The 72,089-nt window shown below is 35.3% G+C and overlaps 4 protein-coding genes and 3 pseudogenes across 4 annotated transcripts; 4 read left to right on the top strand and 3 right to left on the bottom strand.

Annotated features, from left to right (window-relative positions):
* Positions 1-2,624: 2,624 nt before the first annotated feature.
* Positions 2,625-3,538, top strand: LOC113176785 (olfactory receptor 4C16-like; annotated as a pseudogene).
* An 11,553-nt stretch (positions 3,539-15,091) lies between these two features.
* On the top strand, positions 15,092-16,036 carry LOC113176780 (olfactory receptor 4S2-like). Its single transcript, XM_026381323.2, has one exon. The coding sequence runs from the start codon at positions 15,092-15,094 to the stop codon at positions 16,034-16,036; it is 945 nt and encodes a 314-aa protein (XP_026237108.2).
* Positions 16,037-28,359: 12,323 nt separating this feature from the next.
* On the top strand, positions 28,360-29,791 carry LOC144254218 (olfactory receptor 4S2-like). The gene is made up of 2 exons (XM_077797231.1): positions 28,360-29,267; positions 29,668-29,791. Exons 1-2 carry the CDS (start codon positions 28,360-28,362, stop codon positions 29,789-29,791), a joined length of 1,032 nt encoding a protein of 343 aa, XP_077653357.1.
* Positions 29,792-40,584: 10,793 nt separating this feature from the next.
* LOC144254364 (olfactory receptor 4S2) lies at positions 40,585-41,538 on the bottom strand. Its single transcript, XM_077797447.1, has one exon. The coding sequence runs from the start codon at positions 41,536-41,538 to the stop codon at positions 40,585-40,587; it is 954 nt and encodes a 317-aa protein (XP_077653573.1).
* Positions 41,539-51,152: 9,614 nt separating this feature from the next.
* LOC144254460 (olfactory receptor 4P4) lies at positions 51,153-52,082 on the bottom strand. Its single transcript, XM_077797627.1, has one exon. The coding sequence runs from the start codon at positions 52,080-52,082 to the stop codon at positions 51,153-51,155; it is 930 nt and encodes a 309-aa protein (XP_077653753.1).
* A 9,804-nt stretch (positions 52,083-61,886) lies between these two features.
* LOC144254363 (hydroxymethylglutaryl-CoA synthase, cytoplasmic pseudogene) lies at positions 61,887-64,165 on the top strand (annotated as a pseudogene).
* Positions 64,166-66,451: 2,286 nt separating this feature from the next.
* LOC113175346 (olfactory receptor 4P4-like) lies at positions 66,452-67,363 on the bottom strand (annotated as a pseudogene).
* Positions 67,364-72,089: the final 4,726 nt, after the last annotated feature.

Genomic DNA, 72,089 nt, shown 5'->3' with positions numbered 1-72,089 from the left:
GAACACCCTAATCCCAGCAGCAATAATCTTCAACCTCAACTTCCCTAAAACCCATATTCTTAAACCGGGAAACGCCTTAAACCCAAGGACCGGGATACTTCCTCAAACCTGCAGGATACTTCCTCAAACCTGGATCTACCCTCGATCACCTTGAGCAGGGTCATCTTACTAAAGCATACATGCAATGTCCCATCGAATGTCCTAAGCAGCATGGGGTACGCTGGCAAGGAGATTTTGATGCGTCATACCTACTTGGTAATGGCCCTCAGCACCACCTGTCACTCTATCCAACCCTCATCTAATCTCCACTTTATCTTGGTTGCTTTTCTTTCAGCTCTTCTCCATTGCCTACAACACCAACAAGTTGGGTTTTTACTATTGTTTTGAACAGTGTAGCCATCCTAAATTGCCTCATCGTGTTTGATATGTTGAGGTCCCTGTGGTAATTATGAGAAGATGTGCTATACAATACTGGACTTCCTTGCCTTTAAACATGGTAACCTATATTTCTATTCCATTCATTTGGAATCTGATGAAATGTATTAACACTTCTCTGGAAAAAAAGACACACACACACACATACACACACGTCATACACACAGAAACACACAAAACCATGAATTAGCAGATGGAATACACAAAATGTCAAGATTATTTTTGTGTACCTTAAAGTCCAAGGATTCTTTTTTCTCCCCAAGAAATGCTTAAGGGGACCATTTTCATGGGGGCAGACTTTTAGTGTCTTTTATGCAGCATGGTGCTAATGTGGATCACACATAATTTATTTCAGAACATGGAGCTAATTCCCCTACTTACATAAAATCAATCTGACTATAAGTAAATAACCGAAAGATCAGTAAGAGTAGAGAAGGGAAGAGGGGGTGGGAGGAAAAGGGGAGGGATGTATTAGAACAAAATATATTACATGCTTTTGTAATTATGTCATAGTATATTCTATTTTCATGTGTAACTAAAATAACCATCACATGTTTGAGTACAATTAATTCTTTTAAATGAATAGAAGAGGATGATCTGGTTTTATGCTTAAGAGGTCAAGACTCATTTTCCTTGCAGTTTAAAATTTTTGACAGAGATCACACATTTCAAAGAGAATTGATTTTGTTTCTGTTCTTGACACCATAAAGTAAATGATTTATCTAGACATTTCCTTAAGCATTTTTAATTTTGAGGAAAGATGATACATTTCTAACCAATTGAGGAGAAAAAGTATTTAATATAGAAAAGGGGAAATACACATATTAATAGAACCTAGTATCTCCTGTAATTATGAGGTTCTGTGCTTAGACTGGCTAATGGTTCTAAACACAATGTATTGGCAGCATGAACACTATTGGGATGATCCTAGTTGGACAGGCAAATATTTCATAATGTGTTCATATGTGGCGGCATGTTTCATTTTATAGGTCTAATTCTATATAGGATCATTTGTGGTAATGTCATCCTAACAAGAAAGATCTAAAATAATGTAGCGTATGGACATGTTTCACCATTGAAAAAATAAAATATTCATTAAAAAACAGCTTTTCAAAGTTGAATATGATCACAAATTTTCTCAGGACAGAAAATAAATTGAACAAAAAAAATATCAGTTACTATTTATTTCACTATCCCCCTCTGTGGAAATCCATCTACTTTCCTATTCTGAACCTTCGCTCTGTCCTGAGAATGTGGGATTTTCATGCATCTGGATAATAAAAATCACAGGAAATTACAAGTTTGATCTATTCCTATACTGGCTTCCTCGTGATATCCCTCCAGATTACCATGGATCATAAGCTAAGTACTTGAATTATAAAAAGATGAACTACTGAATGGTATAATGTAGCCCCTGAATTTTAATGTCATCTCAGAGACTCAGAATTCTCTATGGAGTATTTTTTCAGAATGAGAAGATGTCTAGAAATTGGAACATTGGTGTGAGATATTGCTATGTAAAATTATGTAGAAGCATAAATGTTGTCCATTAGTGTATGTCACATGCAAAATGTTATCAAGGGTTTTCAAGATAGCAGCATATTATTTAGAGATTATCATTGTTTCTTATTCCTGTCTTCACAAAGCCATTCTTGGAACAAAATACAGCATTTTATATGTTTTCAAAAACGTTTGTATCAATGTGTATAATTCATGTGTCATGTATAAATATAAGTATGGATGAGACATTTTATGTAATAGAGATTAAGTGACTTTATATCTACATATCTTAAATGTAAAGTAATATCCCATGAGCCCTCAAGATTTATTAAACATGAAAAAATAAAGAAATATTTAAAAGACTTGTATGTCTTGGATCTCCATTCACCATTTAGGAAGAAATGATCACAAAAAAGCTAAGAAGGGCTTATGTTTAAAGAATACTGTAGGAATTTATTACACTAATAAGCTTGTTTCAGACCAATATAGACCTTATGAAGTACTCATTGAAATTTGAAGAATAAAGTGTTGAGGTGACTTTTTAACAAACCACAATTAGAATGTCTGATGAAGAACATTTATTGTTACTTAAGATATTCCATAACATTATTTGGCACATGGTAAATTAATACCTTTATTTTCACAGGAAAACCATCTCCTACTCTCCCCTTTTCTTCACTCATGAAATCATGCACCTGAACAATAATGTGACAGAGTTCATTCTGCGTGGGTTGACACAGGACCCTGTTAGGAAGAAAATAGTGTTTGTAATTTTTTTTTCTTCTTGGGGACATTGCTGGGTAACTTACTTGTTATCACCACCATCAAGACCAGTCGGGCACTTGGCAGTCCAATGTACTTCTTCCTTTTCTATTTATCCTTATCTGACACCTGCTTATCTATGTCCATAGCCCCTAGAGTGATAGTAGATCCCCTTTCAAAAAGGACCACTATTTCTTTCAGTGAGTGCATGATCCAAGTTTTTTCATGTCATTACTTTGGCTGCCTGGAGATTTTCATCCTCATCCTCATGGCCGTTGACCGCTATGTGGACATCTGTAAGCCCCTGCACTACATGACCATCATGAGCCACCAGGTCTGCAGTGTGTTAGTAGCTGTGGCCTGGGTGGGGTCCTGTGTGCATTCTTCAGCTCAGATTTTTCTTGCATTGTGTTTGCCTTACTGTGGTCCCAATGAGATCGATCACTACTTCTGTGACTTGGAACCCTTGTTGAAGCTCGCCTGTGCAGACACATATGTGACCAACCTCCTCCTGGTGTCCAACAGTGGGGCCATTTGTACAGTGAGTTTTGTCGTGCTCATGTTCTCCTATGTCATCATCTTGCATTCACTGAGAAACCACAGTGCAGAAGGGAGGAGAAAGGCCCTCTCCACCTGCATCTCCCACATCATTGTGGTCATCTTGTTCTTTGGACCTTGCATATTTATATGTGCATGGCCTGCAACCACCTTACCCATGCATAAGATGATAGCTGTGTTTTACACCATTGGAGCACCATTGCTCAACCCTCTAATTTACACTCTGAGGAATGCAGATGTGAAAAATGCCATGAGGAAGTTGTGGAGCAAGAAATTGATCTAGATGACATGAGATGAATAATGATTTGAATCCTTTCTTCACTTTTATATTGACTTAGAAGTCAATACAAAATATTACTTTCTTGTTATGCATATAGTTCCTTCAGAAAAATAGGCATTAAGAGCATATACACTGCTTGAGAAGGAGCTGTTTTTATGTAGAGGAAGAGACACAGCAGTAGGTACTATATTTGTGGAAGTCTCTTGTTGCTCTTCCTGCTGAGTGGCTGAGTGTCTCCATGTCTCTGGCAATGAAGTGACACTTGTGGTTCAAGCCAGTGTTTTCCTGCCCTTTCTCATGTTGACTTCTCATGTTTTCTACTAATAGTTACCCATCTGCATCCAGAGTCTGTCATTTCCCTCTTCCAAATGATTTGCCTTTCTTAGACATTATTTCCTCATCATGTTTCACTAGGAATCTTCAAGTTGTTTGTTCTTCTTGATTCAGAAGAAGGTACTAGATTTCATCATTTGTATGTGTGGGTCTGTGTGTATGTGTGTGTGTGTGTGTGTGCTCATGCATGTAGCTGGTCTCAATTCTTTTGATTATATTCTAAATCATTACGATTTTATTTACTGCTGGGATAGTGTCAGAATATCTAGAGAAAATACATTTTCCCGAGACAATAGTTTTTAATCTTAGGATTACGCCCATTGTGTGTGTGTGTATGTAGAAGGGAATGTGTGTGTGTGCATATATATGTGTGTGTGTATATATATGCTGCAGTCTGGCTGGGCACAATTCAGGAGCCACTTGTCAAAAGAAACTAAATTTATTTTTAGAACTACAAATGTCAAACAAAACAGCTCCTCAGGAAAAAACCCTCAGAGCCCAACTGCCACCACCGGCTTCCCACAAGCCTCTCACCCACACAAACCTCACCACCTCCCACAATCCTCCCGCTCTTGAGGCCGATTGGCTGGGTTGCGTGGGCGGAGCCAAAGAGGTCCCCCAATGAGCAGCTCCGTGGAGGAGCCAATAAGCTAGATGTTGCTGGGGCAGCTGTGAGCCAATCATCAGCTGGCAGTCTGAAGGGCAGGAAAACAGCCCAGTGAACATCACCACAGAGGAGCCAATCAGCTAGATGTTGCTGGGGCCGATGTGAGCCAATCATCAGCCAGCAGCTGGAAGTTTGCTGGCAGCTGGGAGTTTGCTGGGGCCCCTTTGGCTGTGGCTCTCAACATATACATATGAAATATATAAATGAAATATAAAAATACTGTGTTTGGGAATTTTCAACACAATCAGCAGAGAGGACTCAAGCACAGAAGGATATTGGATTCAAAGGCATGTTTCTGCAGTGGAGATGAACATTATTCTCTGTCACTATCCACCAACATCACCTTTCACAATTACATGATCATGAATGTTGTTTCAGCTTTTAAATTGTTTTCTTATTTGTGTTTTTATCCATACAGATAATTAAACGTGCATTTTTATTTATTTTGGACTTGCATTTCCATTTATAAATTACTAAATTATATTAAGAGTATTAGGTTAATCAATTTTACTGTACCAGGAACTTAAGAATGTTTTGATGTGAGAAAGTTATCATCTGTTTCTCTGTATGGGAATGGAAATCTGTGGATTCCACCATGTGGGAAGCTGTGGATTCCACCATGAGCTATAGTGACATGTGTACATCAGTTTTCTTTTTTCTCAGATTCTGTGAATTTCAAGGCAAAATCTGTTCAAAAGGTTCTTTGTTAAGCACAGAATTTACACTTTAATTCTGGTGTTGTAAGGTTTGCACAGTAATACATAAGGATTCTGATCATGGAAATATACAAGGAAACATTTCTCTTGTAAACAAACTCCTGTGGGTAGCAGGCACCCTGTTTCCCACACTTTGAATGTTCTTTAGTTTCCCCTAGGAACTAGTAAGATAACTAATACATGTGCAATGTCTAGCTGCAGTAGAAATGAACTGCATGAGGAGACTCTGAGCTACAGTCTTTCACCCTCCACATTCATCTTAGGCACATAATTCCTGGGAATAAAGGATCTTGTTTGCCAGATAATTACAATGTTTCACCAAGCCCCAGTGCTCCTGGACCTGCCCACCTAATGTTCAGGTCACACAATGTATTTTCTTGAGAGCTACACAAAACTTCTAACATTGCATGTTATAACTATAGAATGTAACAGCAGAATAAGCAACCTTCCTGATACAATAAACAATAACGGAGTTATGGCACTAACAACCTAATGTAACCTATTGGCATAAATAAAGGTGGCCACTTAGATGGGCAGCCATTTTCTTCTGTCTCAGGCTCTTGTCTCTGTGTCTCCTTTTTATTTCCCTTACAGTAGTAGATTCCAGTTGACAGAATTTTAGCTGGTGTGTACTTACTGATGTCTAAAAACTATTTTTATTTCAAGACAAGGAAAATATAAAAAGGGATGCGTAGGGGTTGAAGTATAGGTACCTCTCCAGATACACCTCATGTGACTTCTGGACATTCATGCAATACAGAGCTCCACATCTACTGTCATCACTGTTCCTGCAAAGGTTTAACTCTGAACCAGGTCCAGGTTTTTAATAAGATATAAAGAAGCCTGAATGTGAAACATCACCAGTTTGTTTGATCAGACTCTGTGTCCTCATGGGTTCAAAGCCAGTGTCAGCAAAAGCTATGTGCTAAGCAATTCAATGAGACTCTATGTCTAAATTTTTAAAAAAAATGCAAAATAATGCTGGGCATATGGCTCAGTGGTGGAGCCCCTGAATTCAATCCCTGGTACCAAATATATATATATATATATATATATATATATTTTTTTTTTTTTTTTTTGGAAATGCGAAGACTGACTTATTTATTTATTCTTTGGTAGGCTTATTGGGGTTTGAACTCAGGCACACTGTGTCACTGAACCACATCCTCAGCTCTATTTTGTATTTTATTTTTAGATAAAGGGTCTCACTGATTTGCTATGTGCCTCGTCAATGCTGAGGCTGTGTTTGAACTCGCAATTCTCCTGTCTCAGCTTCCCCAGCCGCTGCGCCTAGCTGAAGACTCACTTAATTTAAAATTATTATTTTCCTTTCTAAAATGTCATTTTTTGCTTTGATTACTATTAGGATGGCCTTAGGCCTAAGCTTAAGCAACTTCATTTTAAAAAACCTGCAGTTTCACCAGGCACATCCACAGATCCCTACAGTGTGGCCTCAAACAAGTTATTTCCCCTCACCCTCATAAAAGGAGTGAAGCCCCTGGCAGGCTGTCCTCCTCTGATAAGAGAGAAAGGCAGAAGATCAGGGTGGAGACCACCAGACCAGATGTTTCTGACCCCAGGGTAAAGGATGTCACTGAGAAATCCAGTGGTAGCTGATAAGGATTGAAGGCAGGGAGGGGGGGGGTAAAAAGAAAACAAATTAGTATAAATAATAGAGCAAATAAATAGGGATTCAGCCAGCCAAAAGCAAGGATACACCTGAGCTGGAGAGCCTGATGAGGACCTGACATCCCATCATTTGTCATCGTTTCCTGAGCCTCTTCGTGATCCTTACCACTTTCAAACTCTATGGCTCCTCTGGACCTTGGTGAGAGGTGCAACTCCTCCCTAGGACCTCCTCCTCAATCAATAGTCCACTCTACACCAGGAAAGCCCGCCTTGATTCCAGACCTGATCACTGTGGTCTGAGTGAGTGTGCATCTGCTGGACTTAAAGCCTAAGATTTAAGACCTTTGAACTTAGCATGCAGAGGAATTGTCTGTCATTAGCCTATCATGATTAAGTGTGTTTTGCCATGCTTAGAATTAATCTAGAATTGTTTGCTGTGAATTAATTAATCTAGAATTGTTTGCTGTGAATTGATGATGTCTATTGCAGTGCGTAGCATTAAGGATTGTGGTTTTCTTGATTAAGAACTTACAGAGTACAGAATACAACAGACACTAGTATGGCAGTATGTATAAACATGGCTGTTTAACCAATGTGATCCTGCAATTTGTACATGTGGGAAAAATAAGAATTCATGCCCCATTTGAATCAAATGTATGATATATGATATTTCAAGATCATTGTAATGTTTTGAACAACTAATAAAAAAAGAACTTACAGAGTGAAATTGTATTGAGTAATTCAAATGAATAATGTATTGAAAGGTGCAGAAGCGTGTGGACATTCTTTATTTCTCCCCTCGACCTGCATATCTCACAATTTTGCCCCCTGGTGACAATTATTTATTCAAAGATTTTCTTTCTTTCTTTCTTTCTTTCTTTCTTTCTTTCTTTCTTTCTTTCTTTCTTTCTTTCTTCCTTCCTTCCTTCCTTCCTTCCTTCCTTCCTTCCTTCCTTCCTTCCTTCCTTTCTTTCTTTCTTTCTTTCTTTCTTTCTTTCTTTCTTTCTTTCTTTTTTAGTGGTAACCAGTCCTGATACACTGATCTTTGAAAAGAGGACATGACTTCCTATTTGTGATAAATAGACATACTGAAATTATCTCATGATATGTGTGAGCTTTTTGGTTGTTTGGTATAAGTGAATTTGTTGGCTTCAGTATTTGGAGGTAAATCCATTAAAGTGACTACATTATTTTAGAATTAAAAATCTAGTTTTGAATAAATATAAAAAGATGATATATTATAAATCTTCAATGAATTTCAGTGACGTTTAAAATGTTTAATAACTTGTAATCTGTAGAATTGAAAATAAATTAATTAAATGTAGTTTTTTAAAAAAAAATTAAAAATAAAATTGAGCACACTTGAAAACCAAAGTAGTTGCAGGTAACAATCATCAGAATTTACTTTTACTTGACTTGTTAGAAAATTACCACAAGAATTGCCATTGGAATTGTATCACATTCTTACAATGCCTTTAAATCATCTTTCTGACTATATACACAACTTCTAGAAGCCCACAGACCCCATTAATTTAGGAAATTGGACCTGGATGATCATCATTGCATGGAAGAAAGGAGCAAAAGACCCAGAAGCATCTGATATTTTCTTGCAGTTTTGTGAAATGATTCTGATTTCCATTTCAAGAACATATAACTTTAGCTTTTAAGGTACATTTCATGTTTTTATTACTGCATTATGGTTGTACATAATATTGGGGTTCAATATTGACATAACGCAATATCAATTGCTTCACTTTAGTCTCCCCAGTCCTTCCTCTTTCTCTCTGCTTCTCCTCTCACCATTTCCTTTCCTCTCTACTCTACTGGCATTTTACATTTATGTTTGAAAACCATATCAAATAATTAAACTGAACAATAAGCACAATGATGATAAGAAACTAATTGAAAATGAATAAATAATTTTGGTAAATTAATTGGTTAATGCTTTTATAAAACACTCCCTTAAAATATTAGTTCTTATAATTTGACTGATCTGTGAAAACTGCAGTTTCACATATTGTTAGGAGGAAATTCTGCCCATAGAATTTGAGTGATACTTTCATAAATGATATTCTGATAATGGTAGATCAGAACAAGAATGCCCATTACTTGCCTTGGTCTATCATGTATTCCATGAGATTTTGCAATAATCCTGGACATTTGAAATGAATGTGATATTATAGAGAATTTTTGTCAGCCACAGCTGGAAGACTTCAAATTATATAATGATTGACTATATTTGATAAACATATAGATATTTAATGTCCAAACTAAAAAGACCAATGGAGAACATGGGTAAATAATTATTTTGGAAAATATCTGGTTTGATTATTCATGAACATAATTTTTGTCTTTTATCAGTTTTATCATTTAATGTTCCCAACTTGTGAAATGAAAAACCTTATCATCTACCAGATAATTTGGGATTTACACTAAAGAATAGTTCAAAGCTTCATAGGTTCTACTGAAATACATATTCAGTTGAATGTTAAGTTCATTGAAACAAAATGAGTTGCACTTGCTCTAAAAATTCTTAGAGATTCACAGGATATTTCCCATTATTAAAATTTATTTAATATTTTAAATGGTGCTTTATAGATATAAAGAGAGGTGAAATACACTGTTGTATTTGCATACATACGTACATATGTTCATATTAGCATGATTTGGTCAGTTTAATTCTGCAGTTTTCCTGTTCCTTCTCCTTCCCTCTCAATCCTCTTTCTCTGTTCCCCTGGTCTCTCTTCTGTTTTTATAAAATCCTTCCTTTTTCCCCCTTCCTCCCCACTTATTTTGCTCTAACTTTCATATATATGAGAGAAAATATTTGACTCTTCACATTCTGAGTCTGGTATGATGCTCTACAGTTCCATCCATTTACCAGCAAATATCATAATTTCACTCTTCTTTATGACTGAGTAAAATCCCACTGTGTATCTATTTATAAGCATCTGGGCTAATCCACAACGTGGCTGTTGTGATTGGTGCAGGTACATTGATTTGCCTGTGTCACTATTGTATGCTGATTTTAGGTCTTTCTGATAAATATCAAGGAGTGGGATAGCTGGGTCAGGTGGTGTTTCCATGATTAGTCTTTTGTGGAATCTCCATAGTGCTTTCCAGAGCATTTGTACTAATTTGCAGTCTCAGCAAGAATGTGTGAGTGCAGGGGTTGGGGTTGTATTTCGATGGCAGAGTGCTTGCCTAGTATAAGTGAGGCACTGGGATTAATAGCATCACAAATAAATAAATAAATAAATAAATAAATAAATAAATAAATAGACAAACAAAATGGATAAAATACAGGTAACTGTGTTCATCTAAAGTAAAATAAAAATAAAAATGTGTGAATGTATCATTTCCCCCACATCCTTTCCAGCATTTATCATTATTTGTAATCTTGATGACTTTCATCCTGACTAGAGTGAGAAGAAATCACAATGTAGGTTTGATTTGCATTTGTTTGATTTCTAGGTATATTTTTTTTTTGCATATATTGTGGTCATTTGTATTTCTCCTTTTAAATTAATAATAAAATAGCCAATGGTTAGCTATTTTTTTCTATTTTATTGCATACATATATCTGACCTGATTTACACAAGAATACTTTGTGGTAGGTAATATAATCTCTGTTTGACAAATGAGAAAAATAAAAAACAGAGAGTTTTGGAAATTAACTAAGATTATGCAAAAATTAAGTAATAGGTCATTTATGGGAAACCACATAATCTAACTCAAGCATACTCTCAATGATAACTTGCTTTCTTGTAAAAACAATAAACCTTTTCACTTTATAAGCTGAATAGTAATCTTGATTTCTAAGAAAAGTTATTTTTGTAACTGAAGAATTCAAAGTGATGCTGAAAATCAGGGGTTGAATTTTTTTGTTTGTTTGTTTCTTGATTTTTAGAGAATATGGTGATGCAGGGTGTACACTGGTGTCTGACTCTCTGTTAGGATTTCGTCCAATAGATATTTTATTAATGAACCTGTTGCAGTAAAGATGACAAAAATCTAGTACTCAGAGGCATTATGTAAGGTGGCATTTGTACTCAATGCACATACATCAAAGGCATCAGTTTCCTCACTGTACAGTTTGATCAATACTCTTATTGGATCAGCTAGCTCAATGATGCAGTTGAATGTGCAGTCTGAAGGTCATGATTGATACAAAGAAACTTTTACTTGTCTTCAAGGGATCTTTGAACAAACTGGCATTAAGCTGACCTAGTGGTGCTTGGCTGGGCTTACTTCCAAATGTTTTGGTATGTTTGGTGTATACATGGTAGTTTTCCCCCATGCAAAAATAAAAAGATTATTTTTTTTCTGCATGTCATGTCACCCTCACAACTGATCACCACACAAGCATTAGAGGCATCAGAACAATGAATCAATAAGGCATCCCCACTTGTAAATTGCAAAGAATTTAATTCCAGAGACCCTGACATGTAATAAATATTTTCATTTCTGGGTATGTTTAAATGAGAAAAGCACTGGCCTATGGAGAAACATTAAAACTATGTTTATATATTACAATGAGAATTGCTTGGAAATGTTTTTATACTAATTTATACTGCTTATGTGGATAGATTTATAACCTTCTTTTAGAAGATAGAGGAAGAAATGTTTTCAATTTGTTCCACTACCAACTAAATCAATTGTTTCACTTGCAAAGTCAGAAGGGTATGGAGAACTGTGGCAGAGAAGAGGAGAGCAGCATCTGGGATTGGGGTATCTGATGGCCCCATGGTTGTGCCATGCCTGGTGCCTGGGAATGTTCCTGGGTGCATTCCTGGGTGTAGGATATTTAGCTGCTATGGTAATGCCCTGTATGAGTAGACTCTTTGCAGTAAAGTCTTATCAGCTTCGACCTTGATCTCTGGCACATTATTCCTGGGAATAGAGGAACTCTCTTTCTAGAAAACCACAATGTTTCACCAGCTCTGTTACTCTTGAACCTGCCCACTTAACAGTAACTTCAAACAATGGATTTTCTTGAGAGCTACACAAAGCTCCTGATACTGCAATTGTAGATTGCAACCAGGGAAAAACTGCATAAATGTTTCTAGCCCTGTAAATTTCTGAGTACAAAGAATAATGCTGGCATGGCCTCTAACCTGATAATGAGATATATATAAATAAATATTACAGTCATAACTCTTTAGACCTGCTTCTCCATCAGACAGTAGCACTCCACCCAACCCCAGCATTATCTTCAAAATCATTCTGTGTGTGTGAGTCTTAATTTTTCTTATCTGCCTTCACCCCTCTCCAGAACCTGCTAGTTTGCTAGTTTGCTTGTTCTGTTTGCAGGAGAAGGGTTGGTGATGATGATGATGATGATGATGATGATGATGATTAATGAAAGGGGCAACCAAAATTATAATTTATTATCTTGTCATAGGAAGGCTGCAACACTACAATATTGGCAGTCTTATAACTGTATATCTTTGGAATATAATGCTTTTGTGGATTAGACTTTTATTAGAATTGGAGAGCCTCAGATCTCATGAATCTTGGTCATATCCTTCATATTAACCAAGAGGAGATTCCATGAGCTCCTCCAATGGGTATTGGCTCAGGAGCTTTTGTAATCAGGCCTAGATTTATAAAGCCACTGATGAAAACCTGAGTAATCTCATATATTCCACTTCCTGGCAGAGACTCATGGATCTAACTGGTGTTGCCTTGGTAGGGACATTAAAAAGTTAATATTTTGAACATTTCCTAGAGGTCAAGAATGTAATGCAAATGCATGCATGAAAGAGCACTGTGAATAAAATGTATCAAACTGATGACTCATATTTATTACAAGTTCTTCTAAATGTCTTTAAGTGCAGCCTCTGTGTGACATGCAAAAGAACTATTGGGGAGGATTTTCCAAATTTACTTTTTGTTTTCTATTGGCTCACAGAGCTCTTAGGCTTTATATACTATATCATTTGAAAAGTTGCACAAACATAAACACATCACACATTTGCTTCTTGATGTTTTTCCTGTTTTCCTTTTTTGAGTTAATTTCTCTGTTAAATTCAGATGAGGAAAATATGAACAAGATCTCCTTTACATTTTTTTTTGTTATTGTTCAAAAACAAAAAAAAACCCAGTAAAATACACACACACACACACACACACACACATATATATATATATATATATATATATATATATAGAGAGAGAGAGAGAGAGAGAGAGAGAGAGAGAAATATAGATATCGATATAGATAGATGGATAGTAGGGTCTGCAGGGGAAAGAAAAATAGGCAAGTATGAAGGAAAAGAAAATAAAAAGAATAGGGCAAGAATTAACCTTAATGATCAAAACTCAAAATCTAAAGAAATTATAGTTCTCACTATAGTTCATACCAGGAATGTATCATAAATGCATCTAATCCCAGCTTTTTCTCTAGAATCCAGCATACATCCCTTTAAGAAGAAAAGAAGTGAACCCCAAAAGTACCATCATATCTACCCTTTCCATTCTTGAGACCTTTCTAAAGAGTAGACTAATTCAATTCAATACACAAAAATACATAGTTAATACATTTTATATGAAATATATACAATTGAATGTATATATCAAGGGTCATTAATTCAAGGAACAATATGCAATCCTAAAATTACTATATTTGATGAATTGCTTTACAATTAAGGTAACTGTTCTAAATGTAAAACTCGATTGGATTTAAAATTAAGCTAATCCATTTTTTAATTTTAAAAATAATTGAAAAGAATACACTATTTTAATCTCTTTATAGACATGTGATATTGTTATAATTATGGTAGACGGCTTTGGGAAAAAACTTTCCCTATGGTCATTACCATATTACATCATTTCTTCTACAATAACTTTATAAGCAGAGAAAGAAACATTTCTTACCAAAGATATTACAGAACAGATAGTTTCATTAGGTGAAAGAACAGTGATTTTGTAGCAGCCTTTGAGTTTAGGTGATCAGTATTCTCTTGAACTGATTATTCACAAAACAATTCCTCAGGCATCACCCTTATTTCAGTTTGAATCTGCACTCAAATGATATCAGGAAGACAAAGAAAAGTAAAACCAAATTCAACTCCTGGGAAATACAGGTGAGATCTTTTGTTCTATAACTGTTATAGGTCATTTATGTGCAATGGGAAATTCAGTGAAATGTCTATATTATACATCTGTAATATAATTGGAAGACACACTTCTAAGTAGTTATAGAGAAACTAAATTTAGATGATAAATAATAAAGTATATGTGTGCATGACCAAGAGTTAGGATAGCATGAATGTGAATAGAAAATGTCAATCATTTCAAAAGACAGTGAGACTGTATCACATTACAAATGATTAGAAAGGAGAAAATGGATTACATTTAGCTGGGTCTTGATTTCAGAAGACAGAAGAATTTTTCTAAGACTTTGTAAAATGAACTGTAGAAAAACAGATCTCAAGCTCATGTGGGGAAACTCATTTTCTTCTACAATGGAGGTAAACAACATTGTTCACAGTTGTTGAAAACAACTATTATTTGTGTTCTTGTAAAGTGAAGTGCTCTCAGTGGAGAATAGTACTATTTTATAAGTCAGTAGAAAGAAAACCAGGGAAAGGAATGTGTGAATCAGGGGTTGTGGCTGATTTAGATCTGATCCACAGTATTGCTATTACTGTTATTACTATTAGTATTTCAATTTTGGTGGCAAGTGGGTACCAGAGATTGAACTCAGGGACATTTGACCACTGAGCCACATTCCCAGCCATATTATGTGTTTTATTTTTAAACAGGGTCTCACTGAGTTGCTTAGCACCTTGCTTTTGCTGAGGCTGTCATTGAACTTGTGATGCTCCTGCTTCAGCTTTCCAAACCCCTAGGATTATAGGTGCATGCCACAGCAAGAATTGCTATATTGTAATGCACAAAAGTAAGCAGAACTGTGATGAACACCCTAGGATCCCTAGTACACAAACCTGATGAAATCTATAGTTGTCAAAAAGCTGGCAATGCCTGACATATTATTCCTGCAAAAGGCTAGCTAAGAGCACTAAGCCAATAGCAGTAGAAATCAACATATTAGGTAGACAATCACAGTCAGTACCCATTTTTTCAGTTTCAACTACTGTCATCATTCATTTTATCCTGAGTTCAAAATAAATGCTAATAGTCTTTCTCATGTTTTATTTCAGATAATTTAACAGTTTTGGTCACTTAGCTTACCTGATTCATTACATGGAAAAAATAAATAATGTAACTGAATTTATTTTCTGGGGCCTCTCTCAGAATCCAGAGGTTGAAGAAGTCTGCTTTGTGGTGTTCTTATTCTTTTATGCAGTCATTCTTCTGGGAAACCTCCTCATCATGCTGACCGTTTTCATGGGGAATCTTCTGAAGTCTCCCATGTATTTCTTCCTCAGCTCCTTGTCATTTGTGGACATTTGTTTCTCTTCAGCTACAGCACCCAAGACAATTGGTGACCTTTTAGCAAAGAACAAAACTATCTCATATGAGGGGTGCATATTGCAAATCTTTGGGTTGCATTTCTTTGGAAGCACTGAGATCCTCATTCTTATAGTAATGGCCTATGATCGTTATGTGGCCATCTGTAAACCCCTGCACTATATGACCATCATGGACAGGGAGAAGTGCAATAAAATGCTCCTGGGGACCTGGGTAGGTGGGTTCATCCACTCTGTTATCCCCATATCTCTAGTAGTTCAGCAGCCCTTCTGTGGACCCAATGAGATTGATCACTACTTCTGTGATGTCCGCCCTTTGCTCAAACTTGCCTGCACAGACACACATATTATCGGTGGTGTTGTGACAGCCAACACTGGTACTCTCACTTTGGGGAGCTTTGTGATCTTGCTCATCTCCTATACTGTCATTCTGGTGTCTCTGAGAAAACAGTCAGCAGAAGGAAGACGCAAAGCTCTGTCCACCTGTGGAGCTCACATCACGGTGGTCATCATCTTTTTTGGTCCCTGTATTTTCACATACATGCGCCCTGATGTTACATTTACAGAGGATAAGATGGTGGCTGTATTTTATACCATTATCACTCCCATGCTAAATCCCATGATTTATACACTGAGAAATGCAGAAGTAAAGAATAGTATGAAAAAAATATGGGTTAAGAAGGTTTTCTGGATTGCCAACAGCAAAAATTGGAAATAATAATTTAAACTGGGTGATCCTAAAAGTGATCAACCTTAGTTAATTCATCTCTGCAATAAAGAAAATAATAACATCAAAGGATTTTCAGAAGTAACAAATGACAGAAAAACATATTGCACAGAATTAAGGTATTCTTTATCATGTTCATTATACTTACAAACAATTAGATATGTTCTAAATATTCAAAGGCTCGGGAGTCTGAGTATGCTGAGAATCTGAACTTGAGCAGAGTAAACAACATTATTTTCTCCTGTTGCTCTTTATCTTTTGTGGTTTTCTTTAAGTGTTTAAAAAACTACTATGGAATATTTAAGGTTATTTCTGTTATATAAAACAATGTTTGGTACAGATTAGAGAATCAATAATGCATAGATTGAATGAATGACAGAATACATAAAAACATCAAATCTTAACTAATGAATTTTGATATGTCTCAGAAAACAGTGAAATCATTCTAGTAATCTTGCAATGGGAACACGTGGTATGTTCAGAAAGTTAGAGATAAAACACAATCTTGGAAAATAAAAAAAAAATGCTTTTATCTATTAGTTGTGGGAATAAAAAGTTTTTTCCATTCTTAGGATTGATTTTTTTTAGATATATATACTATTGTCTTCTACCCCTGTCAACTATGTGTCTCATTAACTATATATATCTCACTAACTTACTTCTTCTGACTGTAAACTTTGTCATCTGTACCCTCTGTAAAGTGACCGCCAGCCAAGCTGAAGAATGTTAATTAAAACAAAGCCACATATGAGAACCAGGCTACTGTGATTCAATATCAAGTGTAAATACAACCTACTTAAATGCATGTGCTGGAATTCACGATTCTTATAATATTTGAGCCAAAGAGCTTTACTGAATACACAAAGCCATTTTTCATTGACTGAACTAACATTATTTCCACATCTGGGTTCCAGAGGGACCCATAAAGTACAGGTATTATTTTTTTAACATTAACTTTTTTGTGCCCTGGTGGTAAATTTCTCCTTAACCGTGACAGTGACCTGAGCATTATTCTTTACAGTAAATAAACATATCACTGATTGTCTCTGCCATTGTTTCCTTGTAACATCCACAAATCTAATAGTATAGATGCTGCCTTCACTTAGGTTTGTGTTTATGCTTTTAGTGGAGTGTAAGCTTTACATATGACAAAGACTGTGGTGCTCAATAGTGAAATCTGATGTGGTTGAATCCACAAAAATAGAGGTGCAAACATTATATATCTTCAAGACATCTATATAAGTAGCTATAAGAAAAGTATAAGGCTTGCTTCAAAACTATGTATATCCATAGGTATTGCCCCAGTTTAAAAAGCATGCACTGTTCTTCCATGTGTCACTATTAGATCAATTGTGGAATGGAAACTAAATTTATGCTCCTCCATGTATGTTTATCATGAATGTCACTTATGGGGTTTTCTGTAAATATAACAAACTATTCTGAGAGAGTCTGACTCTTTTAGTCAGCAATATGAGCTATGCAAATACCAGTCTTTTTAACTATACCTTTGAGTTATTTTCATGCAGTCAATAGAACATCTGCATACTTAGATGTACGAATCTGGGAATAGATGATTCTTGAAGCATTTAGAAAACAAGAGATTTATGTATCAATAGAATTCAAACAACACCATCTGTTCTGTTAAAACTGAATTTAGAAAACTGGATTATAAACATGTGTTCTCCATTCAATAACTTTTTCCACCTTCATCTTTCCATTACATCATTGAACTAACAGATTAATCCTGTGGGGGTATTTGTGGCATCAGAATTCTTATCTGTTTTTTCAAAAACACAGTAGAACACATGGAAGAGGACTCAAGTTTCCATCACCGACTTCATAAACATTCTTGTTCACAAAACTCCTGAGTCAGTTCCCATCAGAGGAGATCAGAGAGTCTTGAGCGATTCCTAGGAAGATGCATAAGAATCACAAGAACTCACACTCTCCTCAGCTCTAGTGAGAGGAACTCCTTGCCAACTGCGCATTTGGTTTTGTGGATGCAGGAGCACAACATTGAAAGCCACCCTGGTCACATGATGGCAGAACTGACTTTGGTTGGAAACTTCTCTGATTACAAAGATGGAAACCCTTCTAATTTTCAAGATAAAAAATACTAAAGGTTTTCTTCCTATGTTTTCTCTTTGTGGCTATACTCCTCTCCCCTGGGGCAGTAAAAACCATTCCAGCAAGTCTCAATAAAACATATAAGCATTGTTTTTGTGTTCTTCCATGTGACTTCCTTTTTCTCAATTAAATATATCCAGAAAGAAAAACAGGTATCATATGTAGGAGTATCTAGAATTAAAGTGCTTCGTGTTTTCTGAGTGAGAATGTTTCATTTTTCAATGTTCTGAGTCCAGTTCTTGTAGAGTGAGCAGTTGTTCAATTTGAATGGCAGAGTAAAAGAACACTGCTGCTTTGTGCATGAGAAAGAAAAGCTCCTGGAGGAATCTGGAATTTGGAATTAAGCACAGCCACATCAGACTAGATCATCTGAATCCCATCTTCCCAATGACACATCAAAAACATGAATTTTTTAAATTAACCATTAGTTGTAGAATGAACTTTTGCATAACACTACCAACTATGCTCTTTCAAGAACAGTTTTGTCAAAAAAATATAGAACCTCAAAAACAGTTACAGAAAGGTACCTTGAAAGAAATAACATAAAAAGTCAAGCTACAGATAATGGACATGATAGACAGAACGTTCTGGTTTCTATTCATTATATCCAGGCATTAAATAACTATGGATGGTGTACACCCATAATATCAGCTACTTATAAAGCTAAAGCAGGAGCATAAGTAGTCTGAGGCCAGCCTCAGCAACTTAGTGAAACATTGTCTCAAGAAAGGGAGGGTATGCTGGGAATGTAGCTCCATGGTACAGCACCCCTGAGTTCAATCTGCAGTAATCAAAATACATATATACTATAATATTTATACTTACACCTAAATACACAGCCTTTGGCTCTTCCATTATTTTTTTCCAGGGATCATACAAATGAAGAATGCAATACTAACAATGCCTAGGTCAATTCTCTTTCACTTTGATTTTTTTTTGATAAATTATGAAGATTAACAAAAAGTAAATCAGAGCCATGTTCAAATAGACCTATTAATTTGGGGGAGAAACAAAATAGTCAAATGTTCATAACAAGCAAATTGACTTTACTATTTTAAACATGTGGCCTATATACACAGCAAGAACAGGCTTATTAAAAATAAACACCAAGATCAGACCCCTGTCTGTGCAACAATAGTTGTCTCTGTTAAACTTCACTTTTCTGAATTGGATGATCCCACTAGGCATAATGTCTAGAGCAAAAACCAACATCAAAATCAGAACCTGACTTGATCCACAATGTTCTTCTTATTTTCTTTCTAGTATGACATATTTCTAAACCTCATCTCATGCTCCCAAGTTTCCTAATTTTTCAAGCAGGACTCAAGCCCAGGTCTCTTTGAAAATGAATGGCATTGCTGAAAACCTGGGGCTAATTTCTACAAATGCACTTGTGACCTGGACACTTGGACACTGGTGTAATTAGAGTGTGCACAATTCAATACCTTAATAGGGACTGTGAGTATGTGATAGTGCAGTAGAACATGGCAGCCCTGTGTTTCTCGTATGTGAAAACCTGGTGAACATTCACCCCCATTCTTGGATATATTTCTGCAGGGATATGATGTGTTGTAGATGACACTAGATGATCTGATGTCCCTTCGAATTCACAGACGATGAATATTCCTACATATATGGAACAATTTCCTCAACATACTGAAGAGAAGATAGAATTATGATCCAATTTTTAATAAGTCTTACTTGCTTTAACTCCCCTGATTTTACAGCAGTAAGTATAATTAACAATTTTAAATTGCATATGTTCACAGTGTATTATGTGATGATTTGATATCTACACAGCCTATGAAATAATTACCACAGTTAAACTGATTTATATGTCCAACACCACATTTGTTTTCTTTGTATATCCATGTGTAATGTTGTGAGCCTGCTTCATGAAGCAAAAGCTTTTCTTCATTTCTAGGAACACCTTTGTTTAGTTTGAAAGATGAAACAAACCCCTTAATGCTATTCACATGTTTCACATACACAGAGAAATAATTAATTGCACACCAGGAACATCTATTTTTTTATTTGTGTTCCTACCTAATTTCAGACCATAAGTCAACATGACGAATCTTTCATGCTGCACATTTACAAAGAGTATCATTTGAAGAATTACAAAGACTTTTAACATGCGGGGGGAAAAAGTAACCATGCAAATATTCTGTGAGTTTGAAGAAAGGTATTCATGCTAAATGCATGCTGTTCTACTAGTTAATTAAAAAGAAAAATAGAAAACGAAATTTCAACCCTCTTGAGACTTCTAACTATTGAATACATCACCAATTGAGATGGAATTAATTAAAATAACTCTGATAAATATATTGTAAATAGTATAATCATATAGTAATTTTCATTTTTTGAAGCATAGTTTGTTTCAAAGTAATTAAATTGGTCAACACACACTTTTTGCATTGGTTTATTGCATGTATATTAGTGGGAGTCTCCAAAGGAAGTGCTTGGGAATACTCTGTATCTATGAGAGGGATCTCTGTTAAAATACATTTGTTTCCCAAAGAAAGGAACAACTCCCACACTATGCAGTCTTTATAATTGATCATATTTACAAAGTATAATAATTCCTATTAAGTCTGAGATAAACAAAGACAAAATGTTTTAGAACTTAAGATATGGAATTCAATTGGAATATCATATAATCTAAGTTTATGTTCAGAGAAGATAAGGATAATTATTGTTGTTGTTGTTTGCATGAGCCACACCATTTAATTGAATGGCAATACTTGGAAAACTTGAATATTTCAAATCTATTGTGGTTCTTTTATCTCTGAAAGTCCTTGCAATATTGGTGTGTTTCTTTTTCTTTTGTCTGTGATGTTGGGGCTCCTATAGTATAAGAAACAACAAGATGTTATTATTATTCAGATGTTATTATCATTTACATGTACATAAATATATAACACAAATAATAATAATAACAGTTCAGATTTGCAGACGCATAGAACTTTCACTGAGGAAGGCTTATAAGGATAATTTATAATATGGCCATCACAAGTTTCCAACTTATATGTAGAGCTACATTTGCACTTCAAATCTTTTCCTATCTGAAATAAGTTAGATATTATATACAAATGTCCTCAAATGTTTGGTATTTCCTTTGCTCCAGTGCAGCATAACTCTGGTAAGTGAGGTCTTCTCAACATTTTCTTTCCCCCAAGAAGACCCTGATCACATCATTTGCTGTAACTTGTAATTTGTCCAAGTCTCAAGAAGATTGATGCCCATGGAGACTTTTTGAAACACATGGCCTATACAATAGCCTCCTTTATTCAATTAGATTTAACCAGACAATCAGGTCCAAAACTGCCAAGATTCATTCTTTAAAAGTGTTCTCCTAGCATGCACAGCTCACATTAGTGAAGTGAATTCACCTCTTCTTTTGTGGTAAAGCCATCGCCTTTCACCCTAGGAGCTTTGCTTGTATTATGGTGGTATCTGCCTCTATAATTTGGTCTGTAGGTATTGAAGGGCTGTGGTACCATCTTGGGACCAGAACAAACATCAGTCTTTGGAGATTGTTCCTATTCATTCATCAGTCAAAGGAAAACTATTGGTATGAGTACTGGCGGAGGATTAATTCCAATGCCTAAGAGTTCACATAGTTTCCAGGTTCAAGATTTCAGTTCTCCTCACCTAAATTTCTGGAATATGCTCCACAAGATAATGCTCAGTCTGCAATTTTAAGAGTCCACATATTTTGTTCAGAACAGTCACCATATACCTTTTTACGAAAATGAAACATGAACATTCCTACTCAGAGTATTAAAAAAAATTCTGGTATGCTTGAGGGCATAAATTTGGGGCTGTTCAGATGACATTAAGGATAGAGGTTTGAACCCCCACTTTAAACTCCACACTCCTTTGATGTTATATTCCTTGAGGAAACAGAAACATGGATTTCTACAGCAGCAAATACAAAAATTTCCCCTCCTGAGCAGCACTGCACCCTGACCTTGACAGCTGAAGCAGGAGCCTTTGCTGTGGATCATGTGGCACCACGTTACAGATTAGAAGCGGTTGGCCTTGACTCATGCTATGTATGGTTCATCTCCCAAAGATAAAACTTAGTAAGAATTACTCTGCATGAATTATGTGTATTAATTTATAAAATAAATGGTTGCTCTTTTGAATTATAATAATGATAACTCAGAATTCTTAATCCCCATTATCTATCAAATTTAACAGCATGTTTTCACATTTTTCTTTCCTGGTAAGACACTTTCAATGATAGTTACTCTACTGCCTTTTGTTCTATAGAAGTGTTCATAAGGTTTAACATTTGTATATTTTCAAAACTTTGTTAAGATTGAATTCATATAACATAGAATTCACTCACTGAATGTATACAATTTAAGGACACTTATAACACAGGGTTGTGAAGCTATCAACATCATCTAAGTATAGGATATTATTCATTCTGCAAAGAGAAACTCATAACCTTTGTTCATTTCTCTCAATTGACATCTTTCCCAGTCATAGCAAGCACTAATATCTCCTTCACCATAGGTTTGTCTTCCAGATGTTTACCAAAAAAAAATAAAATAATTAAATAAAAGAAGAAGATACATACAATATATGGCCTCTTGTAACATGCTTCTTTAATCATCATTTACTTAAATTTTCATGAATGTTATCTGTATTTATTTCTTTTTATTGTTAAGTAATAAATATTTTTTATTGTTAAGTAATATTCAGTTGTTTGTTATATTATTTCTAGAATAAGGCTGCTAGGAACGTGGTGTATAAGTTTTGTGCAAAATTATTTTTGTTTCTCTTACGTGTTTCCCCAAGAATGGATTACATATGTGACCTTCTGAGGAAACATGAAACTATCTTTTATCATGGAAATCCTATTATATGTTTTCACTGGCAATGTTTGAAAGCCCCATTTGCTCCACACCATGGCTGCTACTTGATAATTTTTATCTGCTATAATTCTGGAGTGTGCTGAGACATCTTATTGTGACTTTGGTTGGTCTTTCTTAAAAGTTAAAAGGTGTTAAACATCTAGTGACCATTTGTATAATTTATTTATGAGTCATACACATTTCAACATGACAGCTGCAGACATAAACCAAAGGGTAAAATCAAAATCTTTGGTGCCACCAAGATTTCCATCTGTAGTTATCTCATGATTTAAGAAACAGGCACTGTGACTGAGATACTTACTGCAGGTAGAAATATGCCCTAAGCACTCCCATTGTGTGGTTTTTGTGTAATTTTTAAAAAACAATGTCAAAAAATATACATGTTATATATTCTAACTATTTCATTGAACAAATTTTGCTTCTAAAAGTGCAGTGCAATGTAAATACATCACTCACATTTTGCTAATGAAAGTTAAATGTACATTAATTCTTCATGCACTAATAGCAGATCAAGTAGGTTCCAGCTTAGATGCTTAGATACTGATCTAGAAAACATTATTTCCCAGGGGATTATCCAATTTGGGGAAGTGAGAATGAACAGAGAAATCTATAGCTGCAGAAGCTGAAGATGTATGAACCCAGGGGTTCATTACCCAACTGAGGTACATCACCAACCCTTCATAAAATGTTGAGTCAATGTGTTGCTAACATTCTTAATACCTTTTAAATCACCGAGTTTAGTCTTAAAATTGAAATCCTCTTGCTTCAGCCTCCAAAAATGCTGGGATTACAGGTGTGAACCACCAAGCCCTGATCGGCTGCTTATTTATAAATAAGCATGTTCTCTTTGTGCATGTAGGCAACATTATTAACTCTCAGATTAAACTGATTTTGAGCTGGGTGCGATTGCCCATGCATGTAATCACAGTGGCTCAAAGTCAACCTCAGCAAAAGTGAGGTACTAAGCACCTCGGTGAAACCCTGTCTCTAAATAAAATTTCAAAAAAAGGGGTTGAAAATATGACTCAGTGGTCAAGTGTACTTGAGTTCAATCCCTGGTACAAAAAAAATTGAGTTTGAGAAATTTATCATCTCATTTCTCTCAAAATAATATAGAGCTTCATCTGTTTGACCATAAGTCATATTTATATTTTCTTAAAAATACCTAACTTTTATATTTATCTTTTATTAACTTTGACCTAACAATTATTCAACAAAAGAGGGATGAATGGGAATCTCCTCATGCATGGTCAATGTTAAGTCCATCTCTTTTAATGTGTTCTAGGAAGAAATAGTTGAAGGGAAGTTAATGTCTTCAACTTTTAAATGAAAAAGGATGTCACTATTTTCATTAGCAAAGGCTACACATTACATGACATTGTCATGGCTATACCACTGAAAGACTGGCAGTTGATATTGTCATCATATCTCTGTAAAATGCCATTGTTGACCAGATGTGCTCTCTATGGAACTGGGGAGTCTGAGTTCTTACCTACATTGTTCGTGTCCCTCATAGTAATCAAGAGGAGACTCACCAAGGTCCTCTAGTGTGGAGCTTATAAATGACCTAAGTTACAAATGACCTAAGTGTACAAAGTCACTGATGGAAACTTGAGTACTATCATATGTTTCACTGCCTAGTTTGTGAGACTCATGAATCTGACAGCAGATGCATACCCTCCACCCCCAATTCAAAAATTAAGTGCAAAGGAACTCAGGAAAGAGTAGTGTTAATAAAATGTATCAAATTGATAATAGGTATATTTATTAACAATTTTTCAAATTTAATCGGTTGGGCCCCTGTGTGATGGACAGAAAGAACTGGTGGAAATACATATTCAAATGGACTGTTGGTATTCCATTGACTCAGTGAACTCTTGGACTCTAAGAACTACATCATTTTGAAAGTTTGCAAAAATCTAAACATCATCATTTCTTTACTTCTTCCTCTTCTTTTTTTTAAAATAATTTCTTCAGCTAAAGTCAGATAATGAGAATATGAACAATATATCCTTGATTTTTTTTAGTAAAAGGAAGAATGTGAGATGAGTATTACGGGGAAAGGAAAGAAAAAACAAAGAAGCAAACATAAGGTGAAATAAAATAATAAAAATAGGAAGTTAAAAAGCAATACTTTTCATGTTCAAAAGCTAATATTAATTAAGGATTTTACTTAAAAACTAAAAGAATCATAGGCCACATTACAATTCTAGGAAATGTCAAAATGAATCTGCAGAAACTGTTACATACAATGAAGTAGAAAAGCAGTGAACCCCAATAGAACAATACAGTCCACATTATTGCAATCAAATAAAATTTCAAAAGAGTAGAATAATTCAATTATTATCAATTAAATAAAAACATATTTCAATATTATTTTATGAAATTACAATTAAATGAGTATATCCAAGATCATTAAAGGAGCAAAGTATGTACTCATAAAATTACTTGTGTTTGATAAATTGTTTTGAATTACATATGGTCCTAAATGTGATAATCAATTGGTTTTAAAATAAAGCAATTACATTTATTTCTGGCTGGGTAGGGTGGGGGAGATACTAGGGATTGAACTTAGGAGCACTGACCACTGAGCTACACCCCCAGCCCTATTTTGTATTTTATTTAGAGAAAGGGTCTCACTGAGTTGCTTAGTGCGTCACTTTTGCTGAGGCTGGAGAAAATATATTTTTTAATCTAAAGAATTTCAAAAGAAACCTCTATATTAAATCTCATTGTCAGGTTGGTGATTTGGCTTAGATTATGGTGAAAGTATTTGAGAAAAGCTCTCCCTAAGGTCATTACAATATTGCATCATTACTTTAAAATATACCTTACAAGTAGAGAAAAGAGCATTTCTTGCCAAAGCTTTGATGGAACAGCAGATTTCATTAGGTGAGAGAATGGGGAAGTCTGATGTCTAGAATCTTTTGTGTTTCAGGTATCAGTTATTTTTAACTACTGGTTATTCACAAATCAATTTCTCAAGAATCACTTATTTCACTTTGGACATTAGCACTAAAATCACACTCAGAAGAGACACCAGGATAAAGCAAAACTCAAGTCCTGCAAAATATTTTTGAGATATCTTTATTCTCTAGCAATATTGAGTATTTGGTGGCATAAAAATTAGTGCAACAACAGTGTTTTAAATACTTGTAATATAACTGTAAGACATTATTCAAAGAAGTTGTAGAGGAGAATATTAGGATGATAATATAATGAAGTGCATCCAGACAGAACTCTGAGGAAGGGCAATACAAGTATAATAAGATGATGCCAGTCATTGAAAAGCGAAGTGAGATCATGTCCCACTTTAAGAGATCAGAATGTGGAGGGTTGATTTCTTTAAGTGGGTCTTAATTTCAATTGGTGAAAGACTTCTAAAATTTTGTGTTATGGGCACCAGAAGAGTACAACTAGTGTGTAGATGCTCATTTTCTTCTAAAGCAGTCAAGTCATATAAATTCACAGTTGTTGAAATATTCTATGATTTGACTTCTCTTATAATGAAGTGCTTCTCATTTGAGAATAGTAACTTTTTTGCTAAAATCAGGACAAAAGCAACAGAGGAAGGACTGTGTAAAAACAGGGACATGTGCCTGACTCGGAATCTGAATTATAGTATTGCTATTATATTATTACCATTATAAGTATCATGTGTGTGTGCTGCACAAGAGAAGGTGGACTTTGATGATTAGTAACTCTAACATACAGTCCTGACAAAACCTGTAACTGTTCAAAAGCAGAAAATCCCAGGGACAATAGTGCTGTAGAAAGGTACCTGAGAGCACCAGGTTCAACTGCAGTGGGAAGCAGTGAACTATATAGATGCTGAAGGGATGGAGTTACAGAGGCATGGGATAATGACAGGAATCTTTTATGCGTATGACTTGACTTTATTAAGAATCTAATAAACTCCTTTAGTCAAAATAACTCCATATTCCCTTTTCTACCTAAACTGAAATTGGCCCCACTAGTGTGTCTGAAATTCCAACAGAGAAAATCCACTTAAATTAAATCTATTTAAATTAAACACCAACCATTTTCTAAACCCATAATAATTGTCTCTAAAGGAGAATTTCTTCCTAAACTATTGAGTTCACCCCAGGCCAGGAGAACTCAAATATTCTGGAAGAAGACTAAAAAATTGGAAGTTTACATGAGGGATGTAGACAATAAAGGGCAGAGTCTTTCCTCTGAACATTTTGTTGTTGTTCTTGTTATTGTTACATTTTTCACTTACTAGACAAATGTTAAAATACCAAGCCATAGTAAATTCTGGGGAATCTTCTATTGTTCTGAGTTTGAAGATAGAGAAATATCCTGAGACTTCACTTCCCCTCTACCAAATCAAACAGGCTCTTTGTCTCCACAGACTTCTTTTATTAATTCTTTTTTTCTTAGTTTTCTATCTTTATTCTAACCTACAAGAGGAATTGAATATCAAGGTAGAAATTACTATCCCTATGGTGATAATGAAATTAAAAATCCATCCTTGCAAAAATGAGACAACAAAATCTCTGTAATGGTGAGTGATTCATCCTGTTTACAGAACTGTCATTTCAGCATCAAGTTTGTGTAACTGTCCTCTTTTTCCTTTGGCACACTCTAGCACCTCTTCACTGTAGGAGCTTAGCTCAAACAGGGGCCATAGTTCTTCAACAGAAATATCTGAGGGGAGCCTGCAGAAGTCACCCAGTATTGACATATCAGGAACCCCTGAGTGGAGGTATTGACCAGGTATGGGACCATTTGGACATGTTTTTACTTCTATGATCCAAGTAAGGGAAACTACATCAGATATACAATTGACACCATAACCGCAAACAGAGTTCTACCCAATGTTCATTGTATCTTTTAAAGAAAGAGACCTAACTGAATTTTTATCTACAAATATTAACATAAATATCTTAAGATAAACACTTTTTTAAAAAATATGTTTCTTTTAGATATACATGACAGAAGACTGCATTTTGACATGTTATACATACATGGAGTATAGCCCTTAATTAGATATGTGACTTTGTAAACACTTAGATGCAGTTTATCTCTCTGTAATTTGTTTCCTGATTTGACATGAATAAATTGGACATATTATAGAGGAAAAATTATCAGAATAGATATGATTTAACTAATTTACAGAAGCATGCCAATCAGTAGTCAGTACTGATGTTTTCCATTTTCAAAAACTGTAATCATTCAGTTTATCCTGAGTTAGAAATAAATGCTGATAATCTTTCTGATGTTTATTTTCAGGTAATATCGTTCTTTCGAAATTTGACCTGTTGGACCCATTCTATGGAAAAAATAGACAATGTAACTGGATTCATTTTCCGGGGACTTTTTCAGAACCGAGAAGTTGAAGAAGTCTCTTTGGTGGTGTTCTCATTCTTCTACACAGTCATTCTTCTGGGAAACCTCATCATCATGCTGACCATTTTCATGGGGAATCTTTTGAAAACACCCATGTATTTCTTCCTTAACTCCTTGTCATTTGTGGACATTTGTTTTTCTTCGGTCACCGCACCCAAAATGATTGTTGACCTGTTAGCAGAGAACAAAACTATCTCTTTTGAGGGGTGCATGCTGCAGGTTTTTGGGGTGCATTTCTTTGGTGGTACTGAGATCTTTATCCTCATAGTAATGGCTTATGATCGTTATGTGGCCATCTGCAAACCCCTGCACTATATGACCATCATGGACAGGGAGAGATGCAGTAAAATATTGTTAGGGACCTGGGTAAGTGGATTCTTCCATTCTATTATCCAAGTGGCTTTGGTAGTCCACCTAACCTTTTGTGGACCCAATGAGATTGATCACTACTTTTGTGATGTCCGTCCTATACTCAAACTTGCCTGCACAGACACTTACATCGTCAGTGCTATTGTGACAGCCAACAGTGGTACCATCACTCTGGGGAGTTTTGTATTTTTACTCATTTCCTACAGTGTCATTCTGGTGTCTCTGAGAAAGCAGTCAGCAGAAGGAAGGCGCAAAGCTCTGTCCACCTGTGGTGCCCACATAGCAGTAGTCATCATCTTTTTTGGTCCTTGTGTCTTCACATACATGCGCCCCAATGTTACCTTCTCAGAGGATAAGATGGTGGCTGTATTTTACACCATTATCACTCCCATGCTAAATCCTATGATTTATACACTAAGAAATTCTGAAGTAAAAAATGCTATGAAGAAACTGTGCGGTAGAAGGTGTTTTGGACCAATGGGAAATAGTTGGGAGTAATAATTTAAACAAATGATCTTAAATTTTGTCAGTCTTGCTTATATAGAGTTCACAATGAACAAAATAATGTCATAACTAGGTAATCCAGAGAAACAAATGACAGAAAAAACATATTAATAAAAACTGGATTATCACTAATCATTACTCAATATTAATTTTGTTATTTCTTCATCAGATACTTTTCTAAAATATCAAGCCTGAGGAATATTTTTTTAATGTTTTTATAGTTGTAGATGTATAAAAAACCTTTATTTATTTACCTTTATGTGGTTCTGAGGATAGAACTCAGGGCCTCGCATGTGTTCAGCAATGCTGTACCACTGAGATACAACCCCAGCTCCAAAGCTGAAGAATTCTTAAGCACAGAATCTCAGCATCATTATCTTTTCCTCATTTTTACCTTTTGCCGTTTTCTTTAAATGATTTTAAAACCTACTCTGAAATACTTGAGTTTGTTTACAGTGTTAAGACCTGTTCTGGTATATATTAAGCAATTAATAGATACTTAAATTTTTAATAGATTTCTGGAAAATATGACATCATAGCTAATGCATTTTTATAACAGTCCTACAAAACATAATCACATTTCATTGCAGTAATCTTGGAGTGATTGCAGAAGTGTGAACATCCTATCAAAATAATAAAATGTAAGCTTAAAGAAAAAAGATAGGTTTTTATTCTCTGGCTGTAGTACTTATTTTCTTTCTCAACACTAAAGACACTGAATAAATACATCTCTTAGTTCATTAATTATAATATGTCATTAATGTTCTTCTTTTAACTATACTTTATGCATAGTCTATAGCCAGCAGTACTTCTTAACATATAGTGCCTCCCGGGAAAGATAGAGAAACAATGACAACATATCCAAGCCTGACAACATAGACAACTCTTGACAAAATTAACAGGTTGAATAAAATTTGTTGAAATGCATGTTTTGGAAATCATAGTTTCCACAAAGTTTCAAAATCATAGTTTCTTCAAAGTTTAAATTAAATCAATTTTTTTCAGCTTTACTGAATCAATTTATTTATTTATTTATGTGTGTTTGGACTCTCTTACTCTATTTCCACCTGTGTGTTCTAGAAAGACTTATACTGGACTAATACTTTTTTTTGTGCTCAATTCTTGTGCTCTGATGATAGATTTCTCTTTCACCATTAGCCATCATTACCTAGAAATAGGCTTATTTGTTTGTTTGTTTGTTTTTATTTATTTATTGTAGTGAATACGTGTATCTCTGATTGTCTCTCTGTTTCACTGTGATATCCACCAGTCTGACCCTGCTTCTCCATTCATTTCTGTTAATGGTTGAAGGAGGGGGTGGAACTATGGCTCATGGGAAGCATCATAGTGCTTAAGAGTGATACCTGATGTTGGCTTATCATGGAATTAAAAACAGACATATAGAAGTCTGGAGATAAAAGTTATAATCCATTTATGAACCATGCCCAAGAACTATACAAATCCATCATTATAGTCCCAGTTTAGACATTGCATGCAATAGGTCTCTATGTCCCCTAGATCAAGTAATCAAAGTAGGCTGGTAATTAAAATCACTTTGCCATTTTCTGAACCCATAAGCTAGGATTGTGAGTTTTACAAATATCTGTGTTTTGAATAATCTTCTCTAGTAGTTTTCATATTGTTGATAGAACATCTGAATACTTGTACTTGAAAATCTGGGATGTTCTTAGAATCGGGGAATTTGGACCATCCCCAGTGTTGAGAAATATGAGCAAGAGCATTTTATTCCATTAACACACAAGCATAGCATTCACTGCCAGCCTGGTGCTATTATACCATTGCTAAAAAAATATGGCAAATTATGACTTTTGTGGTAAACTTCTGATGAAAAAATATGCCAAACATTCTCATTTTCCAGAAAAATAGCACTTAGTATTGAAAAAAAAACAGAAATATTTCTCCCTCTGTCTAATAGCTAATAGTTATATTTCTCTCTCTGAAATAGCATAAGCAAGTGTAAATATTTGTTTAAACAGTGCTGGATGGGTTATATAAACACATTTCATGTTTCTTCATATTTCATGCCTTTGTTCTTATAAGCATGCCTATGAAACTAATACATTTATCACATTTAAGTGTCTCCATAATTAAAATACATTGTTGTTTCTGAATGAGAATTCCTTAATATTTCAGTGTTTTTCAGTGTTTTTACATCTAGTTATCGTATGTTTTTGTATGCTGCAAATATGATTTAACCAGCAGAGGAAGATGACTATAATATTGATCCATGGGGGGAAAAAAGGCACCTGAATTATTACTGGGTCCAACATAAAGTCTTAAATTAAACCCAGTCAGTGTCAGCTAGGTCATCTGAACTCCAGTAAGTTGGAGTTCCTAGTGTCAACATGAAACAAAATTAAATACAGTTTGTGCAAACCATGAGTGTTACGGTGGACATTGACACATTATCATTTAGTCTGAAGAGCTAAGGAGAGTAGTGTCAAATATATAAGGGGAAGTAGAGGCATATGTTTGAATTAATAACAATTGTAATAAATTTACTATATGGTAATTTGAAAGAAGCATTGTAAAAGGTCAAGTTGCAGAGACTGGACATAAAGGAGAGCATATTATATGTGTGATTTCTATGATGGAAAAGCACAAAATACCTAAGTATAAAATAACCAATCTCTTCCCACTATTTCTCTGATGGAGCATAGGTAAGAAAGGCAATTGTAATGCCTTCTATGCTTGGATCAACTCCCTTTCACCCTCTTTTTTGTTAAAATTGAGAATGAGTATTAACAAAAGATAAATATAAGCCATATTAAAGTAGATTTCTGAAAGAGAAAAAATGGCAAATTTTTCACAATAAGTAAATTTAATTTTGTAGTGAAGGATGTAGACTACATACACACCAACACTAGGCTATAAAAGTAATCAACAGAATCAGGTACTTGTCTTCAAGCTGCAGATATCTGTTCACCCTCAGTTTCTTCATTTGGATAATCTCACAAAAACAAATCGTCATCAGATTGACATTAAAACAGAAGCTGACTTCATTTTAATATGGTTCTTTTATTTTTGACCTCCCACTATTCAAATTTTCTAATTTTTTGGGCAGGACACATGTCTGTGTGTGTGTGTGTGTGTGTGTGTGTGTGTGTGTATGGCACTGGGGATTGAACTAGGGGCACTTAACCACTGATTTGCATCCTCAGCCCTTTTTAATTTTTATTTTGAAACAGCATCTTTCTAAGTTACTGAGACTTACTTTGACTTGCAATTCTCATGTTTCAGCCTCTTGAGTTCTTGGGATTAAAAGCATGTGCCACAACACCTGGCCATGTCTGGGTCTTTTTGTGTGAAAAAATATTATTACTGAAATCTTCATTACCCTGTGGCTGTGCACTCCTTGCTACCCTAACACTTTGGTTTCTGGTGCACACTGTGGTGAGCCGCTTCTGCCGCTTTTGCAGACTATGGTTGCCATTACAAGATGGCGCTGGCTCCGCTGTGGTTTGTGACAAGCAACTCCTTATTTGGGAGAGTTGGCGCATGGTTTTTCAGCACCCTATGAGAAAGTTCCACGTGGCAGCTTCGCATTGGGGCTTGAGGTGCTTTATTAAGGCTGGGAGGGGCATCCGGGATTCATTAGAAGAAGTATCAAGGACCTGAATAAACTGCTGAAAGAAGATTCCTGAGTTGCGTCTTCCTTGCGGGCAAGGGGTCGCGACAAGTGGTGCCGAAACCCGGGAACCAGAACTTTCAGTCAGTCAGGGGTGGTGCACCGGTTAGTCCCAGGTAAGTGGGATCTGCGATCAAAGCAGGGTTAGTCCCAGGTAAGTGGGATCCGCGATCAAAGCGGGCAGCTCCTCTGTAAAGAAAGAGAGAGCGTTACATTTTATTGCAGCTGCACTGTGTACTTTCACTTTTACTTTCACTTTTGTTTTTTGTGCTTCTTTTGTTGTTGTGTCATGGGTGTCGCATCTTCAAGTCCACTTCTCCTGGCCCTAGATGGCCTGTTACGTTCCAAGGGCCTAGAAGTGAAGCGTAGTACTTTAGAGAGATTTCTACAGAAGACAGATATTGCTGCACCGTTGTTTGCATTTTCGGGAAGCCTTACTATACCTAGTTGGGATAAATTAGGCAAAGATCTTGACTTTGCTTCTGAGCAGGGCATATTAGAGGGTGGGGTGTTACCCTTTTGGAAGATGGTCCGTAGTTGCCTCACAGATGGCAGATGTCAGGAAGCACTTACTAAAGGACAGGAAGTTCTAGAGCAATTACATGAGGAGAAGTCAGAGACGGCAGGAAGTGAGGTACCTCAGGAGGATGGGAGTGTGCGGAGCGTGAAACAGGAGTGGGTTGGTCCTGGTTTCAATGGCTGATTTCCAATGAAAAGGGGGCTTCAGCCGATATTTCTGCATTGGCTCAATTGCTAGGAGCCAAAAGTTGGTTGGCTAATGTTTCTGGCACTGTTAGGGAGAGTGAACGAGGTAATAGACTTACTTCTGTTTCGTTCAACTCTCTGTTATATAATTCCACATTGCCCCCTGCAATGGTCTGTGTCCAATCCCCGTTCCTGTTCCTTTTGGCTAATGACACCTCGTCAGGGATGCTGGATTGTTCTAATGTTACCTGTCTCTTATCTGAGTGTTGGAATGGTTCTTGGACTGTAGCAGTGGTTATGAAAATTCCAACTTTTGTCCCAATCCCGGTAACTGCGGATTCTGAAAAATTCCCCATTGTTGAGCTACTTAGAGTCCGCAGGGATTTTGGAATCACAGCAGCTATAGTGACAGCCGTGGCGGTATCTGCTGCTGCAGCGGTTACGGCCGGAGTGGCCATGGCCAATCAAGTACAAACTGCTGCCACCATTAATCAAGTTGTTCAACAAACTTCCACCATACTTGAATCCCAAAACACAATTAATCAACATATTTTGTCAGGGATTTTAGCTGCCAACCAAAGAATAGATTTACTCCAAGCTCAGGTAGAAGAATTGGCTGACTTGGTGCTTTTGGGTTGTGTTGACCAACGTGCACATTTATGCATAACCTCTGTCAGATTTAATGATTCCAGGAATGCTTCCCGCATCCTTGGCGAATATTTGGCAGGAAATTGGTCCATGGAAGCGGAAGACATGATCCAGTCTCAACTAACCCAGATAGCTGTCTTGAACAGTACCCGTGTCGATCCCGTGACTTTGGGTCAATTCACCGATTGGATATCTTCTGCCTTTTCCTTTTTTAAAGAGTGGGTGGGGGTAGGCATTTTTGGTGCAATGTGTTGCTTCGGTATGTTCCTCTGTTTGTGGTTTTTCTGTCGCCTCAAGGCCCGCAATGCTCACGATAAGGCTATGATCATACAAGCTCTTGCAGCTTTAGAAAATGGCAACTCACCTCAAGTCTGGCTTGCGCATCTTAAACAGTAAACCTTTGACATGGTCGTTGCACCCCAAGTTATTATAACATTGCACTGGGATCGACATGTCTTTCCTCGCTATTTTCTTAGTGTTGGAAAGCCCTTGCACTCTGCCGGTCTTGCTGCCATTGCACGCAGATGGGTTTCCACACTAGTGCTTCTCTATCGCTTTAAAGTCCGTGCCTTTCTTTCAGGGTGCTGTCAACTTGTTTGTCATTATAAACAGCCACAGTTTAACCTCAGCTATCCCCCTTCGTCCACCATCGTCACGATACAGGATGCAAGGCAAGGCACTGCACTTGAGTGATCCTTGAAGTGGACCTCAAGGGGAGCATGTCCTATTGCATGCGGGTTTGACGTCCTTCCTTACCCCACTTTATCCACGCCCCGCCCCACGAAAAAAGGCGTCGGCTGATATGGCCTCAGATCTGGGGAAGGGCCCTCCTTAGGGCTGAGCCATACTATGCAGCCACTTCTGTACAGTGGGATAGGACCTCTACTCTCGCCTGTATTGTTTTAAGAAAACTAAAGGGGGGAACTGTGGTGAGCAGCTTCTGCCGCTTTTGCAGACTATGGTCGCCATTACAAGATGGCGCTGGCTCCGCTGTGGTTTGTGACAAACAACTCCTTATTTGGGAGAGTTGGCGCATGGTTTTTCAGCACCCTATGAGAAAGTTCCACGTGGCAGCTTCGCATTGGGGCTTGAGGTGCTTTATTAAGGCTGGGAGGGGCATCCGGGATTCATTAGAAGAAGTATCAAGGACCTGAATAAACTGCTGAAAGAAGATTCCTGAGTTGCGTCTTCCTTGTGGGCAAGGGGTCGCGACAGCACACAGACAATAATACTTTGAGTAGATTCAATTCAATTAGTGGAAATCATGATACAGGTAATAGAACAACAGAAAAAGTCAGTTCTTTGTCTCTTGTACTTGAAAATTGGTGATTTTTCCTACACCCTCCAGGGAAATGAGGTCAAGGGATACAAAATTTCAATGAACATGAGGAGAAAGTTCAGGAGACCCTTTGTATAGCATGGTGACTACATGTGATAACAACATTGTATTCTGGGAAAGACTAAGACTATGGACATCTATTTGATGTTCTCACCTCGAAATAAGAGCTTTCATAAGTACAATGTAAATTATATAATCATATTACATTAACTTTAAAGGCATTATTGATAAAGAATTAAAACACATACTAAGTTCATATTTTCCTATTGTTTAGTTTTATTTACTGTAGTTCAGATCTCAAAATGTGAGTGTTTAGGACCTCTTGATTTCCACAAGAGGGGTCTCATCAAGATAACAATTTCCTAAACAAGGACAGGACCACCAAACTATGATCCTCTATAATGGCCATTTTAAAATACTATGATGTCAATTATGTCTAGGTTCTTTCAAGATAGAATATGTTCTAGAATTTAAGATCTGAGAGAGATCTAGAGGTCATTCGAATAAGGCTTTTGTATATAAGTTCAGAGAAATTAAGAAATGGAGATTTACTTTTCTAAATATATGTGCCAATTAATTGAATGGTATTAGCATGGGAAGTTTGAATTCTTCAAAAATTTGTGATTAATTTTATTTCTACAATTCCTTGCAAAATATGGTTTATCTTCTGACTTTCTCTTGTTGGTGATGCAGGAGCTCCTGTAATTAAAAAAAAAATTGTAAGTCTTCTTCTATTTATATGATTGGGCATTATAGAGATAATCACAGTAATAACAGGCAGACACACACAACATGCTCTGAGGAAGTTTTATACCAAATATCAAAGTCTATATAAAGGCATGAAGAATGCCTTGGGGAGAGCGTGGAGGCAAGACAAGCCTAAGTCTTCACCAGTGCTGACCTCATCTGAAGGATTATGATGCCATGTTAGCTCTCTTTTTATATGTAATAAGTTGCTTATGAAATCCAACAGTCTTCAAGTGTCTGGGAATCCCCTCCTCCAACCCCAAGTACCATCATTTTTCTCAATGAAATATTCTCGACCCTTTTTTTCTTCCCTCAAGTGAACACCTGTGTCTACATATGAACTGTACTAACCCCCAGTTCTGTCTAAGTTCCTAGCAGATAGATGCTCAGGGAGACTGGCCCCCATCAGAAAGACTTCTTCTGTGACATGGTCCCCTTGCTGAAGCTATCCTAAGCTAACATGAGGCTCGTGCACATGACAATCATTACCACCCCAGGGATGATGTCCCTTTTGAACTTTGTTGCCTTTGTAATTTCTTACATCATGGCCCTGTTCACCTTGTGGACCTGCTCCTCCAAGTGCCACCTCCTAGCCTCTCCACCTGTGGCTCAGACTTCCCTGTGGTTTCCACTGTGGTTGTCCCTCTTCTTCACCTTTGTCAGGGTTGATTCTGTCAGTGATGGCACAGTGTTTGCTCTGTTGACACTATGATTTCCCACTTGCTCAGCCTCCTCATTTACACACTGAGAAGCACAGGCATTTAAAAGGCCCTGAGGAGAGTGTGGGGGGCCCAGACAAAGAAAGTTATTGAAGCCTTTCATGTTGTTGCCCTTTGCCTGATCTTGTTCCCTACTCAGAATCAACATCAGTAAACCAAGCAGGTGCAAAGTTGGGAGGTGCTGTCACCCACAGTTGCAAGCCTGGAAGAGAGAAGACCCCTGGCCACTCTCTTTCAGTTGCTTTGCCTCCCTGAGATTTCACACAAGAGAAGTAGATCAGATGACCTCCTGGTCCATCCTAGCTCTGACATTCTTCAATGTATTATGTTCTTCTTGAATCCACACATATGGGCATCATCAGGGCAAAGTATATGAACTGTAGTTATGTCCTGCCTTAGAAACAAATACCTTGACTGAAAAACCTGCACCTCTACAGCACTGGTTCTTCCTGTCACTCCCATTTTCAGAGCTGAGCCTGAACTTGAGGCATGAACTATTTCAAGGTCACCAATTGAAATAGGCCTTATCCAACCATTGGATTCTGACTGAGAGTTCCTAAAGCCAGGCTTCCTTTATTAATGGCTCCAAGGTCACTCAGTTTACACAGGGCTCATGGAGGTGCTAACTACTTTCATTCATTTCTTTTCATTGAAGTAAAGAAAAATGAAAGCAATTTAAAAAAAATGTATGTGTTGTATATTGTAGATTTTCAATAAAAACTGTGTTTCTAAATATGTACAATGTGATATAAGTATATCACTTGCATTTTAGTATTAGGAGTTGCTGTAATTAATTATCAGTACCCTATTGGTGGTGTATTTCAGTAATTAGAACTTTGAAATTTGAAGATGATCATATATTTGCTTCAAACTTTCAAATTTATCACTGACTATATTATATCCTCTTTTTTTCCCCACATTTTCATTGGTGCACTGTAGTTGTATAGAAAGATGGAATTCATTGTTAAATATTCATACATGCACAAAATACAACAATGCAATTTGGCCAACATTACTCCATAGTATTTACCCCACACACCCACACACACAACTGTCATCCCTTGGTTCCTTTCCTTCATTGATTTCTCTTGAATTTTTAGGGGATCCACCCCTCCCTTTCTTTCTCCTTTTCTTCTCTTGCTTCTATATATGAGAGAAAACCTACAACCCTTCACTGTTTGAATTTGACTTGTTTCACTTAGCATGATTGTCTCTAGTTCTATCCATTTTCTTGTAGATTCCATAATTTCATTTATCCTGTGGCTGAACAAAATTCTATCGTGTTTATATACCACATTTTCTTTATCCATTCATCCATTGATGGATACCTAGGCTGGTCCCCTAGTCTGGCTACTGTGAATTAGGCTGCTATAAACATGTGTATGCATGTATCACTGTAGTAAGATGACTTTACTTCTTTGGGATAAATACCAAGGAGCTATATACTCATTTAAAAAAAAAAAAAAAAAAACTTTAGAAGTGTTCAAAAGTATCCTTCTGGTAAATGTACAGCATGGAAAATTTCCCAACCTGTGTAATGCTCTGAAATCAGAAAAAAATGTAGATTAAAAAAAAAAACAGATATTACTGAGGTACTTTACATTACATTACATTTGTTAATCTTTACATAAAACATGCAAATAGCACTGAAATTATTATTATACCTTTTAAACTATTCAAATCATGTTCCCTCCACAAGTGGGATGTTCTGATTCTGGATTAAGAATTGGAAAGAGTCTTAGTTTTCATGATTCTTGCTCAACTCCTTCCCAGGAAACACTACAAATCCTCTGATTCCTCCATCATGGACTGACTCAGGAATATTCATAAACAGATTTAACTTTATGAAGTAGCTTGTGAAAACTTGAATACTCTATCATTGTTTTACTTATTAATCTCTGTGAATCAAAAACATGGCACCTACTACCTTCCAAGCAACATCAGACAATCAATTATTTAGTAAAGACATAAAACAAAGAGTATAGTGGAGAGAAGTTACCAAATGCATGATATTTATTTATTATATGGTTTTGCAAGCTCAGCTCCATTTTTGCTCTCTGGACAGCATAACACATGGGGACACATATTCACAAGACCTGTTTGCATTGTATCAACTGGAGAGAACACTTAAATTCTAGGAATATGAACAATTATAAAATCCCAGCTCCTTGAATTGTTTCCTGACATGGCATTGACTGCAAGGAAAATAACAGGGAAACTTGTTTATATTGTAGATTCTTGTAGACCCTTAACCTGTGCCAAATTGACAAGAGTCTCTTTTACAATTTCCATTTGTGCATGAAAAAAAAATCTCTCAAAATAATTATCATGAATTTGTAAAACATTTACTGAGTCCTTTTGAAATTTAAGAATACAGAGGCACACAGAGACCCAGCAAATGAATATCTAAAGTGGTAAAACCAACATGAATTTGTATTGTTCAAGCACAATGCCTAAACATGTTTTTAATTTCAAATTTGGAATCTTGTGGATTTTTAAACGTTTTTTTTCTTTACCTTTATTTCTGTGTATGCATCCACTCTGTATGTCATTTTTAAGTATTATTGTCCTTTCCATTAGTAATGTTCATATTCCACACTCAGCCACAGACACACAAACCCAAGAATAGGCAGTAGCATGGATATTCGATGTCAGGAAAAGACAATGAAACAGTGGCAGAGGCAATCAGTGCCAAGTACATTTACTAAATAAAAATAAATTTTAGGCTGTAGCTTATGGTGAAGGAAAGGGAGATGAGTCATCAGAGCAAAATTAATTCAAACAAGAAAGAAACCATTTTCCAGAATGAGAATACTACTGAGACGTTGCAGTTGAAAGGGGGACTCTTATAGTTGAATCAATCCAATCTTCTTATTGTTTGGGTACAATGAGCACCGTAGTACGGAGAAGATTTTTGCCAAGACCAAATGATGAAAATTAATCTTTTTTTCTTTTTCCAGCTTGGGTGTTATCTCTTTGACATTCTCCAAACACTTCCACTCTCAGTCCAGGCTTACTAGGTTTAGTTTTCTCCATCTTTTAGAGAATTTAAATTAGCAAACTGAGCTTATGTATTCTACAATCCTTGCAATATGTACATATGAGAGCTTAATATGCACCAATTAGAGTTTAAAACCATAGAAACAGCTTTAATAATACTTCTTAGTATATTCCATTATTAAAATACAAAAATATGAAATGGAAAAGAAAACAATGATTCTGAACATAATTCTGCTTAAGATTCTTAGGAATACTTTATCATACAGATTTAAGGAAATTACCTGATTACAATGTAAGTACGATAATATCGATCATACTTTTCCTCTGTAAAATATGTTATTCTTTCATTTGTTCATCCCTCAAATCCTGTGAGTTTGTTCTGATGATCTTCACTGTACAGAGTAGTTAATCAGAGTGGAGAAAAGTTAAGATAACTCATAAGACCACTGGGCTTTAATTAATACTTCCAACTATTTGCTATTGGTCCAAACCAACTTCTTGTCCCACAGTTTCTTCATAGCATTTTTTACTTCTGCATTTCTCAGTGTGTAAATCAGAGGATTCAACATGGGAGTGATAATGGTGTAAAATACAGCCACCATCTTATCCTCTGAGAAGGTAGTGTCAGGCCTCATGTACATAAAAGTACAGGGACCAAAAAAGATGATGACCACTGCGATGTGGGAGCCACAGGTGGACAGAGCTTTGCGTCTTCCTTCTGCGGACTGCTTCCTCAGAGTCACCAGAATAACACTGTAGGAGATGAGCAAGATCACAAAGCTCCCCAGAGCAATGGTACCACTGTTAGCTGTCACAACAACACCAACAATATAGGTGTCTGTGCAGGCAAGTTTGAGCACAGGGTGGACATCACAGAAGTAGTGATCAATCTCATTGGGTCCACAAAAGGGTAACTGGACTACCAGAGCCACTTGGATAATGGAGTGTATGAACCCACCTATCCATGTCCCCAGCAACATTTTATTGCACCTCTCCCTGTCCATGATGGTCATATAGTGCAGGGGTTTGCAGATGGCCACATAACGATCATAGGCCATTACAGTAAGGATGAAGATCTCAGTACAACCAAAGAAATGCACTCCAAAGAGTTGCAACATGCACCCCACATAAGAGATAGTTTTGTTCTTTGCTAACAGATCAACAATCATCTTGGGTGCAGTGACTGAAGAATAACAAATGTCTACAAAAGACAAAAAGTTGAGAAAGAAATACATAGGAGACTTGAGCAGGTTGCCCGTGCAAACTGTCAGCATAATGAGGAGATTTCCCAGAAGAATGACTGCATAGAAGAATGAGAACAGCACAAAGCAGACTTCCTCAACTTCTGGGTTCTGGGAAAGGCCCCAGAAGATGAATTCAGTTACATTGTTTATTTTTTCCATGGGATGAGTCCATGAGGCCATGTTCTCCAGAGACAAATTACCTGAAGGACACATGGAAAGTACCATCAGCATTTATTTCTAACTCTGAACAAATAGATATTTCTAGTACTTGATAATAGAAAAAATGGGCAGTTACTCCTGATTAGTAAACACATGTGAAAATGAATTGCACCTTTTCCATTATCTTACCTCTATATTATATCCATTTTCGTCACTTCAGATGAAGAAACAATGTCCAGAGAGATAATTTAAATCCCCTGAGTCTCACTTGTTACCAGGTATATTTCCTCCTTCACTATTTATTAAGGTTTATTTACAAATTGTTTTTATTTCTTTTACTTGTTATTGATGCATATTATTTATACAGAATTGTGAGATTCATTGTGGCATATTTGCATTTACATGAAAATGTAATTTGATCAAAATAGTTTTTATTTTTCATAAAGCACTATAATTTTGAAACAATATCTGTTTGAGGAAATAGTAATGTTTGTATACAAAAAATAGTTTTTCTTTATTATTGGTGTATAAGTAAAAACATGTCCTCACTTTCCTTGCGGATTATTTTCATGCCTATTCACAATATCCACTCATGAGTCCTCAAATACTTGAGCCTAGAAACTTCTGCAGGTTCTCCTCCTTATGAACCTGGATCTTGTCTAAATGACTTCATAGTCCCTTATTTGGCCACAAGATCCAGATGTGGTGTGAATTAATAGAAAGAGAATCAAAACCATGCGAATTAGACTCTGAAGTGAGGCTGTTGTAACATAGATACATCATCTAACTTCCCAGAGAATCCATTATCTCATTTGTGAAATGACAGTGTTCCAGTCTCACTATCACTTTTCACGATAGCACTTATTTCTACTATGAAATTAAATCACTTCTATAATCATGGATTAGCCAAAACACCATTTCTCTATTAACTGATTCAAAGTAAAAGTAAAAATTTAAAAAAAAAGAAAAGAAAAAAGCTGCATTCAGTTCACATTATTTTGTGTGTATCCTTCTGATATTTCCAGTTTTATGGGTAGTTTCATTAGCTCTCCCAGTTTTGGAGAATCCAATATTTCACAAGAGATTACCATTGAATGACAATTAAAATTAAGAACAGGGGAAAGTACTATTGAAATGGATGTACATTCAGTAGTGAAATCCCAGACACTCTAGTAGAGATGTAGGTATGTTTTAGAGGAGACATGTATGTGGAATAATTGTAAAGGGGTTTTCTAGATTCTTCCTCAAATCAAGCTGAGCACATAAATGCTTCCTCTCTTTCCAGACTGTGCTACTGAGAACACAGCACTTCAGATCGACTGAGTTCAGTGTTCATGACTTCTGACCTCTATGCTGAGAGCCCATTCATTGCCTCTATTGTGCTTGGTACTTCCAGCTTTGGGGAAATTGCAGGTCAGTGTACCATCAAGTTTGTGTGCTGGATTTGGTGATTTCTGCCTTCTCTGGGCATTACAAAATGCTGATAGTAATAACAGCAATGGTAATAACAACAGTGTAATTCAGATTTGGGATCAAGCACATTCACTACTATGTTCATACTCCTTTAGTTTGTCTACTGATTTTAAAAACAGCCTTTTCTGCAGTGAGAATTTACATCATAACAGTCTTGGCAAATATCACCTACATTGGTTGGTTCTCCAAACCAGGCACAAGCTGAAGAACTATCTCTCTACTATCCAAAACACAAGGTCCTAGAGGAAACCTTATCTCTCTTTAAACCAAACCACATATCAATGATGCGGTCCTCAACTTTCTGAGTATTTGAAACCTGACATGACAGTATCCTTTGAAATGATTGATATGTTTCTATTAGTGACACTCATGGCACCCTATCTCACAGTCATGTATAGAAAACATTTTATCTTATCATCTTAATAATTTCATTCTTCATTTACTTCAGGAAGCCGTGTATTGCAATTTTATTATAAATATACAAAATCTAGCAATTTAAATGAACTACCCTTTCCAACAAACATTCTGTATTCATTTTAAAAGAAAAAGTCTCACCTGTATTTTCCAGTGCTTGAATTTGATTTATTTTTCTGTCTCCTCCTTAGATAATGTGCGTACACCAGATCAAATTAAAAGAAGAGTGATACCTGAAAAATTGCTTTGTAAATTGTTAGCACTAGAGAATCGCAGATACCTTAATTTCAAAGGCTGGTAGAAGTCAGTCTTTGTTTTTCCTGGTTCTCTTACCTGCTTAAACCTGCAGTTTCATAGTAACTTTGACAATAAATTCTCTTTTTTATCTACTTCTTATAGGGTCTCCTTAAAAAGAACGCAGCAAAATGATAATGACCTTGGGGAAAGCTTTTCCCCAAAGTCTTCCTCCATAGTCAAAAACAAATTACAGAACTAACAATGAACTTTAATTTCCAGGTTTCGGTAATTAAAAAATAAATAAATAAATAAATAAATAAATAAAAACACAAGAATTCAGTCAATTATGAGATCATAATGCCAACTCAAAGCATAATGCTAACTGAAAGCAAGTTGGCAAACACATTTTTTTTATGATTTTACACTTTTTTCTTTGGGTCCATGTGGTTCAATATGTGTATTAAATAGTACACACTTAATATACCATATCAAAATATATATGTTATTGATAGAACATTAAATGTTCTCTTTTTTCTTTTTTATAAATTTGTTCTAAGAAAATTTTGTTCTAGTTAGTTATACCTGACAGTAGAATGTATTTTGACACATTGAATACAAAGGGAGCATAACTTCTCATGGCTCTGGCTGTACATGGTGGCATCCTGCAGTCCTTCCTATCTCCACAGCCCCAATCCTTCCCTCCCTCCCTCAACTCTGCACAATCCAAATTTCCTTCATTTTTCTCTACCCATCCCCACTATAGATCAACATCTGCTTATCCAAGAAAACATTTGGACTTTGGTTTGATACGATTAGCTTACTTCACTTAGAATGATATTCTCTAGTTCCATCCATTTACCTGCAAATGCCATAATTTCATTCTTCTTTAATGTTGAGTAATATTCCATTGTGTACATGTACCACATTTTCTTTATGCATTCATCTTGTTGAAGGGCATCAAGGTTGGTTCCATAGTTTGGCTATTCTGATTTGAGCTGCTAAGAACATCGATGTGGATTATTATTGCTTGTATTCTTAATAATTGCCAATCTGACTGGGACAAGATGAAATCCTAGAGTAGTTTTGATTTGCATTTCTCTAATTGCTAGAGATGATGAACATTTTTTCATATGTTTATTGACTAATTGTTTTTCTTCTTCTGTGAAGTGTCTGTTCTGTTTTTGAGTTATTTAAATAGCCTGTAGGTTTTTGTTTTATCTGAGGTGTGTTTGATGAAGAAATTCTACTATTCTGAGGCTCTCCTTACATTATTGATTGTTTCCTTTCCGAAGAACAAGCTTTTTAGTTTGAATTTGTCCCAATTCTTGATTCTTAATTTTACTTCTTGTGTTTTAGGAGTCTTTTTAAGGAAATCAGGTCCTAAGCCAACATGATGACAATTTGAGCTTATTTTATCTTCTATTAGGCATAGGGTCTCTGTTGTAGTGCCTAAGTCCTTGATTCACTTAGACTTGATTTTTGTGCAGGGTGAGAGAAAGAGGTTAATTTCATTTTGTTACATGTGGATTTCCAGTTTTCTGTTTATTGAATAAGCTCTCTTTTCTCCAATGTATGTTTTTTCTGTCTTTGTCTAGTATGAAATAACCTAATTTATCCAGGTTTTTCTCTATATCTTATATTTTGTGCCATTGCTCTACCTTTATATTTTGTTGACAACACCATGGAGTTTTTGTTACTAGTGCTCTGTAGTAGAGTTTTAGGTCTGTAATTGTGATGCCTCCTGCTCCACTCTTCTTGCTAAAGATTTCTTTTGCTATCCTGGGTCTCTTATTTTTCAAATGAATTTAATGATTGTTTTTTCTAGTTGTGTGAAGAATGTCATTTGGATTTTAATAGGAATTCCATTAATTCTGTATAACAATTTTGGTAGTACGGCCAAATATTTTTTTTTAATTTTAGTTGTAGGGGAAAACAATACCTTTACTTTATTTTTTATGTGGTGCTGAGGATGGAACCCAGTGCTTCACATGTGCTAGGTGAGCATTCTACCACTAAGCCACAACCCCAGCCCCAGTATAGCCATTTTGAGAATATTAATTCTGCCTATCCAAGAGCATGGGAGATCTTTCCATCTTCTAAGGTCTTCTTCAATTTCTTTCTTTAGTGTTTTGTAGCTTTCATTGTAGAAGTCTGAAGTGTTTATTGAATTGGTCTGAAGTTTTCTTTCCTGGATGTGTCTTTGTCTGGTTTTGGTATCAGGTTGATACTAGCCCTGTATAATAAGTTTTCAAAGGTTCCCTCCTTTTTTCTCTCATGGAATAATTTGAGTATTGGTGCTAATTCTTCCCTGAAGGTCTTGTAGAACTGGGCTGAGAATCTGTCTGGTTCTGGGCTTTTCTTTGTTGGTAGACTTTTGATGGTACCTTTTAATTCATTGCTTGAAATTCATCTGTTGAAATTGTGTATGTCCTCCTGATCCAGTTTGTATAGTTCATATGTCTCTACAAATATGTTGATGAGTTTAAAATTTCCTATCTTATTGGAGTATACATTTTCAAAATAGTTTATAATTATCTTCTGTATTTCAGTAGTGTCCACTGGGCTATTTCCTTTTTTCATTGCAAATTTTATTAATTTGAGTTCTCTCTCTCCTTCTTTTTGTGGCATGGTTAAGGGTTTATAATTCTTTTTATTTTTTCAAAGAAGCAACTTCTTGTTTTGTTAATTTTTTTGAATTGTTTCTTTTGTTCAATTTCATTGATTTCAGCTCTGATTTTAATTATTTCCTGTTTTATACTGCCTTTAGTGTTGATTTGTTTTTCTTTTTCTAGGGCTTTGAGATGTAATGTTAGATCATTTATTTGTTGACTTTTTATTCAATATCATGCTATTTCATCTCCAGGTGTAAGAGTTCTTCTATTTTTTAAAATTATGATTGATTTCTAGTTTTATTCCATTATTATCTGATAGAAGAATATGTATTCACTCACTGAAAGATGAAATACTTTATGTATGTCTATTAAGTCTAAGTCATTGATTGTATTATTTAGTTCTATAATTTGTTTAGTTTTGGTTTGGTTTGGAAGATGTATCCAATGGTGAGAGAGGTGTGTTAAAGCCCAATATTATTGTGCTGTGGTCTATTTGATTCTTAAAATTGAGAAAGGTTTTTTTGATGTATATAGATGCTCCTTTGTTTGGGGCATATATATTTATGATCCTTATGTCTTGTTGAAGTATGTTTCCCTTAAGCTGTATTAAAAATCCTTCTTAATCCCTTCTGACTAATACTGATTTGAAGTCCACTTTGTCTGATATAAGGATGGAAGCCCCTGCTTGTTTACACTGTTCATGTGAATGAAATGTTTTTTTCCAAAACTTTAACTTTCAGTCTGTGAATGTCTTTTCCTAGGAGGTGATTCTCTTGAAGACAGCATATTGTTGGGTCTTTGTTTATCATGGTAGTTTTTTATTTCATCTTAAAATCTGAAGTTTAATTTTGTTGGATGTAAAATTCCATGTTTGCATTCATTTTCTTTCAGAGCTTGGTATATGTTATACCAGTACCTCCTGGCATTGAGGACTTGGGTTGAGAAATCAGCTGAAATGTGAATTGGTTTTCCCCTTTATGTAATTTATTTTTTTTTGTCTTGTAACTTTTAAAATTCTATCCTTAATGTCGTTATAATATGCCTTGGTGTGGGTCTGCTGTAATTTTGTACATTTGGGGTCCTGTAAGCCTCTTATGGTTAATTTTCCATCTCATTCTTTAGATTTTAAAAAATTTCTGATATTATGTCATTGAAAAGATTATACTTTGGTTTGTATCTCCATGCCTTTGTCTAGTCCAATAAACTTTAAATTTGGTCTTTTCATGTTATATCATATTTCTTGGAAGTTCTGTTCATGGTTTCTTACCATCTTCTCTGTGCTGTCAACTTTATTTTCAAGAGTATATATTTTGTCTGCATTGCTTAAGTTTCTGTCTTCTAAATGATCTATTGGTGATACTTTCCATTCAATTTTTAATTTGGTTTATTGTTTTCTTTATTTCAAGGATTTCTGCTTGATTGTTTTCTTATAATCTTTGCCTCTTTATTAAAGTGATCTTTTACTTCCTGGGTTTTCTTTCTGATATCCTGTATTTCAAAGATCAGGCTAACTATGTATTTCCTTAACTCCTTCTCTGACATTTCTTCTACTGTGTTGTCTATGAATTCTATTGTTGGAACTTCTAGGTTTGTTTTAAGTGCTTTGTTCCATTGTATTTTCCTGTATGTGTGTGTCTTTCAATCTAGTGGTATGGATCTTAGGCAGTAAAGCTTCTACCTTGAAGTCTTATAGTGTTCCCAAAGGCTTCCAGTAGCTCACCTTTAAAAAGCAGAGCAGTATTAAGAGCAACCAATGATACAATATTCAACCTGAAACCAAATAGCTCCTATTAAGGCATCTACATTTTTGTCACAAGAGACAAAAATGATATCTTTGATTATTAACAATATAATAGTAAGTTTACTACAAGGGTTTACCATTTATAATGATGGATAACGAGGGAACAGACATAGTGTAAGATGTGATGTTCGTGAAGGAGGGGAGAAGATAGAGGGAAAAGTCTATAGTAAGAGCAAGGAAGGAATTAATAGAGGTTGGATGTTAGTATGAGAGCAGTGAGAAAGAGAATCCAGGGTGACAGATAGGTGAGAGAAAAAATATATACAGATTTTTTAAAGTAAAAATATAAGAATACATCACAACACTGTAGTATACGATTAAGATATCCTTTTCCTCAATAAAGTGATATGCGGAAAATATTGGATTCAAAATTTTTAGAAGTGTTAGAGTCAGGGAAAAAAATTAAAAATTAAAAATTAAAATTAAAAATAATAACAAAAAAAATAAAAGAAAGTCTCAGTGGAATTTGAGCAATTGCTTCTATTGACTTTCAAAAGTTTTCTCAGCTTCTCTTCTCCATAGATAGGTGGGTTTATCTGAAGTTTGATGTTAGCTCCAGTCCAATGGGTGCCAGACTATTTGGGTGGATAAGCTGATAGCAAGATGTTCTCATACCCTCTTCCAGTCTTTCCACCCATTGTAGCTGGCCCCTTATAGTTCCATGGACTTTAAGACTCACTGAGATGGAGTGAACCATTTTTTCCCAGTTTCTCTAACCTATGCTTCCTCTGTGGAATTGCCCCTATTCTCTAGCTTCCCATAGGTCTGCCCAACCCAGAAAGACTCATGCAATCCCAGCTGCAATCTGACAGACCTGAGCTTCAGCTTCTCCAGGCTCTGCCTTCCTGCAGTCCTAAGATCTCAATGTCATTTTAACTTTCAGAGAGACCACCAGAGAAGATGTGCTCATACCAAGAAGTGACCATGTAAAGAGGCAGCAAGATAGTGGCCAATAGCACACCCAGCAGAAATAATAAACATATCTCCAGGCCCTGGATGGTGTCCCAAGATGGTGTTGGCCACATGTAACCAAACCTGTGTGTACTGTGACAGTGTACTTTCAGGCAGCAGCAAGCAGCAAGCAATTCGCTAGCAGTTTGTGGGAGGTCTGCTATGTGGCCATCCATAAGCCCTTTCATCATCTGGTTATCAAGAGGGTCTGGGTATGCACTGAGCTACTAGTGATCATGTCCTGGGCTGGAGATTTCTGCATAAGTAGTTCATTGTATCTTAATATCACCTTAATTGTTTTCATTTAGATTTTTCTCTATTCTGTCTTCTGAGTAATTTATTAGCATATAGCTTCTTAGGATACAGTTGCTATGTTTTTTCCTTCACATTTCTAATAAAAAAATGTTCTTTTTTATTTGTTAAAGTTATTTTATTTGCTTTGTAATAGCCTGTAATATTTGATAGTTCATATTACTGTATTATGCTATTAAAATGATATTATATTTTTAAAATAAATATGGTCATATTAAATTTTGTGTCCAACTTAAAATCATGCACTCTTTCTATTATTTACTCTGATATAGCTGTTTCCAACCATATTTCTTCCTGTCTTAAGTAATTTTTTAATTGAGTCGTTGTATGGTTGTGAACAAAAGTTAAATGTTTTCTTCATTTTCGGCTTTCTATATGAATAGACTTATTCAAATTATGCCAGAAATAGAAGTCCCTGGAAAGTGTTTATTTTATATATGATGTCCTTGCACATGCATGTGGGTATGTTTGAGTGTGGTGGGAATCTGTTGGCAGAAACACATGATTTTTGCTCTACTATGAGTCCATGAAGTAGATTTTCTGAGAAAATGAATACAGAATTTACTCAGCTTAATTTAATATATTAAACTGCTCCATTTGCTTCAGAGATCTTATTTCATAAAACTACCAACAATGATAAACAATGTATTAATATTGCTAACATAACTTAATGAGGCATCCCTGAGAGTTATACTTTATTTTTTAACTCCTTGGGTGAACTACTATTTTCAGAACTTACTTCTTTTTGCCCATGATTGATAGGCATGTTGTGCTAATTAGCATTCCCCATATCCCATTACATAGATCCTAAAAGGGCCAGGGACTTTCAGTATTTCTAAGCTTTTAACTTATCTTAGTAGTTTACCATGAATAATAAATATTCTCTTTTTGAGTTTAATATTTTCCATTTTGTATCAGTAACATATTATGGTAGAGTATTAAAATGAATACACAATACCTTTCTTAAAATGTTAAGTATTAATTACAATACAAAGCATAATGAAAAATGGACAGGAAACACATTATTAACAAGATATGTTCCAAAATGTTCAAAGCAGTACTATACATAATTTCACTGAAGGGGAAACTACACAAATTCTACCAGTAAGATTATAGAAAAATTACTCATTTTAAATTCATATAATGAGATACTACATGTTATGGAAAATAATTTGATATTTCACAAATTTGAGGAATGATTCTCACAAATCTAATAATAACAAGACAAATAGTAAATGCATAATTTCTATCATTCTTATTCTACAAATACAAGGAAAAGTAAATGATTTTAGAGATGAAGACCGTGATTTCATGAAGTTATTCATTATTAAGAGGATGAGAAGGATTTCTAGTATAGTGATAATTTCTGCCTCAATCTGGATGCTGATTACTCAATAGTGCTCTGTGTGTGAAAACTTGTGAGTTGTATATTCTCGATAATGGTAATATGTGAAATTATCTGTATTTTTATGTTTCAGTGAAAAGTTTTAAAAAGGAAAGCAATATTTTCTTCAGCTTTTCAGTGCTTGAAGGCATGAAAAGCATAAATTTTTTATCATATTACCATATAATCCTTCATTTTAAAGAAATTGTTTCTTTCTCATCTTATGAACACAATCCAATGATTAAGTAAGATTGCACAGGGTATAAATAAAAATAATGCTCAGTTTGTTGATGATGAATCAGGGCAGAATCATTAAATGACAGATTGGACATATACCTTGTTTGATCACTTTTTTCTCCAAGCCCTGAGGACAGGAGGATTTCAAGAGTGGGTCTCACGCGTGGTTGTGCTCTCGGTACTACGCCATGAAAAGCAGAAATGATCCACAAGTTTACTTTCTTTTCAGAAGTGTTCGATGACACCACACTTTCCTCAGAGCATCCTTCATCTCTGTGTTTCTCAGCGTGTAGATCAGAGGGTTGAACATAGGAGCGATAATGGTGTAGAAAAGAGCAAACACTTTGTCTTCTGGGAATGTCGTGGGTGGCCTGAGGTAGATGAATAATGCGGGTGCAAAAAACAGGACCACGACAGTGATGTGGGCACTGCAAGTGGAAAGGGCTTTGCTGCGGCCCTCCCTGGAGCATCCTCTTAGGGTGTACAATATAAAAAAATAAGACAACATCAAGACACCAAAAGTCACCAGTGCAATTAACCCTGAGTTAGCAATGACTAAGAGACCTATTGTGTGTGTATTAGAACAGGCCAATTTCAGCAAAGGATACACATCACAGAAGTAGTGATCTATCTCATTAGGGCCACAGAAGGGTAAGAAGATGGTAAGAAGAAACTGACTGGCAGAGTGTGCAAATCCCCCAGCACAGCACACCAGGATGATCGTGTTGCACCTCTGTCTGCTCATGATGGCAGCATAATGCAGGGGCTTGCAGATGGCCACATAGCGGTCATAGGCCATCCCTGTGAGGATGAAGATCTCGATGCCTCCAAATAAATGGGTGGTAAACAGCTGTGCCATGCAGTTATTATAGGAAATGATCTTCTGTTCAGCCAGGAAGTCAGTCATTAATTTAGGGGTCACTGTGGATGTGTAGCAAAGGTCAGAGAGCGAGAGGTAATTGAGGAAGAAATACATGGGCTGGCTGATGAGCTTCGAGCATGTGATAGAAACCATTACAAGCACATTTCCCATCCAAATGGCAAGGTAGCAAAGTAAAAATAATACAAAGCAGAGGACTTCTATGTTCTTATTGTGGGAAAGTCCCAGGAGAATAAATACTGTGAGATTATTGCTTTTTTCCATGGTCCAGTTCAGACAGAACACATTAAATCATCTGAAATGACATTATTGGTGAGCTTAAATCTATCAGTGTTTGCTGAAAAGTGTGATGGTCATTTTCTACTTGATGCACTAACTAAATGTAATTTATTCCATTATGGTATCTCAAAGAATAAAAACCTGGTGTTCAATTAAAATGGCTCTCAAGACTCCCTGCAAATACATACTGCTTGATTTCAGATACTTCTTCTGCAAATGGTGATCAACTCTTGCCTTAGTGAGCACCAAAGCTTTTGTTCAAACAATATTATTATTTTATTTTTGATCATATCTACTCCTAAATCTTAATAAAATAGTTAATTGATCCCTGTAAAAAGTGCTGCTCTGACTTTCTGGGACTCAAAATGCATTAAGGAAACAAGTATAAGTCACATAGCTAATATGTTTTTCATTATGAACCAACTAGTTTAACTGGTTTTGTTAGTTGAATACACATTATCTCAAGTCTGTCTTAGAGTTAGTTAGCTTAAAAACTAAGCAAATTTACAGGAAAATATTTTAAGATACAATGCTCTCTCTTTAAGAAGCTGAAACAGGCCTTTTGAAATATTTTTGTGTTATTTGTTTCCTTGTTATTGGTTTTCTCAGTGATTTACTGAAAATTATGTGCTGACATTTTAAAACACAGAATAGCTTAATTTGCTAATTAATTCAAGGAGAATAACAAGATCACATGAACCACCAAATAAACCTAAGAAGAAGTCCCTGAAAAGACTATGCTTTGGGAAATGTTATACTAAAATTTGCCCTTAGTGCAGGATAGTATATTTTGGAAGTCAAATTCCTTTTAACCTTGTGATTGGAGGGTATGTATTTTTCTGAATTCATCCAATACAATCATTTTATCTAGTCCCACAAACTCTCCAGACAGTGAAAAATCCATACAGAACTGTGGTTTACAGGGAGACCAACTGATTGGGCAGGGTCTGTTTTTAGCACAATAACATAATATGCCTTTACTTTGCATGTCAACTGTTTCATCTGTTTGAGTACAAATAACAGGGAATTACATGCCTTGTGCAATATGTATGTTTGTGACATTTAAATAATAATGGAATGTGAAGCTGCTTTGTAATTTATAGTAATATTTGTACACACATTATTATTGAAATATTGGGAGTAATGATTTGATAAATTTTACTCTGAGTATATGCAATAACATTTAAGAAGGTTGAAACATTTTGAGTTGAATGTTACTCAAACTCTTAATTTTCCTTTTTTCACAAGTGGTAAATTTTAATTATAAATCAATGAAAATATCTGAGTAGTGTGCTTATCATCAGTGAAAATCATTTCAAAGTAAAAGGATTTTGATCCTATGAGCTAACACTGTTGTAGTAGCAAAGACCTTGTTGCTGAAAACTGACACAGAATTATTATCATGTTCCATCAATTTTGATCTCTACTATTTTAAATTAAAATGTTTACTCTTAATTCTTACCAGATGATCTCAAAATAACTTTTTTGTAGTATACTTTTTCCTACCCTAATCTTAAATTTAATTTCTTAATCAAACTCTATGTAAAATTTCTCCATAATTCTCCATGGTACAAAGTAAATATTGTTACCAACACAATGAATAATTGGTTTGTAATGGAAGTTGAATTTCAAAAAAATACATCCATTTTCATATAAAATTTTCAGGAACATACTTAGATAAGAGGCACATTTTAGAGAAATTGGTTTTAATCTAGCCCAAAATTGAACTACAGCAATATTTTCCATTAAATAAGAAAAGCTATTTTTTTTTCATTTAAAGAAAAATCAAATATTGGTTATATTATCTGATTTGAATTATTCTTAGAAGTGATTTGTATGCCTTTTCGTTTTAATAAACCAAATCATATCAATGTAATCTAAAACTCATCTGAAATATACTGCTTGGCCCATCTTAAGCATATACAGACTCTTAAATGAAATTTGGTCTCAAAGTAAACCTCAAAGTGTCCCCAGACAGTGTTACTGTATTCATCTGTCTTCACTGATCATGAGATGTCTTCATTGATCTTCATTGATTCCGGTAATCAAGTCATGTCCATTTAGAAAGTGGAGGCTGGTGATAATTTCTCCACCAGAAAATTTTTCTATTTTTTATGTTTTACTACCACAATGAGTAATTTATGGGCAAAATATAATAAGCTAAAGTTTTATGAAATATAATAATTCATTATAATTTAGAGACAATCTCCAGTTACATGACTTAACTCAATCACTAACTGTAGATTTGATATTTGCAAATTTTATAATTTCTCTTTTAAAAGATTTTATTCATTGAAAATATATGTAACTGAATAATTAGAGGTTTGTTCTGAGACTCAATAATTCATGGAAAAGAATGTTTAAAAAAATAAAATAGTGCACGGATGATGTCACTGTGCTAACATTAATGCATCATAAAATAAAAGAGATAAAAATTACTTTAGGTTTATATAGGTGAAGAAACATATACATAGTAACACAACCAGTGTTCTGGTCTTAAAACTTGAATTTTCTGACCTTGTAGCCTGAGCTCATACACATGTCACTATCGGTCCTGTCACAAGTTCAAAAACAAACAAACCGTACAGCAACAGGATAAATTGGACATTACCTCTGCCTCTCCCACTTTTGAAATATGCGTACAGGTCCAAGTCCCAGGCAAACCCAGGCTACCTCCTGAATTTCAGTCAGTGTTCCACTCTAGCCCTCCAAATTTCCCTGAAAAAAAAAAAAGCCAAATAAGTTCAGGGTTCTTAGATAGAGAATCCAACTGTAGAAATAACAGATGCCCAGCTCACACACTTCCCAGGGAGGTAATAGGCCCTTATTCTCTCAAGCATGATTGGAGTGCCAGTTCTTACAGACACATGGGGATGTGACCTGATATTCTTGCCCGTAAGTTTCCTCTTTGTAATAGGAGGGAACCAGCTTCAACAATCTCTAATAATCCTTCCCAAAATGTTGTGTTTTGCACAATTCCAGATGTATTCTTCTTGTTCCAGGTATATTACCTCTTTAGAATTGTGACAGCATGTTCCTCTTTACCTGAAGTCCCCCAATAACTGGACAGCATCATTCTGATATTGATCTTATTTTTCTAGAATATGATATCCCACCACCACTGGACACTCAGCATCTCCTGGAACTTCATGTTTTCTTAATCTTAGTCTCTAGAATTTCTGATACTGTTTGAAAATGAGATGCAAATAAGTATGTTTTCTTAACACAGAAGTGAAAGGATATTTTCAACAAATATCACATATTTATTCAAGTAATGGTAAGAAAGAAAGAAATGTTCTTTTTTTTTTTTTTTTTTAGTCTTTTCTGTTCTCTCTTCACTGAGATTACAATCATCCCTTACTATTTAAATTATTTCCTGTGACTTTTGACTTGGCATCTTTGCACAGTGTTACTGATCCTTCATTTTCTGTTTTTCCCAATTTATACATATAGTTTGTATACATATGCAAATATAAAATGCATATAGGTTTGTAACTACTGTCACATCACTGAATCAAAATAATTTACAGAAGGTCACTCCATAAGGAAAAATAAAAGTTTGAAGCAGGAGTACTTGATTTTTGAAAAGTAGTTAATCATAGTCTCTAGAGAGCCAAATTAGCCTTGAGTATTTTCAGGCTCAAATATAAGTAAAACTAGATGTACATTATATTTTAAATGTTCATTTATTTTCTCCCAGTGCTTTGCTTCTTCATAGAAAGTGAACACTTGATGCATACCAAAGTAATCAACTCACCAGTTAGCATCCATTTATATGGAAGTTATTGAGCAACTCTACAACTGGATTATAAATACTTTGCAAAAAAAAAAAGACTCTTCTACAGCATGTAGTTCAAATCCTATTCACCATAGAGTTTTTAATGACCGAGAAGTATTGTTCATGCAGTCTTAGTTTCTTTTTCCCATCTTTATAACCTGAGAAGAAAGTTGTAGTTCTCGTCCCCATGTTAAGAAATGATTCTCACCAATTCCCACACAGTATTTTATCATGTTCTCTAGGGAAGAAGTGTGTGTCTGTGTGAGCTTCAAGTATTCTTGCCTAATGTGAGTTTTCTAGAAAATTACAGACCTGTAGAACTTTCTTTCATTTCAAGTTAAATGTTTCTCAAGAGTACAGTTAAAAATCCAGTAATTTCCCCCTACTTTTATATAATTTTTAAAGACACCTTTTTTGGGGTACATTTATGCTGAAAGCTAGATTTACTTCTAAGTTCCTCTATGAGCTTCACTAAGAATAGTAAATATTTAACAAACGAGAAAACACCTTGCCAGGCACAGTGGTGCATGCCTGTAATCCCAGTGGTTCAGGAGACTGAGGCAAGAGGATCATGAGTTCAAAGCCAGCTTCAGCCAGAGGGAAGCACTAAACAACTCAGTGAGACTTTATCTCTAAATAAAATACACAATAGAGCTGGGGATATGGCTCAGTTGTTAGGTACCCCTGAGTCCAATCCTCAATACAAAAACAAACAAACAAACATATACTCACCAGCAGGTTGAGCAAAGGGATGGTATATATCTTTATAACATTACTAGGACATGTACTTTAGGTTAGTTAGGATTTCTCAGAAAATAAATCTTTTGATGACTGCATAATTTTCTCTTTACCTCTAATAGATCATGTTTCCATTATGTACTCTGTTCAAAATTAACATTTCTTCAGCATTCCTTGGTGTTTTTTTTTTTGAAATATCTTTCTCTATGCCTTTACTTTTAATCATGTCTTATTGTCTTTTAGTTGATATATTTAGATCACACACACTGAAGGTAATTAAAATATATTTGGTTTAAAGCCTGTCATCATACTAATTGTTTTATAAGTTATTCAGCTCCTTTTGCTCTGTTTTATATAATCTGTTTCAAAACCAGTGAAACAGATTATTTTAAAAATACTGACGTACCGATGTTGAAGAATTTATCCCAATCTTTAAGATATCTGTACATGTTCTTGATGGTGTCCTTTGCTATAAAGAAGCTTTTCAGTTTGATATCATCCCATTCATTGACTCTTGGTTTTACTTCTTGCACTTTAGGAGTCTTATTGAGGAATGCGGTTCCCAAGCTAACATGTTGGAGAGTTAAGCCTATTTTTCTTCTAGCAAGTGCAGTGTCTCTGGTCTAAGGCCTATATCTATACTCCACTTACCATTGAGTTTCATTCAGGGTGAGTTATAAGTGTTCAATTTCTTTCTATTAAATATGGATTTCCAGTTTTCCAAGAACAATTTGTTAAAGAGGTTATTTTTTCTCCAATGTACATTTATGGTGCCTTTGTTTAGGATGAGATAACTGTATTTTTGTGGATGTGTCTCTGTGATATCTATTCTGTTCCATCACTCCAGACAGAATGGCATTATTAAAGAATACAAGTAACAGTAAATATTGATGAGGATGTGGGGAGAAAGGTAATTTCATACATTGATGGTGGGACTGCAAATTGGTGCAACCTCTATGGAAAACATTATGGAGATTCCTCAGAAAACTTGGAAGAAAACAACCATTTGACCCAGTTATCCCACTCCTTGGTGTATACATAAAGGACTTAAAAACAGCACACTACAGTGACGTGGCCACATCCATGTTTATAGAAGGTCAATTCACAATAGCCAAGCTATGTAAACAACCTAGGTGGCCTTCAATAGATGAAGGGATAAAAAAAATGTAGTGTATATACACAATAGACTATTACTCAGCCACAAGGAAGATTGAAATTATGGAATTTTCTGGTTAATGGATGGAACTGGAAAATATCATGCTAAGTGAAATAAGCCAATCCCCCCCAAAAGGCCAAATATTATATATGATTTGTGGATGCTAAACCAAGACAAGAAAGGTTGGGAAAGAAAATAATAGAATCCACTGTACTAGACAAAGGGAAATAAAGGGAAAGAAGAGGGGAGAGGAATAGAAAACACAAAATTAATTGGACATAACTTTCCTAGATTTGGTGTTTGTATACACGATCAGGGTAACTTCCATGTTACATATGACTCCAAGAGAAGGAATGTAAATATAATCAGTTATACTGTATATATCTATATTCTGCCGAAATACATTGTATACTATTTTATAGCTAAAAATAAAAGAAATTTTAAAAAAGTAAAGAAGAAAGAAAAATAATGGGTAAAACTGTATTTTATAAAGAAACTATATATTCTTGCAAATTTTCTATGAATCCAAAATGATTCCAAGACTTTTAAAATTCTTCATAAATCCTTCAATTAATATTGACCTCATTTAATCTATGATAAAATATCTTAAATATATAATATACAATCAGTTTCACAAAGAAAATAAATGTTTTCAATGTATTTTTTCAATAAGCCTCAATATTTCCAAAATAAAATAACACAAATAAATTCACTACAATATCTTTAAAATCAGAGGCAATGATATTTTGATTCAAACTTTTGATAATTTCTTATTTTTAGTCTTTTTATTTTCATATTTTTGATTTTTGTAACTTTAAATTTTGTATATATATTCAGTGTTGTGTGTACCCTTTCTTATTAAAATTCTTGCTGTTTATTATTTTGTCCAAGGAAATCCCAAATTATTGTGAGATGAGAGAAACACAGAGTAAAGGCATTTTTACAAATAATATATTCTAACTTACATGAAAGAAGATTGTACAATAAAAAACACCATGCTTCTAGGTTCAAACAATAGATGTTCATCCCCCACAAAGTTAAAATCATCATACTATAGTGATAAAGGCACATTGAGGTTTGTAACAACACAACTCACAATAGCCAAGTTATGGAACCAGCCTAGATGCCCAACAACAAATGAATGGAAAAAATATTGTATAAATACACACTGGAGTTTTACGCTGCCTTAAGGAAGAATGAAATTATGCCATTTTCTGGTAAATAGATGGACTTTTAAAATATCATGTTCAGTAAAATAAGCCAGACTCAAAAAGAGAAGAGTCAATATTTTTCTCTTATATGTGGGAACTAACCAAACTAAGGGAGCAAAGAGAGATGGGGGAGAATCCCATGAAAGATAGATTAGTGGAGTAGAGGAGGGAGATAGATGGGGAGAAAGGAAGGATGGGAAAAGAGGGAACCTGCAGAATGAAATGGACCAAATTATCCTATGTTCAAATATGAATAGACCTCAGTGTATTTCACCTTTATGTCCATCTATAAAGCACTAATTTAAAACATCTAAAAGTAAGTAGAAGACCACTAGAGTAGAGGAAAGAGAACAGCAGTAGTGAGGAGTTGAAGGAAAGAGAAAGTTTTATGCACTAAAGTGGAACAAATTATTTTTCATGTTTTTACACTGAAATGGACCCCAATATTGTCTAAAACTGTAATGCACTAACAAAAGGAAAGAAAGATGGAAAATGGTTGCATTAGGAAAGGATTCCTAAGTGTCAGGAAATTTGAATTGTACATAGTAAGTTAGGCAGAATCTGATTAAGAAAACAGGAGGAGGCTAGATGGGAGAGGAGGGGGCATTAGGATCAAAGATGCAAAAGTGAGGTGCCCAGAGTTTGAGTTCCGAAGAAGTTAAACTGCTAGTTCATGTAGGATCTGCTTTTGAGTGGCTGGACAGGGCTAAGGACTAGGAACTGTTTTAAATCTACTTGTAAGTTCCTTTGCTCAGTTGAGATGTTTGTATATTCTAACTGAATAAAGAATTTAGAAGTTCAAGACTTGAAGCAAGTGAAAGTAGTGTCCAACACTAAATTCCTCATTCAGGGATCAAGAAGGATTCAAAGCTACTTTGTGTACAGAGGAATCGCAGAAATGACCATAGGACCAATTGTGTTGTTTTGGAATAAAATTTAATTCTGTGTATGAGTAATGTTTCCTGTGTCTAAAGCATGGAGCTGCTTTATTTCCTAAGCATTTCTATTTCTCTAGTTTCACATGTTATCAATATTATTATTTTGAATTTTTTACTTAAAGATTTAATATTTAAAAAAATCACAAAGTTAGTTAATTTAGTCAAATTGAAATAGTAAAGAAGGGGTAAATGTTGAAACACAGTTTTGTATTATAAAACACTTTACTCTCCCCAGAGTTGTCTGGAATTAATCTGAGTGCCCTTTGATAATGGGAACAGAAAGTATCAATTGCTTTTAATTTCAACTAGATTCATCTTGTGTATTTTACCTTGATTCATCTACTATTTTACTGGGGAATTTTTCAATATTTATTTTTTAATATTTATTCTTTAGTTGTACATAATACCTTTATTTTGTTTGTTTGTTTATTTATTTATCTTTTCTATTACCTAATTTATCTTTAATATCATGCAACATGTGAATGATGGGATGAATTCATAGCATGCAATATATGCCTCTTTGCTGCTTCCCAAAGTATTTTAAAATATGTTCCTCATCCAATCACTTTGGCAGACAGTTTACAGTTTCTTCCAGACATAAACATGGACTTACCATATAATCCAACAATCGCACTCCCAGGCATTAGCAAAATGAGTTGAAAATTTATGTCCACATTAAAAACCTGCACATAAATGTTTGTGGAAGCTTTATTTATAATTGCTAATAATCAGAAGTAATCAAGATGTCCTTTGGTAGGTAAATGAGAAAACAAATATAGTGCATTCAAACAATGAAACATTTTTGGCATTTTTAAAAAAGCAATAATCGATCAAGCCATAAAAGACATATGGAATCTTAAATCAGTGCTGCTACTTGAAAGGAGATCTGAAAAGGTTACATGCTATCGTATCCTGGCTGTATGAGTTCCAGAATGATATTATAAAGTGTAAATTGTTCAACCCAGTCCCCTCTGCATTTGTAATAAATTCAGAAATATTTTAATTTCATAGAATCAACTTCCTCATAAGTTTTCAGGAAATCCACATTAAGTATTATCTCCTTGACTTAGGGAAACGGAAAATAAGGCATATTCTGCCAATAGATAATTATAAACAATAAAAAAGCAACTCAAGAAACAAAACAAAACAAGGTGTTAGGAAGCAAGGGAAAATATGGGTCTCCAGATGTCTTGAGAATATAGTGACATAAAATGTGGAAAATGTTTTTTCCCGTGACATTTTAAAATTTTTAACAGTAGTTTCAGCTTTAAGGAAAAATTGAGCAGAAAGTCCAGGAAGTTCCCATGTATTTCCTTTATTATTAACATTTTCCATCATTAAATTATTAAATTAATTAAGCCAAAATTAACATTGTTACTAACAAAATGTATAGTGTACATTATTTAGGGTTCACACATTGTGTATATTCTCTGGGGTTTTTAAAAAATCTTTTTTTTTAGTTGTCAATGTACCTTTATTTTGCTTATTTATATGCAGTGCTGAGAATTGAACCCAGTGCCTCACACATGCTAGGCAAGCGTTCTACCACTGAGCCGCAACCCCAACCCTATTCTCTGGGTTTTGACAACTGTATGATTGCTTATTGCTTTTTTAATGCCAAAAACATTTCATTGTTTGAGTGTACTATATTTGTTTTCTCATTTACCTACTAAAGGACATATCCTCATCATGAAAGTCTCCCAAAAAGTAGCTTTACTACCCTAAAAATCCTCCGTGCCCCACCCATGCAGCCCTCTCTCCACTGAACCCCTGAGAACCACTGATCTGTTTAATGTCTCCTAAGTTTTGCTATTTTGTTTGTTTATTTTTATGTGGTGCTGAGGATTGAACCCAGGAACTTGCATGTGCTATGCAAGCACTCTACCACTGAGCCACAACCCCAGCCCCAACAATATTTATTCTTCAAGAAAGACACATAAGATAAAAGCTGGTAGCGGAGGGGAGGCGCCGCGTACGGTCTTTTCGCGGCTGTGTTTTTTCCTGTGGTCACTACCCGGTCACATTTGGCTCTTTCACCATGCCTGGGTCACTTCCTTTGAATGCAGAAGCTTGTTGGCCAAAAGATGTGGGAATTGTTGCCCTTGAGATCTATTTTCCTTCTCAATATGTTGATCAAGCAGAGTTGGAAAAATATGATGGTGTAGATGCTGGAAAGTATACCATTGGCTTGGGCCAGGCCAGGATGGGCTTCTGCACAGATCGAGAAGATATCAACTCTCTTTGCCTAACTGTGGTTCAGAATCTAATGGAGAGAAATAACCTTTCTTATGATTGCATTGGACGATTAGAAGTTGGAACAGAGACAATCATTGACAAATCAAAGTCAGTGAAGACTAATTTGATGCAGCTATTTGAGGAGTCTGGGAATACAGATATAGAAGGAATAGATACAACTAATGCGTGCTATGGAGGCACAGCTGCTGTCTTCAATGCTGTTAACTGGATTGAGTCCAGCTCTTGGGATGGACGGTATGCCCTGGTAGTTGCAGGAGATATTGCTATATATGCCACAGGAAATGCCAGACCTACAGGTGGAGTTGGAGCTGTGGCTTTGCTGATTGGGCCAAATGCTCCTTTAATTTTTGACCGAGGGCTTCGTGGAACACATATGCAACATGCCTATGATTTTTACAAACCTGATATGGTCTCCGAATATCCTATAGTCAATGGAAAACTCTCCATACAATGCTACCTCAGTGCATTAGACCGCTGCTATTCTGTCTACCGCAAAAAGATCCATGCCCAGTGGCAGAAAGAGGGAAATGATAAAGATTTTACCTTAAATGATTTTGGCTTCATGATCTTTCACTCACCATATTGTAAACTGGTTCAGAAATCTCTAGCTCGGATGATGCTGAATGACTTCCTTAATGACCAGAACAGAGATAAAAATACTATCTACAGTGGCCTGGAAGCTTTCAGGGATGTTAAATTAGAAGATACCTACTTTGACAGAGATGTGGAAAAGGCATTTATGAAGGCTAGTTCTGAACTCTTTAATCAGAAAACAAAGGCATCTTTGCTGGTATCAAATCAAAATGGAAATATGTATACATCCTCAGTATATGGTTCCCTTGCTTCTGTTCTAGCCCAGTACTCTCCTCAGCAATTGGCAGGGAAGAGGATAGGAGTGTTCTCTTATGGTTCTGGTTTGGCTGCCACTTTGTACTCTCTTAAAGTTACACAAGATGCCACACCAGGGTCTGCTCTTGATAAAATAACAGCAAGTTTATGTGATCTTAAATCAAGGCTTGACTCAAGAACTTGTGTAGCACCAGATGTCTTTGCTGAAAACATGAAGCTCAGAGAGGACACTCATCACTTGGCCAACTATATACCCCAGTGTTCAATAGATTCACTCTTTGAAGGAACATGGTACCTAGTTAGAGTGGATGAAAAGTATAGAAGAACGTACGCTCGTCGCCCCTCTCCAAATGATGACACTTTGGGTGAAGGAGTAGGACTTGTGCATTCAAATACAGCAACTGAGCATATTCCAAGCCCTGCTAAGAAAGTGCCAAGGCTCCCTGCATCAGCAGCAGAACCCGAAGTAGCTGTCATTAGTAATGGGGAACATTAAGATACTCCATGAACTGCGAGACTTCACAGTGTGTTTGGGTTGGGGTGGGGATAGGGGAATGGTTGGAGGAAGGGAATGACTGAGGACAATTTTAAAGAATTACACATTGCTTAAATTTTTATGTGACTGACTCAGAGCCTAGCAAACTGTTGTGCTCTTGGACAAGTCTATCTGCCCAATTTGCTAACATGCTTCCTGTTGTGGTGTAGCCAATGCTAAATGTACTCGAATGATGTTAAGGGCTCTGTAAACTTTATACCTCTCTGGCCATTTATATGCATGAAATTTAGTTTTTAAATGTAGTATGAATCCTGTGCTTTTGTAAGAGGAAAGCAGAGGTACTAGTCTCCAATTTAATTTTTTTTTTTTAATGTGTAAGAATTTTATACTTTGAACAACAAGATTATTGAAAGTACCTGTGGTTTTTGAAAATTTTTTCTAGCTTGGGGAATGTGGTCTTAAAATGTGATATGCACAAATACCCTTTGAAAATGGCAAGACAAACATTCTTTTTCTCAGATTTATAAATCCTAGAGAGGCAGAAAAGAGTTAGGACAGTAACACTGGTTCTGGAATATTATCCAGACCAACAGTGACAAAGTTATTGTGATGATCTCTGAACAGAGAGACACTAGCATTGAGCAGGCTTCTGGCATAAAAAGCATGGTCTGTTTGGGAGCTGTTACAATAGCTGCAGGAGCTGAGTGCTCCTGATCAGTTCATGGTGGACTATGCTCAGCAACATCGAGATGTTATTGGAGGTGTGTATGAGGAAGCTTTTTGTTGCAATCCTTCTTTGCACCTTATTTTAAAAGATACATAAAACATTTCTTTGATGCCTTTTTAAAATTTTAAACTGGAAAGGAAGGATGGAGCAGGGCATTATTAGGCTACTTATGTTTCAGTGTTATAAATTCAATTTCTAGACTGACAGATTTGTGGTATGAGTTCTTTTTATTTTTTGTGTGTGTTTGTGTGGGTCTTTGTTTTTGTATCTGTTTGATGAAAATAAGAAGGTACAACCTAAGTTTTTACATAGTCTGACTAGCCAAAAAGAGTATTCCACTTCAAGGTCTGGAAGTAGGGTTTATAAAGCTTTTTCTTGGACATTCACCTTTAAAAAACAACAAAACTATCACATGGAATGAAAGAGATTGGTTAGAAAGTTTTATAGATGTTTTTGGTGCTGAACTATGACATGAGCCTTATAGATTGTAAAATAGAGATAGTTGGAACTAATGTACAGAACTAAATTTTTAAAACTTTATTTACCATTAAATTCTGTGAAGTTTCAGTTATCGAAAATAAACAAATACAAAATGTAATGTTTCAGATTGCAAGCTAATATGTAATGTAGTGTTTGTAAGATACTCTTGTCTAATATTAACTAGTGGTATTTTGATTTGTACAGTCATAATTTGTTAAAATGACTTCATTTTAACATCCACTGATGTAGATTAATAATGTAAGCCCAGATTTAAAAGAATGGTGGGAAAATGGTGCATGTAAGTTTTGGGAGTTCGGTATGTCGAAAAGAGTAATGTTTGATTGCCAAGAAATGGGTTTTCTCAAAGTCCATTGCCGGCAATGGGCAAGCCTGGTAATACTGGCACAGAGCATTAACCATAAACCTTATTGATGGTAAGGTGAATAACTTTGAAATAAAGTTTTAGACAAACAAAAAAAAAAAAAAAAAAAAAAAAAAAAAAAAAAAAAAAGACACATAAATTGTTCAACCTATAAATCCAATTTAAAGGAAGTGTTGTTGTTTTCCTTTACCATAAAATGTCAATTTCACACATACAAAAATGTCATTTTTAAAATGTTCCCCTCAAACATTTAGACTTAGCCAAATTTACTTAAAAAAAAACAACTAATTTGACAAAATAGTAAATTACCAAGTTCTTAAATTAAAACCATTCTGACATCTTTATTTTTCTATATATAATCACTGAAGTGAGTGTGATTCCTGTATTTGCATGTTCTAAAACTCTTCATTTTAGTTATAATTCTACTCATAATCTTGTTATTCAATCTTTTCTCTCTTTATTTGCCCTTCCTTCTTTCCTGCATGGTTGCCTTCTTTTTTTCTTCTTCTCTCTCCTCTTTCTCTCTCTTTTTTTCCAGCAATGCAGATTGATTCAGTGTTTAACTACTGAAATACATACCATCCCTTTTTACATTTTAGTTTGAGATAAGCTCTCACTAAATTTCCCAGGCTGACCTCAAAGTAGTGACCAACTTATTATTTTCTAATTATTGACTAATTATTGTCCTATTAATTTCTGAAGTTTTATGCTTCATTTCATTTATGAAATTTTTTAAACTCTCAAATATAGAACAGCAATGAGTAAGTTACCAAAATTCTGAGTCATTAATTTTCTTCTACCTTTGCTAGTAATGTTAACTGATGCTAATCAGCAGAGTTGATGCTCAGCAATCACTTTAAACCAAATTTTATTATTATACTATTATTATATTGATTTCTTGTATAATGGATTTCTAATGCCACTGAAGGTATTTTAGGTAAAAATCCTATCACAAGTTAAAGCTCATTATTTAACTTATAGAGTATAACTTCTCATATGACACAGAGAACTTTCATAAAGTGGCCTAGCTAATAATCCTAAAATTTATAGTTAAATTATTATTAATGGTTTCTTCTTTATGTCCTAATTCATTGCTCAGAATTATCTTAGTTACTGCATCCTAAATTACTTTTACACATGTAACCCTGCTCACACCATCTAATTAAACCACAAAGTAACTACATTTCTGACTCATTTTTGCACAACAGAATTAGTATTAGATAGTAGTTATATTTTACTCCTAAACCTACTTATGTCACTCATAAAATGACACAAACAGTATAATTAATCACCTCTATCAAGTTCTAGCTCCATGAGTCTACACACATTTCTTGAAAATTTATCTAGGATGTTTGACACCAGACTTTTTTCATGGCATTCTTCATCTCTGTGTTTCTCAAGGTATAGACTAAGGGATTGAACATAGGAGCAATGATGGTGTAAAATAGTGCAAATACTTTATCTTCTGGAAAAGTGGTAGGAGGTCTAAGATAGATAAAGATTGAAGGTCCAAAAAATAAAACTATCACAGTGACATGAGACCCACAAGTAGAGAGGGCTTTGCGCCTTCCTTCAGCTGAATGATGTCTCAAAGTGCACAGTATGATGACATAAGAAACAAACAAAACCACGAATGTCACTAAGGTAACCATTCCTGAATTAGCAACCACAAGGACACCAGCAGTACTGGTATCACTGCAGGCAACTTTTAGCAAAGGAAAAATATCACAGAAATAGTGATCGATTTGGTTAGGGCCACATAAGGGCAGCTGGATTGCTATAAACAACTGAGGAAAGGAATGGACAGCCCCACCAGCCCAAGCAGCTAGAACCAGATTACATCTTGCTTTGCTCATGATAATCAGGTAGTGAAGAGGTCTGCAGATGGCAACATAGTGATCGAAGGCCATAATTGTGAGGATGAAGACTTCGATGCTTCCAAAAAAATGTATGGCAAAGACTTACAACATGCAGTTACCATAGGAAATGGTTTTCCTTCTCACAAGCAGGTCACCAATCAATTTGGGTGTCACACAGGAAGTATAGCAGACGTCCATAGAAGACAAGTGGCAGAGGAAATGGTACATTGGCTGGTGAAATAGAGGGCTGCACGGAATAGAGATAAGGATCAGAAGGTTTCCCGCCAAAAGGGCAATGTAACAGAATAAGAAGAGCACAAATCATAAGGTTTGTATGCTCCGTTCATCAGAAAGTCCTAAAAGAATAAATTCTGAGACATTCCTCTGGTTTTCCATGTATCTCAGTTTTTCTTCTAAAATGTGAGTTAGTATCTGAAAAGAAAGAACATGTGAATTTGCTATGGCAAACTTATATACATGTAAGCAAATGCAGTCATTCGCAAATTTCAAAATCCGTGCCTTTAAAATCACTTTCGGTGATGAAAAGATAATAGGTATGGCATTAAAAATGAATCATACAGTGCAAAAAGAAATATTTGCAACTATACAAGTCTATTCTAAAGAAAAATTATTTCACCCATTTTCTTTTATTTTTTCCCATTTTTAAATTTTCCTCCCATTATGACTTTAGTATTGTTGTAAGTCTTCTAAATACAAATGTGCATATATATATATATATATATATATGACATTATGTATAAACATATATATGTATGTATATATGATATTTGTATAAATTATATTATATAATCTATGACATATATTAATACAGATAAAACATATTTACATAAGCCTTACTAACACATGTGTCAATGCATGTACATGTATTCATATGTAATATAAATAATAATTTATATAATATAAAAATATTATATAACAAAATGAAAATAATTATCAGGTTTATTGTGCTCAAGAATTAATAATGACAGGGGTTGGGTAAGGTTGTGGCTCAAAGGTACAGCACTTGTCTGGCACATGCGAGGCACTGGGTTTGATCCTTAGCACCACATAAAAATGAATAAATAAATATCCAACTACAACTAAAACATATTTTAAAAAGTTAATAATAACAGGAATTTAATATTTTTATTTATTTACCAGAATTTTCCTTATTTTCTTGCAACTAAGGGGATTATAATGAGATGGCATATTAGTAATAGATAGGTAGTTTACCTGAAACAGAATAAAGATTATAGTTACAGAAATAGGCTGGTAAACAAATTCTCCCATCAATTAGAGTATCCAAACTCCTGATTTTCAGTAAAGGAAACACAGATCAAGAGAATTCAACTATTACTTTGGATCATAAAATACTGCCCTGTAGATATTATGGGACCAATATCCCAGTTCTCAAGCTATTCTGATTTAAGCTATTTGCATGCTTGATACCAAAGCAGAATAGGGTGAAATTTAGGGAGGCAGTGAGAGGAAATGTTTCAGAATCTTCATCTTAGCCTGCAAGAAGATGCAAGATGACAGGTTACCATACCAACCAAGTTGTGTTTCTGAGTATTTATGCGAATGTATCTAGAAGTTAATATAAGCATGTGACCCAACATTGTTTTGCCTTTTATTGGTACATCATATGTATAAATAAGATGGGGGTTAATTGTGGCACATCCATACATATACATAGCACAGCATGAGCAATTTTATTCCTCAGTGCCTTTTCTTTCCTTCCCTCCTCCCCAACACCATACTAATGCCTTCCCAGTCCCCTATGTTTGTTATTTATTTAGTATTCTAATCAATTCTGTGTAACGGTTTTTGTTCTTCAACTTAGCAAAATATGCATTTCTTAAATTCAGATTTCTGACTTGTTTTGTGGTTATAATGGATATTTTACTTACAAAGCCTCTTAAAATGTCATCCTATATATTTAGAGAACATGCTCTGATTATCACTGCTGTTAGCAGAGGGAAAAGGTATGTTGAATACAATTGTCCAGAACTGCTGTCCTAAGCCATAATAATATCTTGATCATAGCTTTTCAATTTTTAAATTAATTGGCATCATAAATTGTGACAATATAATATTATGCATTTGTTTCATATGTGGCTAGAATTCTGTCAACCAAGCATGGAGAAATAAAAAACAAACAGGATAGTGAAGTGTTTTGATTTAAATAGTTATTCTACAGCTATTAACATCTGAATATATAAAAATAACCAGGTACCTATATGTTTCTAATATTCAGAGATTATACAGTAAGAGGACTTTATCCTTATAATTAGATTATTTTCATTATTACAATAGTTATCTAGGATCAGTGTAAAAATTAGAATCAGAGTAATCTTACTAATATTTTATGAGAAGTTAATCACTCAATATGAGCATAGATACTGTGTTAACATTATTTTCATTAGTTTTATTAAGCATCAGCCTAATACATCAGATATTTTTATACATCAGAAAAATTTGACAAGGAACCCAGTAAACAGAATTAACCTTCTTCCCTTTTATACCACTTGTGAATCTTGACATAATTGTTAGCTTCTTGTAAGTTTCATTTTCTGCATCTATAAATTGAGATGGTATCACATAATGCAGAATTATAATAAAGAATACAGAAACATGATGAAAACACCTTAGTCTCATACATGATTAATAATGACATGTTAATTTTATCTTGGGTTGTATATGAACAATTTCTGACATTGCCATGCACATGTAACATATAACAAAACAGATATACTGAGGGTAATCAGGAGAAATTTCCATTTCAACAACCCATTGCTAAAACTAAAATTACAGTGAGATTTTTTTTTTTGGGGGGGGGGTTGGGTGTTGCTAGTCACTAACATAAACTTTTTTCATGCATTTTAAAATTATACTTGATTTCTTTGGTAAGGTTAAATACAAAGTCTGCATTCTTCTTGATTTTACTATCAAGATAATAAAAATAATTGCTCTTATAACTTCAAATTTGCTACATCTAGTATCAAAACACAACATACAGTAAACTTACCTCAGATGAATCTGATGATTATAGTGCACTTTAAGGTAGCACATTTTTGAAAGTTGGGAATTATTTGTTCCTGTTTGAAGATGTCAAAGTTAAACAAGGCTGTTCAGAATATGGGTAGGCAGGTAAAGCACTAAGTTGGGATTCAATAAAGTTCACTGCAACTTGAAGACTTTAATGAGACTTTTGTCTCACCTATTCTCCTTCTCATCTGTTTTTCTGCTTGTGAATAATATGCACTAAAAACTTAAACTAGATATGTTTTTCTAGTAATCAAATTGCCTTATATTGTGAAAGAAATCATGGTGTTCAATAAAGTAGAGAAAGGAGATAGAGAGGGTGGGTGGAGGGCATGAGAAAGTACTGGAAACACAATCTATCACATTATGCTACGTCCATTCACACAATGAATCCCGCTTCTATATACAATGATAATGTACTAATTAAAATAATGAAAACGGTAACTGATGGGAGATCAGTAGTGCAAATGCATCATGCAGGAGGTGAAAGGAGGTGAAGGAAAGAGAAGCTACTGGGGAAAGAGAGTCAACAAATTATGTTGTCTTTATGTATAATTATAATGCACCAATGAAATTATTCAAGAGATGATATTCTTAAGAATAAAATTAAATAGAGTACATTTAAACAACATGTACAGCCTCCATAGCAGTGTCATGGGTAATTCGCAGACCATCAGGGCTGATTCGCTGTCAGGATAGCGTTAGACTGGATGAAGAAGGTTGCTTTCCTGCCACTTCTTCTCAATGCCTCTATATCTAATAGCATACAGAGATTTGAAAGCACGTTTAGGTTAATTCTCTCAAAGCACTTCTGAATGTTAACAGTCTTAGAATCTTTTGTAGGTTTTCATCCATAAATAGCCATTAGTCATTAGAAATGCAAGCCTCACAGAACAAAGAAATGCATTTTTAATTTCTCACAAAAGCAAATGCCATTTTAAGTCTTAGGAGTGATTCATTTTATACCTATTCCTGATGAAATTTTGGTTCAGAAGAGCAGAATTTAAACTTTGTGACAATGTAAGTATTAATAGATCTTTGCAAACTCTAAGAATATGCATTCCCAGAGGCATAAACAGATATTCATCAAGTGCCTCTGGTTATCAGAGGCAATGCCCTGGTGACTCTGAGCATTTACTGGCTGTAACTTTACTTTTTACCTACTTTTGCCTGGATCAGCTTTGTTTCTCTAGAGAAGACAAGACACTGGTTACACAGGGCACTTCAGGAAATTCTGCCTGCTTTATGTTCATCTGCATTCTGAAAGAGGGAGGAAAACGAAGCCTTTGGTATAGTAGTAGGTTATTTTCCAGGAATATATGACATGGGAATGAGGAGGAGCAAAGAGAAGCAGAGACAGGCATTTTTCAAAAAAAAATGGGTTATTATCAACAATAATATCCAGGTTTAATATAGATAGTTCAGTAAAATTGGTGACAATCAAGATCAGGACCAAGACCTAGCTTTTCTTTTCTTTTTTTTTTTTCTTTTTTTTTTGCTATGGGTAATTGACGCACAACATAGAAACTAAAGCCCTTCCATCCTTGTAATTCCCCGCTCCGTCCTGTTCGCCCTGCACCTTCGGTCCCCCTTACGCCCTTCTCACTGGTTATGATGGTGTCAGAAGTGAATTGGCCCCTCCACTCCCCTCCTCCAGGGGACTCAATGTATCCTTTCCCTGCCCCACCCCTTTTCTCAAGGGACACATGAACAGAAAGTGTTGAGAAAACTGATTTGGTGCAATTTCAAGCATTTTTGCCTTTTATTTTATTTTATTTTTATTGGTTGTTCACAACATTACAAAGCTCTTGACATATCATATTTCATACATTAGATTGAAGTGGGTTATGAACTCCCAATTTTACCCCAAATGCAGATTGCAGAATCACATCGGTTACACATCCACAATTTTACATAATGCCCAATTAGTAATTGTTGTATTCTGCTACCTTTCCTATCCCCTACTATCCCCCCCTCCCCTCCCATCTTCTCTCTCTACCCCATCTACTGTAATTCATTTCTCTCCTTGTTTATTTTCCCATTCCTCTCATCATGAGATGGGAGGGAAAGGGAGAGA

Source organism: Urocitellus parryii, chromosome 4 (genome assembly GCF_045843805.1).
Source record: "Urocitellus parryii isolate mUroPar1 chromosome 4, mUroPar1.hap1, whole genome shotgun sequence".
In the NCBI taxonomy this organism is placed as follows: Eukaryota; Metazoa; Chordata; class Mammalia; order Rodentia; family Sciuridae; genus Urocitellus; species Urocitellus parryii.
This window is presented reverse-complemented; position numbering and strand designations above follow the sequence as displayed.

What these genes read in the sequence shown, in the direction of transcription:
- LOC113176780 (XM_026381323.2), top strand. Translation starts at nt 15,092, where the DNA reads ATGGAAAAAATAAATAATGTAACTGAATTTATTTTCTGGGGCCTCTCT.
- LOC144254218 (XM_077797231.1), top strand. Translation starts at nt 28,360, where the DNA reads ATGGAAAAAATAGACAATGTAACTGGATTCATTTTCCGGGGACTTTTT. An exon ending in AAGAAACTGTGCGGTAGAAG is followed by an intron (nt 29,268 to 29,667) that starts GTGTTTTGGACC and finishes TCTTAAGCACAG; the next exon opens with AATCTCAGCATCATTATCTT.
- LOC144254364 (XM_077797447.1), bottom strand. Translation starts at nt 41,538, where the DNA reads ATGGCCTCATGGACTCATCCCATGGAAAAAATAAACAATGTAACTGAA.
- LOC144254460 (XM_077797627.1), bottom strand. Translation starts at nt 52,082, where the DNA reads ATGGAAAAAAGCAATAATCTCACAGTATTTATTCTCCTGGGACTTTCC.